The 60,948-nt window shown below is 49.2% G+C and overlaps 3 protein-coding genes across 3 annotated transcripts; all 3 read left to right on the forward strand.

Annotated features, from left to right (window-relative positions):
- The first annotated feature begins 30,613 nt into the window (after positions 1-30,613).
- LOC149351274 (MIF4G domain-containing protein-like) lies at positions 30,614-31,897 on the forward strand. Its single transcript, XM_089577006.1, has one exon. The coding sequence runs from the start codon at positions 30,796-30,798 to the stop codon at positions 31,735-31,737; it is 942 nt and encodes a 313-aa protein (XP_089433132.1). The 5' UTR covers positions 30,614-30,795; the 3' UTR covers positions 31,738-31,897.
- A 10,087-nt stretch (positions 31,898-41,984) lies between these two features.
- LOC149351275 (MIF4G domain-containing protein-like) lies at positions 41,985-45,422 on the forward strand. Its single transcript, XM_089575603.1, has 2 exons — positions 41,985-42,467; positions 44,239-45,422. Exon 2 carries the CDS (start codon positions 44,481-44,483, stop codon positions 45,420-45,422), a length of 942 nt encoding a protein of 313 aa, XP_089431729.1. The 5' UTR covers positions 41,985-42,467; positions 44,239-44,480.
- A 1,113-nt stretch (positions 45,423-46,535) lies between these two features.
- On the forward strand, positions 46,536-60,495 carry LOC149351276 (uncharacterized). The gene is made up of 4 exons (XM_089580560.1): positions 46,536-47,046; positions 49,819-50,019; positions 52,811-52,942; positions 56,207-60,495. The coding sequence occupies exons 1-4, from the start codon at positions 46,921-46,923 to the stop codon at positions 56,285-56,287; spliced, it is 540 nt and encodes a 179-aa protein (XP_089436686.1). The 5' UTR covers positions 46,536-46,920; the 3' UTR covers positions 56,288-60,495.
- The last annotated feature ends 453 nt before the right edge of the window (positions 60,496-60,948 follow it).

Raw genomic sequence — 60,948 nt, forward strand, 5'->3', positions numbered from 1 at the left:
TTGTTACTCAGCGGATGGACGCATGGGAGGCCCGTCTGACTGCCCAGGCTGGGGAGATGGAGGCGATCCGGCGCGACTTCCGTCGCCTTCTGCCAGTCGAGCCGAACACGGGTCCGGTGCCTCTGGACGTCCCCGCCACCGCTGTACCCGGCTCTGCCGTCGCTGTACCTGCGGTCGTAGCCGCCAACAGCGTGCTCGGCGCGGGCGCATCATTGGACGTCGTGGAGTTGCCCACGTTCGACGGCACCATTTCGTGGGATGCTTACCGCATCCAGATGGACAGTACTGCGGCGGCGAGAGGCTGGGACGAGCAGATGAAGTCACGGATGCTCGTCGCCAAACTGAGAGGCCGCGCGACTGAGCTGCTGCAGAACGTGCCGCCCGACCAGCTGGGCTCTTATACTATCCTGGCGGGCCTCCTCGCCGACCACTACAGTGCCTCAGGTCACCCCCGTGTGCAGTACCGTCGCCTGCGAACCCGCCGTCAAGAGCTCGGGGAGATATACCAGGACCTCGCCGCCGCCATTGAGCGCCTGGCTCTGCAGTCGTTGCCGGGGGCGCCTCAGAACGCCGTGGCCCTGGTCGGCACCGAGGCATTCGTCGACGCCATCCGGCTCCTGAGGTGCAGCGCTTGGTCCGCTCTGGGCGTCCTGAGTCCGTCCGCGCCGCCATGGCGCTCGCCGTCGAGGCGGAATTGACTTTGCTGGCCACGCGGGGGTCGCCACCGTCTTCCGAGCACAGCGTTCCGGTGCAGGCTCCTCGGTTCTCAGTCCCCACAGCGGCCTCTACTCGACGCAGGCGTAATGACACCCGCACGACCTGCTTCCGCTGCGGCCTGAGGTGACACTACGCGAGGGACTGTGCTGGCCCTCCGACGTCGGAAAACGATTCGGTGGAACGTTGCCCCCGGATAAAGTCCGTCCCCGCACTCCTTAGTTCGCCGCGTCCCCTTCTTTCGTCGGCTTCGATGACAACTGAAGCTCCCTACGTGCTCGTTGACGTCGCCCTGCTTGATCGGCACGTAGCGGCCTTGGTCGACACCGGAGCGGCTGTCAATGTGCTCGACAAATCGCTTATTGTCAACGCGCCCCACCTGCTTCTTCCAGCCGCCAAAACCCGGCTCGTAGGTTTTAACGGCGCCCCGGTGGAGCAAGTCGGACGTGTTACCGTCAACCTGACAACACTCGGAAAGACCATCTCCACCGAGTTTGTTGTCGCGGACAGCCCTATTTGGCCGGTGGTCCTCGGGTGCGGGTGGTGCCAGCAAGCCGGAGTCGTTCTCAATTTTACCACCACAGAACCACGTGCGAGCCAAACTCTGTATGGGCCGGGTTGGCTTAGCTGGATTTCCAGCCTCGGTGTCACCCTGTCGCAGTCCCTGGTGTCGGCGACCAAGCGTGCTTCAGGATCTGTGCGTTACCTCGGAACGAAGTGGCCACGTCGAGTCAAGCCAGTCGACGTCACTACCGTGACTGTGGCGACCGCCATGACTCTGTCACCGGGTGCGGCAACTTGGGTGCATGCCAAGTCTGACAATCCGATCACAGCGGATGTGCTTTTCGAACCTACCCGGTGTTCGGCTCCAGCCCGAGAGATGACCTCCCCTCGAAGCCTGCTGTCTGTGCTCAATGGAGAGGCCCACGTATTAATGCTTAATATCAGCAGCGCACCGCTCGTGCTGACTCCCGGCACGCGATTGGGTGCAGCGTCAGTCTTGGACTCAGAATCACCGGTCGCGTCTTTGCAGCCTGAAAAACCATCTCACCACACTCCAGCGCCGGCGGTCCTATCATGGGACGCATTTAACTTTGGGCCCACCCTGACCTGCGCGGAGCTCGCCTCTCTGAAGACCTTGCTGCTCGAGCATCGCAGTTGCCTTGCTCTAAGCGCCGGTGAACTCGGGTGCACTTCCTGGGCCCAACACCGGATCAACACCGAAAACCGTGGGCCTATTCATCACCAACCTCGCCGTGTCGCGCCAGCTGAACGGAGAGTCATCCAGCAGCACGTTTGCGATATGCTTGACCAGGGAATCATCGCCCCTTCTTGTAGCCCTTGGTCCTCCCCTGTCGTCCTTGTGCGCAAGAAGGATGGAACACTCCGCTTCTGCGTTGATTACCGCAAGTTGAACGCTATCACTCGTATCGACGTGTACCCGCTGCCCCGCCTCGACGATGCACTTGACCGCCTGAAGGGGGCTCGTTATTTTTCCACCCTAGATCTGCTCTCGGGCTACTGGCAGGTGCCTGTTCACCCCGATGATGTGGAAAAGACGGCATTCGTGACTCCCGACGGCCTCTGCCAATTCAACCGTATGCCCTTCGGTCTCTCAAATGCTCAAGCCACCTTTCAGCGCCTCATGGACCGCGTCTTAGGCCATATGAAGTGAACTATGGCGCTGGTCTACCTGGACGACGTCATTGTCTATGCGGCCACGTTTGATGAACACCAAAGGCGACTCAAACTCGTCCTCGAAGCCCTTGCCTCTGCTGGGCTTCGCTTAAAACCAAAGAAATGTTTCTTCGGTTTCGCAGAGGTCACGTACTTGGGTCACGTTGTGAGCCGGCATGGCATCCGTCCCGACCCGGAGAAGCTAAAAGCGCTTACGGCTTACGAAGCTCCCACCACTGCCAAGGAGCTCAAAAGTTTCCTCGGATTTGCTTCATACTTCCGTCGTTTTATACCCAACTTTGCCAAGCGAAGCGCTCCGTTGACCGCCCTACCGAAGAAGAATCCAGCGTGGAGTTGGACACCGGCCCAACAGCTCTCGTTCCTTGACGTCAAGCACGCCCTCCTCGAGCCTCCTACGTTGGCCCATTACAACGAATCGACCCCATCGTCCTCCACACGGATGCCAGCCAAGATGGGCTCGGCGCTGTCCTTCTGCAGGAAGACGAGTCTGGTGACCATAAAGTCCTAGCTTATGCCAGCCGCCAGCTTTCCGACGTTGAGCGCCGCCGCCGCTCTTCAGAACTCGAGTGCCTCGCCGTTGTCTGGGCCGTCGAGAAGTTCCGTCCCTACTTGTACGGCCGTCACTTTACCATCGTCACGGACAATAGCGCTCTGACTTGGCTGCAGGCTGCCAAACACTTAAATGTCAAGATTGCACGCTGGTCCCTGCAACTTCAAGAGTATGATTTCACCATAGTGCATCGGCGCGGCTCTGCACATCAGGATGCCGATTTCCTTTCTCGCCACCCTTGTTCCGTGACGGCTTTGACGGACCTCAGGACTGCGCAAGCGCAAGATCCCGACGTTGCTGCCATAATCCACTCCCTTGGCACCGCCGTCGGCGCAGGTCTCCGCAAACTGCGCCGGGTCTATCATATGAAGGATAACCTCTTGTGTCATGTGAAATGGTTCCGTGGTCGACAACCCGTGTGGTTGCCAGTGGTGCCGGCATCACTGCGGTCGCAAATCTTGCGCGGCCTACACGACGCTCCCGCAGCTGGTCACCTTGGTCGCAGCAAAACCTACGCACGAGTGTCGGAGCGCTTTTGGTGGCCTAATACGTCCAGAGACGTCAAGGAACACGTGGCGTCCTGCCAGACGTGCCAGTTCAGGAAGCCATCCACACGAGTAACCAAGCCACCCCCGCAGGCGTTTTCGCCGCCGAGTTCACCTTTCGAACTGGTTGGACTGAATCATTTGGGCCCGTTCCCGAAGACACGCGCCGGCAACCGGTGGTTGCGGTCGACTACTTCTCCAAGTTTCTTCTGCCTGTTCCCGACACGTCGTCCGCTCATGCCGTCTTGTTTGTGGAACAACATCTTGTTCTTCGGCATGGTGTGCCACAACGCCTCATCACGGACCGCGGGAGCTGCTTTATGTCCCAAGAATTTGAGCGTGCCCTCCGCTCCTTCGGCATTGCGCATTCCACTACATCCGTCAATCATCTCCAGTGCAATGGCCTCGTGGAGCGTGTCAACCGCACCCTTACGGATATACTCGCCTCCTACGTCGCTCCGTCCCACACAAACTGGGATCGTTTGGTTTCTACTGCAGCTTTTGCGCTCAACACTGCGGCTCAAGAAACAACGCATGTCACGCCGTTCTCAGTCGTCTATGGCAGAACGCCCTCCATCCCTCTCGACGCGCAGTTGGGCCTTCGCCATCCTACTGCGTCACCGACTGACTGCGCCCAACGACTTCGTTCCGCCCGCCTCGACGCTCAGCGCAACCTTCTCACGGCCCATGCGCGTGCGCAAGTGGCCAATGCTGCAGCACCACCACTTCCCTCCTTCCGGTCCGGTGACTTGGTCCTCGTTCGCCGCACCATCCGCGCGACTGGCCGTGCCGCGAAGCTCTTGCCCCGATACCGCGGCCCTTACCGTGTCGTTGCACGGCTCGGCCCCGTTACGTACCGCCTAGAAGACCTCCCCGAGCTTCGACCACGCGGTGTGCACCACCTATTTCCCGAACATGTCTCCGGCTATGTCTCCTATGTCTCCGGCACCCACCGTGATCCCGACTTGGCTTGCACGTCCTCCCTAGTGCCGCCCTCCCGTACCAGCACCAGGCCTCCCTATCGGAATGCCGCCCCATAAGTGGAGCGCTGTGCCGTGAACGCAATCCCAAGTTCTGCGGTGTGCCCGTCCCGACTGGGCACATCGAAGCCACCCCATCGCCTACAGGACGACTAAACGAGGGCAAGCGCGGCGCTGCGCTTCCACGGGCTGACACGAAGCCGCAAACGCGAATACAAATGCCGTCGCCCGACTGTGCCGTAGGAACTGAACGTCGTACTAAGCTTGAGTTTAACGGCTTACTGGAATCACTTTCCGAAGGCGGGCAGAAGCCCTCGCAGTTTTCGTACGGCGAGGAGTCGCCTACAAGCCGCCCCGGGATCTACCGGGACCGTTTGGTGTCAGACGACACTATGTCATCACAACGTGACGATGCCTCCTGCACATCAAGCTGCGCCGGTGCGAAGAACCTCAGCCCGGGCTCGTCGGGACGAGTTCGATGCCGCCAGCAAACCGAAGCACGCGCTAGGGGACACCAGCGGTGTTCCAACTGCGTTCTATCTTCCCCCTCTCCCCCCCCCCCCCCTTCGGTGGAAAGATGTAACGGCATACGACCTACGCTAACCAAGAGCGCGCTGCGCTATACAAATAAAGAAGAGGCGCGGGGCGAGCGCGAGGGGAGAGCGCGCGGCGCTAGCGCGAGAGGTAGAGAACGAAAGAGAACCGCCGCGGCCGGTTGTGTCTGGGTCTCCTGCGTCTCTCTCTGCCTTTCTCTGCGCGGGCCCGCCGTCCGGTAACAATATATATATATATATATATATATATATATATATATATATATATATATATATATATATATATATATATATATATATATATATATATATATATATATATATATATATATATATATATATATATATATTGTGACAGGTTCTATTTACAAATACTATTTACAAGGCAGGTCGAGAAGAGCCTGGTGCGCCGGCGGCAGGATACTGGACTTTCTCTTCTTCTTCCAGCCGCCGCACGTCTTCTTTGTTCCTCAGAGCCCATGCGCAGCACTTGACATTTCCCCGTTCGCAGACGAAGCCCTCTGGGCCAGTGAATCAATCGGGATCCCGAGAGTGGAATGGCTTCAGCCGTGCGACATGCACGACCTGGGTTGTCCTTGAGCGGCGTCCTTGCGTTGATTGGGGAGAGATGACATAGTTGAGGTCATTGAGGCGAGCAACAACGATGAACGGGCCTGTGTAGTGGGATAGCAGCTTTTCTGATAAACCACGCTTGCGTAGGGGCGTCCACAACCATACAACGTCACCGGGCAGGTAGGAGACATCCTTGCGCCGGCGGTCATAACGCTGCTTAGAGCGATGCTGTGATGCCAAGGTGCGTATCCGGGCAATCCGACGGGCTTCTTCAGCGCGACATAGAGTGTTGGCAATAGAAGGCTCGGTGTCGAGAGAGAAAGGTAAGATGCTGTCGAGGGAGCTTCGAGGCGGACGGGCATAAAGGAGGAAGAATGGGCTGTAACCAGTTATTTCATGCCTCGACGTGTTATAGGCGTATGTAATGAAGGGAAGCACGTCGTCCCAGTTTTTATGGCGGGAATCGACATACATGGCCAGCATGGTCGTGAGTGTTCGATTGGTACGTTCAACCAGTCCATTCGTCTGGGGGTGGTACGGCGTCGAGTGGCGAAAATGGCATGAACTAAGACGCAGAAGCTCTTCCACAATGTCTGCCGTAAACTGGCGACCGCGGTCACTGATAACAACTCGAGGAGGTCCATGCCGGAGGATGACAGCACGAAGAAGGAAGAGCGAGACCTCAGCAGCGGTGGCGCAAGGTAGGGCGGCGGTCTCACAGTAACGGGTGAGGTGATCAACGCACACTATAATCCAGCGGTTACCGTTGGACGAGCGGGGAAACGGGCCGAGCAGATCGAGTCCAACTTGTTCATATGGCGTGCTTGGAGGTGGCACAGGATGCAGGCGTCCAGGCGAAGAAGTCGTGGGAAGCTTGAACCGCTGATACTGCACGCAGGTGGCCACGTAGCGCTGAACCATATGACGCATTTTTGGCCAGTAAAAACGTTCTTTGATGCGGTTAAGGGTCCTGGCAAACCCCAAGTGCCCAGCCGTGACGTCATCGTGCATTGCCTGCAGAACAGAGGAGTACAGAGTAGCCGGAACGACGAGGAGAAAGCGCGCACCTCCAGGCGAGTAATTCGTTCTATAGAGTAAACCGTCGCGAATGCAGAAAGGGCTTGCGGATGTCGGGTCACGGGCTTCGGCAAAAAGCGGCGCCAAGTGCTGATCCTTCCGTTGTTCCGTCTGGAAAGTGCCAAGATCTGGAAACTCTTGGGAAACGGCAGCGAGATAGTCGTCGAAGTTTTCATCATCGGAAGTAGTAACCATGAGCGGCAGCCGCGAGAGGCAATCTGCGTCGGCGTGTTGGCGGCCACTTTTGTAAGACACTTTGAAGTTAAACTCTTGGAGGCTTAACGCCCAGCGGGCCAACCGACCGCAGGGGTCGCGTAGATTGACCAGCCAGCACAGAGAATGGTGGTCTGTGACGACTGTAAAAGCACGTCCATAAAGGTACGAACGAAACCGTTGTACGCCGAAAACAACGGCGAGACACTCTTGCTCTGTTACAGTGTAATTGCGTTCCGACTTGCTGAGGGTGCGACTTGCATAAGCGACAACGTGTTGATTGCCCTCATGGCGTTGGATAAGCACAGCACCCACGCCGATGCCGCTGGCGTCAGTGTGGAGTTCAGTCGGTGCTGTCGGGCAGAAATGACGTAATATTGGCCGCGAGGTGAGGAGAAACTTGAGCTGCCGAAACGCGGAGTCGCATTCGGGAGTCCAGTGGAAAGGGGTGTCTTTCTGCAGGAGACTTGTAAGCGGGTAGGCTAAATCAGAAAACTTGGGAACGAAACGCCGAAAATATGAGCAAAGTCCTAGGAAACTCCTGAGCTCTTTCACTGATTTGGGTTCTTTGACACTGCTTACAGCTTCAACCTTCTGCGGGTCGGGTCTGACGCCATCCTTGTCAACGAGATGACCAAGCACAGTAATTTGGCGTTCACCGAAGCGACACTTCTTCGAGTTCAGCACGAGGCCCGCTCTCTCTATGCAGTCTAGGACAATGGCTAAGCGGCTGTTATGTTCGGCGAAGGTCCTACCAAAAATAACATCGTCCAGATAACACATGCAAACTTGCCACTTCAGGCCACGTAAAAGCGTATCCATAAATCGTTCAAAAGTGGCAGGAGCGTTGCAAAGGCCGAAAGGCATAACATTAAATTCATACAACCCGTCAGGTGTCACGAATGCTGTCTTCTCTTTGTCTTGCGGGTGCATCGGGATCTGCCAGTACCCGGACCGTAGATCCACCGAGGAAAAGTAGGAGGCTGAGTGGAGGCAGTCAATGGCATCATCAACGCGCGGGAGCGGGTAAACATCCTTCTTTGTGACAGTGTTAAGCCGGCGGTAGTCGACACAAAATCGCCAAGTGCCATCTTTCTTTTTGACAAGGATCACTGGAGCAGCCCACGGGCTTGAGGATTCCTGAATGATGCCGCGGTGCAACATGTCACGGACTTGTTCATCGATTATCTGACGTTCGGAAGGCGAGACGCGGTATGGCTTCTGTCGAATCGGCTGTGCAGATCCAGTATTGATCATGTGATGGGTACGGGAAGCTGGAATCGGCGGTGGTTGGTCGCGACCAAAGTCAAACACGTCAGCATGCTTCATAAGAACGGCCACTAGTACCTGGCGGTCGCTAGTGGGTAGGGATTTGTTGACCATGGCTAGGAATTGAGAGTCGATCAGATCGCGGCGTCTAGTTGGACGAGACACGTTGTCAGTGATCGCGGCAACTGGTACAGAAAAACGTTCTTCAAAGCCAGCAAGTTTTAAACCACATGGCAATACTGCAAGTTCGTTGGAGTGATTGACAGTCCAAAGAGTGGCATGGCCCTTGGTCACATGGACGACGCTGCGGGGTACTAGCACACTTTTCTTTGCACAGTTAAGGGAACAAGGTTCCACCACAGCATCGAAGGCATCAGAAATCGTGCTCGAGGACACAACGGGAACGAATATGGCAGACATTGCTGGAACGACGGTATCTTCAGAGACAGAAAACACTTGGGCAACCACTGGCGAGGCTTCTATGAGAGCTGACCGAAGGCCAGGACTTAACGATATGCCACCACTGCGGAAGTCGAGAGTAGCGCCGCACTGGTGCAAAAAGTCAATACAGAGGATGATGTCATGCGTAGAACGAGGGAGCACCGTGAATTCAGTTCGGAACATGTGGCCAGCGATCACTACATTCACAAAACAAATACCAATCGGAACCAATGATTCTCCCCCTACACCCCGGAATATAACAGCACGATCCCAAGCGAACATTATTTTACGACCCAGGCGGTTCTTGAAAGTTGAACTCATCACTGACACCGTGGCACCAGTGTCCACTAAGGCCATGACGCAAATACCGTCCACTAAAACTTCAAGGCGGTTCCTTAACATAACAATGGGCAGAGGAATTGGCACTATCGATGATCCGGCGACCGCACCTCCATCGGCCGCACACGCTAGTTTCCCGGGGACGGTGGGGAACGACGTTGGGGAGAAGGCGAGCGGCGAGAGCGGTGCGGAGGTGGAGTCAGACTTCGGTCAGAGGCAGGGGAGTCGTTCCGTGGTGGCGCGTAACTGGATGGGCGCTGAGACGATGTGAAGACACGGTCATGAACAGGCGCATTGAAACTGGGGCGAGGGTATGACCATTGGCGCTGGGAGCGGGAATACTGGCCCCGGCGACGGCAGAATCTAGAGATGTGACCGACCATACCACAGCGGTAACAAAGTGGTGGGTCGGGGGGGCACTCGGGATAACACTCCTCGTAGCCAGTGTCGAAACGACCATCGTACTCCGGCTGCCGCAGGTGGCGTTGCGGACGAGCTGGCGCCCTGGGGCCGGGGCGGGTGATCCGGGGAGCGTCGCTGTAATCAATGCGAGGAGCACTGGTAGGGGCCTGGCCAGACGAACTCCAAGGGGAGGAGCGGTAGGCGGGAGCCGCCTGCAGAGAACAGCTCTCATACGGGACCTCACTGCGGCGCGCAACATCGTGATGCCGGGAGAGTTCGTCACGCACGATTTGACGAATGACGTCAGGGAGAGTCGCCGCATTCACAGGCTCGTGGAAATCCACGCTGGCGACGGTGGTGACGTTAGGCAGGCGACCGAACTTGGGAGTAATTCGACGCAGGTTTAGAGCTTCAAAGGTGCGGCAGTGCTTGATGATATCCGTGGGCGAGTCTAAATTTTCTTTACTAATAAGAAAGCTGTAGACGTCCTCTGCGATGCCCTTGAGGAGATGACCGACGCGATCTTCGTCGGACATACTGGCATTAACGACTTTGCACAGTCTATGTAAGTCGTGCAGGTCTCTCCAGGCACTTGCGCTCTCTGAAGCAAAGACTGCTCAGCGCATTTTCGTTTGGCAACGGTATCCCCGAAGCAGCTGCGGAGCTCTTCCATGAAGCGGTCCCAACTCGTTATTGATGCCTCATGGTTTTCGAACCAAGTTAGCGCGGTGCCATCGAGAAAGAAGACGACATTGGCCAGCTGAAGAGTGGCATCCCAGCCGTTGTATTTGCTCACCCGCTTGTAATTGGTGAGCCAATCATCCACGTCTTCGCCAGCCTTCCCGGAAAACGTCCGCGGCTCACGGTAGTGCTGCCAAGCGGGCGTTGCTGCGCCGGTCGGACGTGCGTCGGCTTCCTTGGGCATTTGCACGGGCAACGGTGGCAATCCGGCGATTCTTCGGCTGCAGCGGTTGCGAGAGGGGTCCGTGGTGATCGACCCAGCACCTGCACCACGCTGTTACAGGTTCTATTTACAAATACTATTTACAAGGCAGGTCGAGAAGAGCCTGGTGCGCCGGCGGCAGGATACTGGACTTTCTCTTCTTCTTCCAGCCGCCGCACGTCTTCTTTGTTCCTCAGAGCCCATGCGCAGCACGTGACAATATATATATATAGCGAAGTATACGCTTCGTTAAAGGAAACATTTATTCAACTCGACGTTTCGATCGGAAGACCGATCTTCTTCAGGAGTGATTTTACATTGTGAATGAATCCCCTTTTATAGGGGCGGGCAAGTTGTTGCACGGCCACGCACCTGTCGAGCACCTCCCAGCTGGACACGACGGTCAATAAGCAAGCCTGTGGTGCTTAACAAGGCAGAGGCCGCATCTGGACGTTGTATTTTCTGACTGAGTACCTGTTCCTCGCACTCTTCTTTTTTTTTTTTTATGTGTGTGTGGGTCGCACTGCCTCTAATAATTTTTTATGCGTATTTTTCTGCTATGTGCTTTGTGTTTCCCACTTTCCTGTTCTGTGCCCGCCCCTATAAAAGGGGATTCATTCACAATGTAAAATCACTCCTGAAGAAGATCGGTCTTCCGATCGAAACGTCGAGTTGAATAAATGTTTCCTTTAACGAAGCGTATACTTCGCTATATATTCTTATAAGCAGTCTAGTACTTCACGCTTTCGCAACCTATATATATATATATATATATATATATATATATATATATATATATATATATATATATATATATATACCGGGTGTTTTTTTTTTAGAAGGTCCAATATTTTAAAAAAAAGGTAAATTGCTTTAGATTTATTTTAGCACTGGGGCTATACTGGAGGCTACGGCGGGCGCCAGGCAAGAGGAAAACTGCTTTAATTAGTTTGCTGATTAACTAAATATGTTAATTAACTTTTCTAATTTTAGTTTTAGGGGATATGTTGTATTCGCAGAATTGGAGATCGTCCTCTAAGCAGTCCAACCGAGAAAAAACAATTTGCATTAAAAATGTTTCACGCACGTTACGAGGCGCGAAAAAGTCACCCTGGTAGGCATCTTCACACCGTAACGCAGCGGCGGGAGCGCCTCTGACGTATTCACTCCGCCCTGCGCTTTGCGTCACGCGTCCCGGACTGGCGGCCTGCGCCATCACTGCTTATCTCGCTTCACTCCGCGGCCTCACGGAATGCCGCTCTGGAACAAAAACGCATTGACACAAAGTGCAGGGCGGAGCGAGCTACGTCACAGGCGCTCACAGACGCTGTGTTACAGTGTGAAGCTGCCTACCAGGGTGATTTTTTCTCGCTTCGTTAAGCGCGCAAAAAATTTTTTCATGACAATCTTTTTTCTTGGCTGGACTGTTTGGAAGACGATCTCCAATTCTGCTAATACATCATATCCCCTAAAATAAAAATTATAAAAGTTAATTAACGTATTCAGTTAATCAGCGAACTAATTAAAGTAGTTTGCCTCTTACCTAGTGTCCGCCGTAGCCCTCAATATAGCCCCAGGGTTAAAATAAATCTAAAGGAATTTACCTTTCTTTAAAAATTTTGGACCTTCTAAAAAAAAACACCCGGTATATATATATATATATATATATTCGACGTTTATTCGCCACTGGGAGGCAAAAGAAGATAGGCAAATATTTACTTATCTTCTTTTGCCTCTCAGTGGCGAATAAAACTCGTCGAATTTGTGTTTGTCACCTTTGGCCATGTCATAGCTCACAATGCCCGGCGCGTTCGCTGCAACTTGCACCGTCACGCTTGCAGACTGGCTCACGCGGGCGCCGCACTGTTGACATATCGGCCTGCCGGCGCACTGAGATCGTCGCGCCTTGCCAGCAGCTGATTTCGTCCACTCAAGCCACGGTTGAGAGCAGCACAATCGCGGCGCGCGAATGCGCTAGTCACGTGATTTTTTTTTGTATTTCGCGGGCTTTCTTTGGAGCTCGGAAAAAAAGATACACGTGAGGTTTTCTTTACCGCAAATAAATGGAATGGGGGTTTCTGAAGGTGCTCTCCAACTTTGCTGTTAACACTTTCTGTTTAAAGTCAATATTTACGCATTTAGAAAAATTATCTTAATTGCTAATTAATTAATTGCAAGACAAAATTTCTATGAAGCGCAAGCCGGTTGGTAGATGTATGTAAGGGGTTTCCCTGGCCTACCTCAAATATTTTATTTTTTAACCCTTGGCTAAAGTTAGCGTGGACACACTGTATATTGCCCCGCCGCGGTGGCTGAGTGGTTACGGCGCTCGGCTGCTGACTCGAAAGACGCGGTTTCGATCCCGGCCGCGGCGGGCGAATTTCGATGAAGGCGAAATTCTAGAGGCCCGTGTACTGTGCGATGTCAGTGCACGTGAAAGAACCCCAAGTGGTCGAAATTTCCGGAGCCCTTCACTACGGCGTCCCTCATAGCTTGAGTTGCTTCGGGACGTTAAACCCCAATAAACCAAACCTATATACGAGGTCTGTTAGAAAAGTATCCGACCTTTTTCCGTTAAAAAAAAACTTGCATAACTGGAGCGTTGCAAACCTAGTCATCTTTAAAGTAGTCTACTTGGGACTCCACACACTTCTCCCAGCGGTGCTGCCATTGTGGGAAGTATTCCGAAAAGGCCATTTTCGGAATGGAGTTTAGCTCAGCTGTCGTTGCAGCCATAATGTTCTTCCTTGTCTGAAATCGCGCTCCTTTCAATGGCCTTTTGATTTTGGGAACCAGCCAGAAATCGCAAGGGCCATATCAGGACAGTAAGGAGTCTGTTGAACTACAGGAGTCTGGTTTTTCACCAAAAAATCTGATTCGAGTGCGAGGAATGTGCAGGAGCATTGGCGCGATGGGTGCGCCAATTTTCTGTTGACCTCAGCTCCGGGTTCTTGCGCCGCACAGCATCACGTAGGCAACGGAGGACATCCCTGTAGTACTCTTTGGTCATTGTTTGACCCTGTAGAGTGCGTACTCGTGGTCTGCCACACAGTGGGTGTCAAAGAAAGCAGTCAGCATCACTTTGACATTGCTGCGCAATTGGCGGGCCTTCTTAAGTCTTGGTGACGTGGAATGCTTCCAGTCTGACGACTGGGATCTGGTTTCCGGGTTGTACCTGTACACCCAAGAGCCGTCAGTAGTGATTATGATGTTGATGAAGTCGGGGTCACTGTTTGCGGAATCCAGCATGTCCTGTGAGACTCCAACACGAAGCTGCTTTTGCTCCACCGTGAGCAGCTTCGGCACGAATTTCGCCGCAACTCTCTCCATGGCCAAATCTTCGGTGATAATGGAATGTGCGGAGAAATTGCTCATGTCCACCTCTTCCTCAATTTCTCGGATAGTCACGCGACAGTCCCGCATCACCATGGCGTTCAGTTCGGCAATGACCTGGTCATTTTGGCATGTTGATGGCCGATTGGAGCGTGGCTCGTTCTCCACCGATGTGCGGCCATCTTTAAAACAATTCTAACACTGCTTAAACTGTGTGCTGCTCATAGCATCTTCACCGAAAGCCGTCTCAATATTTCGAATGGTTTCCACTCGGCTGTCGCCAAGTTTATGGCAAAATTTGTTGCAGTAGCGCTGCTCCTTTCACTCCGCCATTTTCCTTTGCAATAAAAAACCGACGAGAGCACTGTACACTGCCTCACTCAAACGCTGCTTCCCAGCGACTGACGCTATCGGCAGGCGGGAAAAAATTCATGCATGCGCATGAAGGTTCCAGGTCGCCTGATGCAAGCGCGCTTGTCTCATATCCATCAGGTGTTCGCAAAAAAAATAAAGTCGGATACTTTTCTAACAGACCTCGTATATATATATATATATATATATATATATATATATATATATATATATATATATATATATATATATATATATATAAACGAGGGGGTACCCGAAAGAAACCGGACTTATTTTTGTTTGAACTTATTTGTTCACATTTTAAGCACAGACCTTCAATCTCCTTCAAAGTATTCCCCACTTGCAATGATAGGCTTGTTGAATCTTTCATTCCATTTTTCAAAACATTGTTTAAATTCATCTTTTGTGATGCTTGACAGTGCCTCCGTCGTTTTTTTCTTCACCTCAGCAACATCAGCGAAGCGCTTTTCATTCACCCATTTTTTCATTCTAGGAAACAAAGAAAGTAGCACGGGGCAAGGTCGGGAGAGTATGAGGGTTGAGGAATAGGGGTCATGCCATATTTGGTCCAAAATTTTCGTAGAGACAGGGCTGTGTGAGCAGGGGCATTGTCATGATGGACAAACCAGTCACCCGACCGCCACAAATCTGGCCGCTTCCACCGCACACTGTTGCTCAATCTTTTCAAAATATCCAAGTAGAAAGCCTGGCTAACTATCTGACGCTGCGGAACAAATTCTCAATGGACGACTCCTCTCACGTCGAAAAAAAAAACAAATCAGCATTGTTTTGAGGGTTGGTTTCCCCTGACGAGCTTTCTTGAGGCGAGGTGAATTTGAAGTTTTCCATTGACATGATTGTTGCTTTGATTCAGGATTCGATTCGGGAACACTTGAGTTGTCCCCATAGCATCGTCCTTGTACGTCTTTCTTAATAGGTCAAGAGTTTCCATTCAACTTTTTCCGAGCAAAAATCAGAATTTCACCGACGCACGCTGTTCACGAAAATCAGCCATTGCAAAAACGACATTCACACAAAACAGTCGTCACTCTAAAACTCTGCCTAAACTAGTCAGACCTCCTTCAACGACGGCACTCGGCTTACTGACTCTGGAATGCTCGTTCTATGCGCTCTTAGTGGCAAAACGCGGTACCACAGAAGCTTTGCCGACCAAAAAATTTAGTCCGGTTTCTTTTGGGTACCCCCTCGTATATATATATATAAGGAAGGTTCTAAGGAATCTCCTCAAAATTCGTTATTCGTTTCCCCAGATTCCTCAATATTGATTTATTAACCGCTTCAGATAAGTTTGGATGAATTTTTCTCCTGTTTGGATACGTTAACATGGAGCAGTCGACAAACGTTGAGCCCAACAGCGATCTCCCCGGCCCGTTCCTCCTCCTTAGCGGCCGGGAGGTCATCCGGCCTCCTCACTCGCCGTCCGCAACCTCCCTCCCGTTCGAGAACGGTGTCAACGCCTCGCCGGCGAATTCGGCGCAGGCCCTCCTTCCCGTAGCCTTGTCTACCCTGTATCTTCAGCTCCGGGATCTGTCTTCCTCTTTCGCCACCGCGATCGATGGCATTACTCCGGTTGTCCGGTGCCGCTTCCGGAATGTCATGCCTTTTGGCACGACTCAGCGGCGTGGGTCCAGGCCGTCGACACTGCTGCGACACCACGCTCGCCTTCGTGGAAGACAATCTTCCTGAAGTAAGGCATGTTGCCGTGCTAGTTGGTTTAGCATCTTGAAATTTGGGGAAGTGCTAATCTCTTGTGCTAATCTCTATTGCTAATCTCTGTGCTAATCTCTTTTGCTCGCCACTGTACGTCACTACAACGAGTCAATGAATTGTCTACAGTCTGATGCATAAGAAGTTTAACAGGCGGCAAAAAGCCTACTCGCATTCACAGTAGACAGCAGTATACACAAACAACAGCAGCAAGCGACACATCAGCATTGCTTGGATAACTTTCCAGTCCAAATCCTGTTGAGTCGGCTGCTCTCAAATGTATCGGCTGTTAAATGCGGTACATGGCCGTAACTGTATAGACAATTCTAATGGAGGGAATGTGTGACAGGGTATTCGCAGCACACGCACGTACCACACGCGATAGAGCACGGAAAGGACGGAAATGAAAAACACACCTACACAAGCATGCGATCCACCCGACCATCCCTCAGCCGTTCTCGCCATCTGTGCTGAGAGATGCTGCATGGCGCCGAGGGTAGAGAAACGCGTCCGCAGTCTGGAAAAGAGGATTAAAAAAAATCTGGCCTGTAGATGCAGTGGTACCAGGGATATGATTTGAAAGCAATAGAAATCGAGGGAGTTGGGATCTAGCGTGGTTATGTAGACATTTTAGACATCCTTAAAGGAGCACTGAATGGCAAGGATAATATAAAGTTGAAGTGCACAACCAGACGAGGACAGTGAAAGAGACGAGAGACGGACGAGCGCTCGTCTGTCTCTTGTCTCTTTCACCGTTCTCGTCTGGTTGTGCGCTTCAACTTTATATGATGTCTCACGAACACGCCCAAACAACCACTTGGTAAGGATAAAGGCCTATTGTCACTGGCCTGCAGCCTTTTTCTGAAATGCGCGGCCCGCCGAGTTTGCTTGTGGGCTATGCAGTGTGGCTTGGTTTGCGCCGCCGCTTCTCCTCTTTCTCTCCTCCTGGTATGCGCGGGCGGCGAGGTACGCGTTGAGTGACGTTCGTGTCCTGCTGTCTTTTGCACGAGAAAACAGCTCTTACGTGTTTTGACGCTGACTGTGAACATGAATCGTGAGCCGAGGTCATCAGGATACCACTGCGCTGTTGTTGGCTGCACCAACAACTATCACAAGCGGAAAAAACTAGCCGCAGAGCCATGTGCAAAGCATCAACAGCCGCGGCGTCAGTGCGGCTGCGACCTGTTCCATCTGCATCGCTTTCCGTCAGATGAAGACGAGCGATGTCTTTGGCTGGCTAGCGTTAACAGAGGATTTTGTGTCTCCTTGATGTCACATGCTTTCTTCACCAGCAAATAAAAAATTATGTGTGGCATCCGGACGTGTGGCCACTTCAGTCAGTGACAACACTTGGATGCCTGTACAGCTTGTGACCTGCAGGCAAGTATGAAGATCACAAAGCCTGAGCAATGGAAGTAGATAGCTCAGATAAGCAGAAAAAATACCTCTCCAAAGTTTTTGTTGCATGCTAAATATGACAGCAAATGAAATGCGATATTACAGCACTGCCGAGTAAGCAATGTTGTTGCAGCAGTGTTGTTAGCGCGAACAACCGGGCCTTGGCAGAAGCAAAAGAGTGTGCTCACTACACCAGTCGTCAAGATACCAAAGTCTGCAAAACTTGTTTGAATACGCGTAGCGTGCTTAACGACGACCGCAAACGCGCTTGCTTACCAAAGCACAATCGAGCTGCGGGTGGCGTGGCGAATTTCTACTGCCGCGTGGCAAATACCCATGCAACCTCTCATCCAACTTTCTCTGCTTAGTGCGGACATTATTTAGGGCCGCAACACTTAACTTTCGACGAGTGAAGAGTGGACACTTACGCGAAAAAGAGTGGCGAGGTAGCGAGAACGACCACTGCTCGCGCTCGCTCGGTGGCCAAGCCCCCAAGCAAGCAACGGTGACATACGCGATGTCAGCTAGCGTAGACAATGCTTTCGTTCGGTGCCTGCACGCTCTGGCTTGGTAAACATTCTCGCACCTACCAACTAGACCTGCTCGTAGGAGAGATACCGGTGCGACTGTTGCTGTGCACTAGAGCAAACAAACAACTCGTAAACAAATTTCGTTTGCCTAGGTCAATCATCGGAACGACGGTGGAAGTGCCTCCGGGCCCATAATCCGATGAAGTTCCGGCCATCACTAAACCAAACGGCGGCAGTCTTGTTCGAAAAGCTTTTCCCGTCACCCAGGCGCTTTTCTAGCATACACACACACACACACACAAAAAAATCAGAAGCTCCGAAATGCCAATTTGCGGCGCCGCCGTACTACAGCCACTGTAGCCGTACTGCACCGCGGCTGCAGCAGCAGCACAAATGTGCGCGCGCATACCAGCATGGCGCTAGGGACAAGAACAGAACATACACGGCGCCACCTCCCCAAAATGGCGGCGCCCTAGAAGAAATGGTCTTGGGCTGTATCTTACTGACAAAGTCTGTACCTATGCTGCAAGCAGAAAAAGGAAACAGAGCAGCGATAGTGGAAAGGCAAGAGAGAGTTCTACTTTTTTTTTTTGAGATTGAGGTACCTTGGATTTGAAGCCCGTAGGCAATGAAAATAAACCAGCTCTGATTTATAATAAATCAAGTTTTATTTTTTGGATGTTCTGATAAGGCAATAAAAAAGCATGTTCCAAATGGGCATTTACAAGTAGATTACGTAATCCAATTTGCGGAATAAGAAGGCGATCAGTATAAATCGCAGCGCTCAGATGATGTGATGCAAATGGACGTAATATGCGACGAACAGGAAAGGTTAGATGTTACGGGAACACCTAAATACGTGTAGAACGCGACCTCAGTCACAGATTCATATTTTGGAAAATAAGAGCAGTCAGAATTGGTACTTTTGCAGCTGAAAGTATCACCGTATTTTCCGCAATAAGTGTACGGGCTGCGCATATTTAAATGTGACTGCACGGTTTCGACCCCATTTTATCGTCTTTATTTCTTACACATTCACTGTCATTGGTGCAGGCATTCACTGCCTGCAGCTCTGTTTCTTCAGACGAAGGCCGGTCCCCGACAGGGCTCATGGCGTTGCCGTGTGCTTCGTCGTAGCTCTGCTGTTCGACGTCTGGGACGCCGGAGGACTGTCTGGCTGTGAGGTTACATCGCGTTGATTCTCCCGAGTCCGCCTGATCTCTTGGTAGTGTTCAGTCTTCGGGATCGCGGTGCCTCCGTTGGCCTCAGGTAGGCAACAGGTGCCCAGGTCCTCTTCTCCAAACGTCTCTTCTAGTTGCTACGGCATGAACTATCGCGTCATGGGCGGTTCCCGCTGCTTCGCTTACCTCCCGAAACTGTTCTTTCCCTTGTTCTTGGGCGCGGCAGATTTCGACCGTTTTCTGGTACGACGGGTTCTTCTCAGCGACAAATTTTTGCCGCAAATTTTTGTCTCGAATGCCCAAAATAATGCGGCTGCGCAGCATGCGACCTTCTAGCGCTCTGAATTCGCAGTTTTTTGCTAGGATACGTAGTTCAGTCAGCCAGTCACCGAAGCTTTCGCCTTCCGTTTGGTTTCTGGATCCGAAGAGAAATTCCTGTAAGGGTAAATTAGTCACAGGTTTTAAAAAAAATTGCGCCTCTCCCGTAACCGAGAGTAGAGTAAGCATGAAATGTTTACGGGCCTGATACAGGCTCCATTGCTCGGCTTAAGCAGCTGTGACGGTGGCGGCATTGAAATCCAGGACGATGCAGAACCGTACGCGGACACGACGAGACGCAGGCCTGACAAGAATGTATACGCAGCGCGTTCGAATACTCCGGGAGCGTGTATAGATCTGCCTGCCAGAGGGGGAAAGGGCATGAAGGCCCTGCGGCCGGTCTTTTACATGCGTGAGTGTAGGACCGCAGCCCCATCCTTGGGGAGCGCGCGAAAGCACGCCCTGGAGCTCCCTTCTTTCTCTAAGCGGCCTTCTCTCAAAGCCCCTAACAGATCACGTATGACAACGAAGTGTATTGTGGGATGTATGTGCTTTTTGCACGCGTTATTAGAAATCGGAAATTATAATTCCGTGCATTATCATATGCACAGCTTGACTGATATCTTGATAAACATTGAGAAGACACTGGCAGCAGTTATTTTTTGTGACTCGTTTGGAGAACAACCGGCGCTTGTATGCCGGTCCCGTAGAAGGGCTTAGAGAGTCTCGTTGAATCTCGATAAGTCTCGTACGGTGCCCGGATGCCGTTACGCTGCCCGTCGAGCCAGCGGATCATCGAGCTTTTCCTGTCCAGGCGGGCCCCCGGATCCAGCGTCCCGGAGGTCCTGCCTGCCGTCCTGCTGCCCGGCGCCGCGCTCCTGCCGTGGTGACCCGGGCCCCGTCGCGATGGAGAGACCCTGCCCTGCAGTGCGCCCCACAAAGGCGCAATGCTTTTTGTTTACTGTGCCGGAACCTGTTCCGGCCGATCGCCTCATCGACCTGCTCGAGGAGGTGCTCGGAGTCGGGGGGCTGACATATTTGCAGCACCTTGGTGGTTTACGTTTCCTGGCGGCCGTGGCTTCCATGGCGCAGGCAGCGAAAATGGTGGCGTTGGGCTCGCTGCTCATCGCCGGAAAGGAGGTGCCACTGGAGCAGATGGGGGTTCCAGTGGTGCACGTGACGGTTTTCCGTCTCCCCCCGTGCGTCAGCGACGAGGACCTCGCCGCGGCGTTCCAACCGTACGGGAAGGTGCGCGCCATCACCGAGGTCGCCTTCCAGTCCAGGAACCGCATCGGGAACGGGACGCGCCTGGTGAAGCTCGAGATGACCCGGGCTCCGCCGAACTTCCTGACGGTGGCCGGTGTTCGAGCCATGATTGAATACCGAGGCATGAAACGCGTCTGTTCCCGGTGCGGCGCCGAGGGCCACTTCGGCGCTACGTGTGGCGGTGCGCTGCGGCCGGTGCGGCGCGTACGGACACATCGGCGCCAACTGCAAGCCGGTATGCAAGAGGTGCGGAGGCGACCAGACCTTCCCAGGAGCCTGGTGTGCAACCCGGGCCGAAGGCGACACCTGAGGGGGCTGGCGCCGGTTCGAGCGGCGCGGCACAGGAGGCGGCGGCCAGCCCTCTCGAGGGAACTGACGTGCGGGACGACGCCGCGACCAAGCCCGATGACGACCAGGCGGGCACGGAGACGGCGGGCACCTCGTCCGGCCAATCCGCGACAGAGCTGTCCACGGGCAACTCCGACGTCGCGGAATCGACCTCGTCCGGGTCTGACGACTCGCAGAGCGAGTCCTCTTTTGTGGAACCTCCGAGTTTGGAGGTTTCGCTGCTTGACGCGCCCACGGCGGCGCAGCACGAGGGCACGGGCACGGACACCACGTCGCCTGGCTCGCCCTCCCCCAGTGACGCCCTACACACACCCGTGAAGGACGCCCCGAGCAGCGACGGCTCAAGCGAGTCGCGAGCGAAGCCGCCGCACATCCCGGTCGCCCTGCCGCCGCAGGGCCCGTGCGCAGCTAAGTTGGTGCGGGGGGCGCGCAAGGCTCTCGAGCTCGACGACCCCAAGCGCCAGCTCTCCTCATCGTCGGACGGCGGCGCGACCTGCTCTTCGGCCACCCAGGCGCCGAAGAAGAAACCGAGGACGGCAGACGACGACGGCGACGGCGTCCACATGGACGTCGAGGGAAACGAATAGTTTCCGCCATGGCGCCTCCTCGCCGGACTTCAGGCCCTGCTGGGCCTTTTCCTCCTCCCCTCCCTGCTCGGCGGCCGCCCGAGCGCCGTTCTTTCGACGCTCTACGGCGCCGTTATCTTTTCGGCGCGCTGGCTCCGTCGGCGCGTTTGGCGAACGATGGACGGTGTTTGCGCGGTGGAGTGTGTTGGTGCGTGTGTGACTGTGTGTTGCTGCCGCAGCCGCGCGCATCGGCCGGACCTTTCCACCGCGCAACCATTAGCACCGCTTGGCATCGTCGTCCCGCCGCCGCGGGGCCGCCAGCCAGGACGCCAGCAGGGACCCGGGACGCCTCCCAAGCGCCTCGACGCCCCCCCAGCGCCGGTGTATCAACGCACTCGCAGACTCTATCCGCAGAACTGTACTGTGAGTCCGTCAGCGTTTTGTTTTGTTTACTTGCTTCGTTGTTTATTTTTGTTACATTGCTTCCTTTATTTTCATGATGGCTGTTTTTCGTTTCGCCTCCTTTAACGCGCAGGGTTTTCGCTCTCCCGATAAGCAACGGGAGGTGCTTCACCTTGCGCGTTCGTACCAAATTGATGTTTTGTTTTTGCAGGAGTGTAATTTTCGCACCCCTGCAGACGTTATTTCTTTCCGTTCACGCTTTCATGTCGATGCTTTCTTTTCCTTGACGGACTCACGGTCTTGCGGTGTGGGCGTTGTTTTCCTCACGCCGGCTTTCCGCGCAGGTGCGCATTGTACCTTTGGTTACGATGGTCGAGTACTGGTGGTGGACATTTTCCTCGACGGGCGGAGGACTCGCTTTGTAAACCTGTACGCGCCCGTCACGCGATCTCTGACAGGCGAGTTTTTCCGCTCTCTTACATCCCACCTGCTTGAATCCGTGTCATATGTCCTGCTGGGGGATTTTAATTGCGTCCTAGACTCGTGGCGTGACATTCAGGGCCCCGGTCAAGGTGCGTCCAATTATTACGCCAAGGAGCTAGGCAAACTGGTTCGCCAGCTGCACCTTACGGACGCGTGGGTCGAACTGCACGGGAACCTTTTCGTGGCCACACGTGCTAGGGGCCGTAGCGCCAGTCGAATCGACCGGGTGTACCTACCTCCAGCCCTCGTGCCGCAACTAGTATCCTGCGAGGTAGTGCCATTTCCACCAGGCGCCCGAGCACTCAGCGACCACTTACCTGTCGCGGTATCCTTGAGGTGCGCTTCGGGCCGAATTGCGACGTTCTCTACTTGGAGAATGGACATCTCACTCTTGGTGGACGACCAGAGCATTCGCGACATCCGTGCAGATTTGGTGGACTCTCTTGCCCTCTTTGAGTTCAGTCCCTTGATTTGGGACGCCCTGAAAACACGATGGCGAGAAGTTCTCATTCGGGCTGGCAGAGCAAAGCACGCGCGGAAGACTGCGGCGCTCAACGACGTGCTACGCCGCATGCGTATCGTGAAGCAAGGGGGTGAGCTCACCTTTGCGATGCGAGAGTACCTAGACACTCTTCGCGTCCGGTACCACCGCATCCTGGAAGAGGGGTCCCAGGCCTCCTGTACCGCAGCGAATCTCCGCATGCCGTCGCAGGAACGCGCTGACCTCTTTCACGCGAACAGCTGCCGCCACAAGAGCGACCGACCGGCCCGTATTGGAAGCGTAACTATGCCAGATGGCACGATTTCCGAGCAGGTCCAAGACATCGAGCACGTCTTCCGTGATCACTTTGCCCATCTCTTTGCGTCGCAAGGCCTGTGCGAGTGGGATGGGTTTGACGCTGCTGTAGACGCCTTTTGCGCCGCCCTTCCCCACGCGCCCGACGACGCGAAATCGGCTCTTTGCGCTCGCGCCACGCGGGAGGAGGCCTACGCAGTCTTAAGCGACATGAACCGCGCCTCCGTACCCGGACCAGATGGTCTAGTCTCCGGGTTTTACTACACCTTCTTTGATGTGCTCGGGGACTTCCTCACGCATTTGGTGAACGCCTTCCTCGAGGAAGGAGCTAAGCCACCGTCTTTCGGTGCGGGCCGAATCGTGTTGATACCAAAGCAGGAAACAACGTCGTCATGCCCGGCGGCGTGGCGGCCGATAACCCTGCTCAATACTGACTACAAACTGGTCGCCTCGATTCTCGTCGCTCGCTTGCGTCTTCTTTTGCCAAACCTCGTTAGCCCCTTCCAGGCTTGCGCTGTTCCTGGCCGTTCGGTCTTTGCGTCGCTCACGCTCACGCGCGATGTATTCGCATACGCACACGCGAAAGGGACTAGCGGGGTTTTTGTTTCCTTAGACCAAGCTAAGGCCTTTGATAGAGTAGAGCATCGCTACTTATACTCCGTTTTGCGGTGCTTTGGGCTGCCTGCCAGCTTCATTGAGCGCATCAAATCGTTGTACTCGGGCCTCACGGCCGAACTCTTGGTGAACGGGTCAGTCACCGCTCCTTTCCCCGTAACACGTGGCGTGCGCCAGGGATGCCCTCTTTCTCCAGCTCTGTTCGTCGTGTCTTTGGACCCCCTGCTGCGCAGCGTCGCCTCCAATGAACGCATCCGCGGCTTTCCATTGACAGGACAGGAAACAATCGTCGTCTCGGCCTATGCCGACGATATTTCAATCTTCGTCCGAGACACCCGGAGTTTTGAGGCCTTCCTGGCCGTATTTACTACTTACTCGGCGCTGTCTGGTGCCGAGCTCAACGCCAGCAAGAGCAGGGCGCTTCGTTTTGGGACCTTCAGCGATCCCCTCCCGGTGCCCATTCCTTTCGTGGACGGGGTCCGAGTGCTAGGAATCCTTTTTGAGCAGAGCGGTGTGTCGTCCCGGACATGGGATGAAGTTGTTGCGCGCACGACGAGCGCGCTAAGGATGGCAGCGCAGTTCGGCCTCTCCATGGAGGCCAGGGTGAGCGTCATCAAGGGCCGCGCGTGCGCCTTTGCCCACTATGTGGCCCGCGTAGCAGTGATGCCGCGTCGTACGGCGGGTCGGCTCGCGTCCCTTGTGGGCGCCTTTGTCTGGGACGGTGGCACGGCGCAGGTCGCTAGACGCCTTTGCCAGCTGCCGCCTTCTAGAGGAGGACTCGGGCTGCCCTGTGAAGCCACCATGGCGCGTGCGCTCAGCGCCAAGCTCGTAACCACGCTGGTGGAGAGCGACGCATACCTTGGGCGTTCGCTCCTGTTTTATTGGATGAGCACAGTGCGGCGCTTCTTCACCACTGAGCGCCATATAGGTCCACAGGCCGAGAGGCCTCTGCGCTTCTATAGAGCGGCTGCTGGTTTTAAGCAGTCTGTTTGTTCTGACTTGCCAGGAGTCGACCTGACTGAGACGCCCGCGTCTCGGCTGAGCGAGATGATCGCGTGCGTGCGCCTTGGCGCCGACGACCAGCGGCGCACCGCGGTACGCAAGTGGCGCACGTGGTGCACAAGTCGTCTCCCTCCGCAGGTCCGCGACTTTGAGTGGAGGAGGCGATGGAGAGTCCTCCCCACGCGCGAACGCCTCTTATCATGGGGCCTTGTGCCCAACGCCCAGTGCGCGCAATGCGGAGCGCGAGAGACAGCGCGACACACTTTCTTTGAGTGCCGTGTTGCCCGGATAATGTGGTGGCAGGTGTATCGGATGTTTCCAGTTCGTGCCGGGCCAGGCATCCGGGAACCACGGGATTATTTTGGCAAACTAGTGTTTATGTCCGCTATGTTTGTTTTGTGGCGTCGCCGCTGTCTGGCCGAAGCCCGGCGTCAACCGGCGACGGCTATGTACCCCGCGTTACAGAGCCTGCGTCTCCTCATCTGGCAATACCTGTCTGAAAGGCTTGCAGCGGATGGGGAGGCGCGGTTTCTGCGACGGTGGCACACACGCTTCTTTGTCGTGCACGAAGGTCGGCTGGTTATGCCGGCGCTGCGGTATTAGCCGGGCCAACCCCCCCCCCCCCCCCCCCCTCTCTTTACCGACTATGCTGGTTTGTTCGAGGATGGTGGTGTATAATTTTGAAAGGGCCAATCACCCTGAGAAAGATCCTTGCCACCCCCCCCCCCCCCCCCGTGCGTCGTTGCTACGGGAGGCTGATTCTTTGTCCAGTGTTCGTTCTATGCACTATAGGCTGTAATTTGTGATATGTACGGTGTGTTAAAATAAGGTCATGGTGTTTCTGGGTGGCCACCCACTTTGTATACATTTGTTTTGCCCTCAGTCATGAGTGTGTTTCCAATGTTTTGTTTGTTTGCATTGTTGAATAAACTTCCCTTTTATTCAGAGCCCGGATGAGTGGATTTCGGTGCCCGGATGATGGCTCTCGGTCTCGGCGTGACGGCACCACATTGCCGACAACGGGAGCTAAAAGCATTTCATGCTTAAAAACCCTCGTATTTCTGCAAGAAAACATTGACGTCGTTTTTGTCTTATCCTGCTTCAAACTTGAACGTGCTGTGCGCCTTTCTAGCCTCTTCTCCAATCGTCACTAACAATGCGGCCGCCTGCACTTCTTTACTCTGCCTGCTCAGCTGGGTTGCAGTTGAAAACAACGTGAACTCACTCTTCCAAGTTTGCCATCCAAGCCAAGTGTTGCTTGATATCTCCAAGGGCTTCAGCGACGGAAGAAGAGACGCTGGCGTCGGCATGCCGGCTAGAGACCGCTGCCACCATGTATACCAACGTTTTTTGAAGAACAACGTTTATTGCCGATAGCAAGCTGGTATATAAAGAAACAGAAGGGTGACGTAACAGGTCACGATGCTGCGTTGCTGGCAGCGTGACGTCATTGTGACTCAGCACTGCTACAGTGTGTGCGAAACTTTTCGAAAATTTATTGGTTAAATATGCTGGTAACACAAAAAATCCAAGTAAAACAAAAATAAGCCGCCGAACTAAGCCCGAAATAGATTACAACAAAAATTTAATATAGAAAACGCTGCACATGTTCTTAGCTACCATTCTTTCCATTTTCAGCTGCGTACATAATAGACTGCACTTTCCGTGGCCTTTCAAGAAAGCAGTTGCGTAAGGACATGAAGTTCATGCTTTGACATGTTCATGAAGGACATGCTTTGAGTTCTGTTCGTCTTTTATATTGCAGAGCTTGCAGTTCTTACTTTTTGCTTTTTTTTTGGCTAGTTGTAAATGGGTTCTGTGGGTGAAAAATGGGGCGTGACCTTCCCTGACGCAATCATAATCAAAAATCTGCTGGTGCATTTGATAAAACATTTTAGCAGTGCGTTCCAAAGACCCTAAAGCACCAAATAAAACCATTAACATCATTTACAAATCAAGCGTACAATATGCAATACAACGTGAACGATAAAACGAAACATGTGCGAGCACGCGCTAATGTCCCGGGCCTCTGAGATGAAGTCTCGCAATCGAAACTGAAATCTGACGATTCCACGTTATTGTCTAACCCACCACTACTGCTATAAAAAAAAAGTTAGGCGTGGTTTAACCACGGTTATATCCTGAGGCCGAGTGATAACTCTGTCATGGCTAGATAGACGGTCCCGACTCTTCTGTGGTTAATGAGGCATGCTCAGCTACGCGGCGTTTATATACGCGACATAAGTTGACATAATTTGAAGGAAGGAAAAATGAGCCACCATAAAGGGACCCTGAAATGATTTCGATGGGCATATTCTAGTGCAACAGATCTGCAGAGGTGGTCTTCGTGGGTACTGGAGTCAAGTTTGAAAGCTCTACGTGGATTGTTTTGATTGTAAAACATTGTATTCGCCGGAAAGAGCTTGGTAAGAGGTCGCGTAAAGTGGAGCCTATAATTTATAAATATTTTTTTTTAAATCGTGGCTCACAGCACCTCGCAACATGGCGCCTCCCCGCCGTGCGTCCCCTACCCCGATGACGTCAGTGGGCAGAAGAGCCAACCTTCAAGCTCGCCTGATGATGATGATGATGATACCAACTTTATTTTCCACCAGATAAGGAGGCCCCCCACTCCCCGTCCCCGGCACGCAGGCCTAGGTGACAGGGGCCGGGACCTCCGCGATTAGAAGCAGGCAAAGAGGTCTTGACTCCTCGCGGCTTCTTCTGCCAGGCGGATGGCTTGTTGCTGTGGAGCAGGGGCCTCGCTCTGCAGCAGGGCTTCCCAGGTTTCTCTGCAATTTATATTTGCTTTTTAGCCCCTGGGGAGCTAGCGCATTCCCAGATTATGTGGTCGAGGGTCCCTCTCGCCCCACAGTGCTTGCACTTATTGTTTTGTTTCTCATCTCTCTGAACATGATGTGCCCAGACCGGGTTTACGAAGTTCCCAGCTTGGAGGCGCCGTCCATGCGATTGCCTCCCTATTGTTTAGACTTTTATCCGGTGGTGGCACCAGTCTCCTCTGTAACCTATAATTTTCGACAATCTCCGTATAATTTTGCAGACGCTTGTTTATGTTCCGGCAGTCGGGCGGCTCCACAGCTACCCGGAAGTAGAGAGCTCGGGTAACTCGTGAGCCGCGTCGTTGCCAGGAATGTGCGCCTGTGCGGGAGTCCAAATTAGGCTATTTTTTCTGTTTAGCCGTCTACTGGCCAGAATCCTTGCCGCTTCCGGCGAGATCCTACCCTTTCCAAAATTATAGAGAGTCCCTTTGTCCTACTCGGACGAAGATATTTTGAAACGGCTGCAAATCTACGGGAATCCTTCGGTCCTGGGAGTGCGAAGACTCGGAAGGGAATGTAGGACCGTTTTAATACTGTTCGAAAACAAAGAGGTGCCGCAGTGGGTGAGACTCACGCCCGTGGCGCAACGCTGCGTCCTCTAGCTACCGCAAAAAGTGCGAAGTTTGTACCGCCTGCGGCCGGCTCGGACACCGCGAAGACGTCTGTCCGGACCCCAAGAATGTGAAATGCCGTGGCTGTGGCATGGAGCAACCTCCACAAGATCATTTATGTGAATCGAAGCGCCAGCTACGCGGGAAAGGACACCCGCTCGGTGATAGAAAATGTAGAGAACTCTACCGCGTTCCTTACGAGGTGAAGAAGAAGCAATGGGAACGCAAGATCAACAGGCAACAGCAGCAGCAACTTCTGACGCAGCAAGACGGAGCGAACGCCAAGGGGAATCACCGGGGTCGTTCCAAGGAAAGGCGCGGAAACAAGGACTTTCATGCCAGAAACGACTCCTTCCCGAGGCTGGAGGAGGAGACCACCGGAAGCAAGCAGCAGCAGCGCGTCCGCTCGAGCTCCTGCACCAGGGGCCGCTCCAGATCCAGACCCAGGGGGAGATCGTGTTCCAAGGACCCGGCGAACCCATGGATTAAGAAGCAGAGCCCGAGCGGGGACCGTAAAAGGGTAAGCTTTGGCAGGGGGGCTTCCCAGGCAAAAGGCAAGGACGAGGAGATCGATAAATTAAGGAAAGAGGTTGGTGAGCTTAAAGAGATCATTAATACGCTCACTCAGGAATTGCGTAAACCAAAATTGCAGGCGCGTACGGAGTCCCCCTCCCCCCACAGTGCGCCACCAAAATTGGTATTGAGACCACCGCCCCCCCCCCCCCCCCCCCCGCCTAAGGCTGCGACTCCCACACAGCCTGCGACGCTGCAGGAGGAGAAGATGTTTGTAGAATCGGCCAGGCCGCTCCCTAATAAACGCGGGGGGGGGGGGGGGGGGGGGCGCTGATCCGTTGATGGCACTAGAGGAAAGGTTAGAAACCATAATCGAAGCTAAATTTGATTCGTTCATGGCCCAAATTATGGGAGCAATGAATCAGACTCAAAGCCAGATACAAGCCCTTACGGTTGAAGTACAAGGGCAAAGGGCAGAATTAGTTGCCATTGGAGAATGGCAACAAAAAGCCGAGGAAAAATTTGAGCAGTTCCAAAATAGTCAGAGTCGCACCATTAACTGAGTCTTTACTCTGGCAATGGAACTTTCGCGGCTTCCAACGCAAGCGGGCGTTAGTGCAACAATATCTGACGCTATTAGATGAGACCGCTAAGCCTTGCAGGAGACGGGCAAAACAGCAAAACTCTCGGGATACCAAGCTTTTTCAAGTGACAGAGGTGAGAAAATCTCGCGTCACAACTTTGATTAAGAGAAACCTTGCGGCAATCGAGCACGAAGTGAGTTCGAGAGAAATTGAAGCAGTGCTATTGGAAGTTCTTATGGGACGAAAAGAGGAGCCTAGCGTGTTCTTCTTAAATTTGTACTGTACCCCAGAGCAGAGAAAGGTGAGATTCAGGGCCCTCTTTCGCAAAGCGATTAAGGCAGCCTGGACTAACCCTTTGCTAATAGTCGGTGACTTCAATGCCGCGCACTCGGAATGGGGTTACGCTAAACATGACCCCAAAGGCAGGCAGCTATGGGAGGATGCTCACGAGCTGGGACTCACCCTACACACGAACCCTAGTAGTATATCCAGGGTGGGTAACAGCGTGTGCGCAGACACCTCCCCTGACCTGACCTTCTCCAAATGTGACAGATCTGATTTTGCAAAATTCAGAGAAAAATTTCGGCAGCGATGTTGTTCCTCATACTTTGGAGGTTGTCCTAAGTAGGCGTCCAACATATATTTTAATAAACACTATCTGCGAGCTTCTATTACCTGTTACTCAGCGCATCTGATCTGCTCTTACCGAAAATGTAAAATGGGATAAATCACGGCTTTAACGCACTTTTGCACAAATTATGCGGCCTTCGTCGACGTTCTCGCCGAGACATGTACAGCCTTTGCCAGAAGTAACCAGGCTGCATGGTTCGCTTCTTAGTTGTATATTAAGGCTATTATGCCAGCCCTCAAGCCCTAAGTCTCTGCACGGTAAGGAGAACCCCTGTCCTCACTTTCAAATAACTTTTTGATCTTTGAGGAAGCCGTAAGGGCCCTACTATACGAGTGAGAAGCAAACCATGCAGCCTGGCTACTTTTGGCAAAGACTGTACGTTATAGGATGGATCGTTACTATTACGAAGGGCACTGAGCTTCCGTACGAACCGCCTACTGGCGGAGCCATAAAGTGGCGCGCAAAGGAACAGCAGCCTTGATCCCAGGTGGAAAACCTGCCCTTCCTTCCTTCCTTCTTTCCTTCCTTCCTTCCTTCCTTCCTTCCTTCCTTCCTTCCTTCCTTCCTTCATTCCTTCCTTCCTTCCTTCCTCCCTTCCTTCCTTCCTTCCTTCCTTCTGCTTCTGCCCGCCATTGACGGCTTAGGCATCACCCATGAGGAGGGTTGACATATAACACTTACACGCCACAGAGACAACCACGAGACGGCACAGTAACATACATCAAACCACCTTTTCAGGCGGCTGTTCGAAACAGGGTACGTCCCCGAAGGGCATGGCGGGGTTTACGGAGGCTCTCCCAGGACTGCACCCCCTGGAAAAACCGGTCGCCAGGTCGGGGGGAGCCTGTACCCATATACGGTGAGCGCTCCCCATTCGAAGGACAGGCACGCAGAGGTAGCGCTAACAAAGAAGAAGAGTGCCACGTCACCAGACCGATCATCCACCTGGCGAAGAAGAAGCAGCTCAGTAATCGGGTTCCATGGAGCACAGAGGCGGCGGTGACGGGCCCTCCTTGACGGACGAGCCCAGGGCTGAAGGCGGCAAGCGGACAAACGTGAAGCCAATCCAGCCTGCAGCCGTGGCAGAGGGGTCGTCCCTGAAAGGAGAAAAACGGTCGTCACCTGGCAAAAAGTGTACAGCGCCTGTTGCCGCACGTGATCCAACGACCCGACCAGAAGAGAACGGTAGGATCGACACCCAAAGCCCCGATCACTGCACCAAGGAGCAACGGGACATCATTGCAAAAGCATTTCAAGACCCTGACACCCTTGAGCCAGAGCAGTTGGAGCTGCTGATGCAGGGCATCCTCCATGTTGCTACTCAGGACACCAGCAGCGCGGAAAGAGGAGCCAAAATTTGTGCTTCCATTATAGGGAAGGAGACGAGTGGCGCGTTCGAGGAATGCCTGCTCTCAACATGCCGCGAATGGTTCGACCGGAGGGAGCTCCTTATGCCACGGCGCCCAGCTGCAGAGGAGGCACATGGTCGGCAGGTCGGGCAGCCGAGCTGCCAGTGGACGTCGTATGTCCACTTCATGACCGACATCGTGGTGGCGACATCCGGACGGAGGGGCCGACAGTTCCAGATCAAACATCCGGGACGAGCATTCTGCCTGGCGGCGCTCCTGTGCAATAGTTGTCAGCTTATGCTGCGCTCTCCTGTCCCGGACGAACGCAGCGAGATGCAGTGCCTTGTACGTGCGCTGAAAACGGCGGGCCTAATCGTTGACCGTATCGCCCCACGCCGTATGGGGGCACTGACGGAATGCATGCGGGAGGCCTTCGTCAACCCGGAGTTCACTGCGGAATCCCAGCTGATGCTCCTGGAGCTGATCGAGCTGCGGGCTTCTGACTGGAAGTTCAACCCCTCACAGAGGCATTACTATTCAGAACAGCGCCCTGGGTTGCCCAAGAAGCAGTGACTTATGTGATTTTTTTTTTCTATTGATTTTTAAGTTTTGTTCTTTCGTTCTTCATTACCTCCGTTTCCTAAACCTTTGTGTCGGTGCATGTGCTCTCGCTAAAAACTGCGGAACGTCTTGCCTGTGTTTTTGTTGAATATTCCAAAGATTTGGTGTCATCTTCCTTGTTTTTTGCGTCATTAAATGACCAAAATGTTAACCGAAGCGTGGCCTTGTGGTAGAGCATCCGCCTCGCATTCGGGAGGTGCTGGGTTCGATCCCCAGTGCCGCCGGGTACCCACTGGTTTCTTTAATGGGTACAAGATTTCACCTGGCCTGGTGCTCGGCTCTTCTAGGGTGAGATGCTTGGGAAAAGGGTCTTAGACCAAACAGTTGCCTTGACGGATGAGTGGTAAGTTCCCCCGCCAAGTGGTCCCCGCCATCAGTGGTCGAGGCCCGCGGAGCCCCCGTATCGGCAGCCACCATTGGAAGCCGCAACACGGAAACGGCTGAAGAAGTTGCGCTGAGTTGGTACGGAAGCCAGTTTTATAATTAGCGATAGCAAAACGGCCGTCAAGCTCGCCTCATCTGCCTACTGACGTCATCAGAGTAGGGGGCGCGCGGCGGTGAGGCGCTCTTGAGGTATACTTAAGGTTCGCTAGAGTACCACATCTACAGATCTGTTTCACTGGAATATGCCAGTCGAAATCATTTTAGGGTCCTACGATATGGTCGACAACAGTGAACAAAATAAGCTCTTTAAAGTTTGACAGTTTCAAACAAGCCAGAGATATCAAAAACCTAGAGCTTATGATTTCGTCTCGTGATTAGCTTTTTGTTGAGGTAACAAGAAAATGTTTTACAGCGGTCTACTTTTTGCATGACTTTTTGTCACGGAATCCTGTTCGGCCGTCCTGACCGCCGCACGGATGGACCATCGTTTATAGATGGATGGGACGCATCGCGACTAGCCTCCCTATCGCGGCGCTGAAATAAAAAGAAATTCGATCTGCTATTTGAAAATTTCGAATATTAGAACTTCCTTATATTCGCATAAGCCCTTAGACTTCGCGCCTCCACGGCGCCACCATTCAGGGGTACGTCGCTATAGAAGCAATTGGTATTGGCACGTAATACGTGAAAATAGAGCTCTGCGCATTTGGACTTGGACGCTGCTTTGTCGTCTTCGAGGAGAAAAAAAAAAACGAAATTGGGATCGCCGCCGTTGGACATCGTCTGTTGTGCTGCGCGTTGCGGTGCTGACTAGACTATCGGTTGCCGTTTTACGTGGAAAGCTGCAAGGAATGTGTCGCGACGTCACCACTCCCAACGGAGATACGGCGCCTTTTCTGATCAAGCGCAAATCAGACTGGATATATTGCACTCCTACTTTCGAAATGTGCTGGCGGCAGAACTCTCAGTGCTTCCTGTGTATATTTGGCGTGGGATGTTGCGAGGCTGAAGCTTAAATCATGTTTACATTGAGATTTGCGAAAGTGTAAGCAACGGCGATCACTATGGAAAGCAGCAGCAAGCCACTTCTTCCCGGCACATCGAATGGGAACGCAGCGTTGCAGTCCGTATTTGGTCTGAACTACCGCTACTGCTTCAGCCTCATTGGAGTGCTTAAACTTGTAGAAATGGTAATCGCTTTTCATTTGACTGTATGGCAGGTTGCCACCTAGAAATACGGAGTATGTACTTCAATAACATATCTCCCCTAAACTTGTTTCCGCCGAAACCGATATTGTAGTGAGCTATATTAGGTGGCATAAGGTTTTTTGGACTTCCCTCACCGAAACCGAAAATTAGAGTATGCGCATACAATGTCTTCGGGTTTAATTTACGCAACCTCCAGTGTTAAAAGTTTGGTTGTAACCTGAGAGAAAGGCCCAATATAGTCTGACATGGTCAGTCGAGAGATCATATTCACCTGAGATTTTCTGGCTAGCACAAATCAAGCTGAGTACTGTACATCTAGTTCAAGAAATCTGCGATACAAACACCAAAACAATGTCACTACATTTTTTAATCGACGTTTGCGAACTCTTAACGAGGGGGCGGCTACCGGCTTAAAGCACTCCCGCTTGCCGCTCCTGCCTGAGTATGTCGTCGACCTCGTATAAACGAAAAAAATTTCTTTTCATCCTGCTGTTTATTTTCGTCCTTGAAAAAGGAATAAAAAAATGGTTTACTTTGCACCCCTGCAAGTAACCTACACGAGTTAGAGGTTTTACTTGTACGCTTAACTATGGTACGTGTAAGCAGTGCATGACTCATTATCAATCTCTTGTGAGGCCACTTGAGAGTTGACAAGCATGCCTTGTACAATTTTAAAAAGTGGCTGTGTCATTTGGAATTTTACTGTCCAATAATTCTTTCTTGCACAAAAGTTTTTATGGCACCATTTTCATAGGCCATGTGTGGGCATAAAATCATTTAATGAATTTTCATTTTAAATCACTTGCCATTAATAGTCTGCTTGTTGATGAAGAAATTTTGGTTGTTGCCTAGCAGCACTGCCTGGATTTTGTTTGTAAACAATGTGCTGGACTGGTTGTTACGTCCAGATTTTTTCATCTTCAGTGTTCTTAGTTTTCCTTTTGTGGTAGTCGGTTGGGAGTCTAAAACATGAAATTGTTAAACAGGTGCATGAAGCCTGAATTTTCAGTCACCTCTACAAATGCATATCAAGCATAAGTGTTGTGGCCGTTAAAGCCAAATACTGCAATGCCCTGAAGGAAACTTTTTGTTTTTTTAATGAAAGCACATGTGGTTGTTGCAGAAAATTTTTACTACATTGTTTCTTGATCTACATTTTATATTTGAGACAATAATGCGAATTTAACGGCTTTAACGGACTTTTGCACAAATTATGCGGCCTTCGTCGACGTTCTCGCCGAGACATGTACAGCCTTTGCCAGAAGTAACCAGGCTGCATGGTTCGCTTCTTAGTTGTATATTAAGGCTATTATGCCAGCCCTCAAGCCCTAAGTCTCTGCACGGTAAGGAGAACCCCTGTCCTCACTTTCAAATAACTTTTTGATCTTTGAGGAAGCCGTAAGGGCCCTACTATACGAGTGAGAAGCAAACCATGCAGCCTGGCTACTTTTGGCAAAGACTGTACGTTATAGGATGGATCGTTACTATTACGAAGGGCACTGAGCTTCCGTACGAACCGCCTACTGGCGGAGCCATAAAGTGGCGCGCAAAGGAACAGCAGCCTTGATCCCAGGTGGAAAACCTGCCCTTCCTTCCTTCCTTCCTTCCTTCCTTCCTTCCTTCCTTCCTTCCTTCCTTCCTTCCTTCCTTCTGCTTCTGCCCGCCATTGACGGCTTAGGCATCACCCATGAGGAGGGTTGACATATAACACTTACACGCCACAGAGACAACCACGAGACGGCACAGTAACATACATCGAACCACCTTTTCAGGCGGCTGTTCGAAACAGGGTACGTCCCCGAAGGGCATGGCGGGGTTTACGGAGCCTCTCCCAGGACTGCACCCCCTGGAAAAACCGGTCGCCAGGTCGGGGGGAGCCTGTACCCACCCAAATGAAATTGGCCGACGGCCGACCATCGGTAAGCAATTGGACAGTGCTCGGCAGCCGGTATCCTCGGCCAACCAATGACGGCCCCTAGTCGGGCCGTAGTTGGCTGCCAATTGGGCTGGTTAATAGTTGGCCAAAAACGTTCAGCCAACTACCGGCAAATGATAGGGAATTAGCCGGCACCCAACGCTCGGGCAACCGCACGGGGACCATCGTAGGGCCATGGTTGGCTACCCACTGGCTTGGCCGGTGACGTATATGCCACACGCACGCGCAGTAGGCGCGTGGAAATTGCGGACGAAACGCTCGATCGACGTACGTTTCATATTATCCCAATATTTTTTTTTTTTTTACGAATACACTGCGCGCATGACTTCATGCATGTTGAGCCTAATTTATCAATCGGTGAAATGCAATGTGCAAGCAATATACAGGTGCAATGCTGCGGCATCAATTTCGTTTGAATGCTGAGCATTTAAATAATTGTCGGACGAGTGCAGTTTCATCGAGAGATAAAAGGAAAGTCCCGTAATTCTGACACCAAACGAAACCGAAACTCAAAAGTTTCGGTTTCGATGCTTTATTGAAATTGTCAAGCAATTGTTTTTTTTATCTAGACGTATGAAGCAATGTAAATTTTAACTTGCATAATTTGAAAAAAAAATGAATAAAACAACACATTTATTTTATTTTTTGTTCCTTGCGACATATTTTTGACAGCACATCTACGAAAGCGCGGTGTCAGTCACAACGACTGAATCTGCGACGCGATGCTTTTCCCGCGCTTTTCACTCATGCTCTCGTAGCGGCGTAGCTGGCAAAGTGCTTCGTTTGGATTTGAAGCATTGGTTGTTCCTGCAGTGCCGTGTCTTGGCCTCTCACCATGAAAACACCACCTGGTCTAAACGTTGGAAGGTAAGACCTCATCATGGAGCGGTTCTTGAGGGCGAAACGTCGCCGAGAGCTTTATCTGGCGGAGGCGGGCAGCGTACGGTGTTTGCAGCAAGTCTCAGAAGACGCAGAGGCGGCAGCATGCTCTGAGACATTCTTCCATTTCCAATCTGACAATCCATCACGTTTAGCAATTGTTGGAAACGATAGATTTGCGCCGTTCGGGGACAGCTTAGGACAAGCATATGCAGCAGTGAATACTTTTGAATCCTCTGTCGTGGCAGCTGAGGCACAGTGTTCAAGTGCAGATCAAGCTGAGTCAGTTGGAAGTGACTTGCACGGTCAAAACGCTGGTCCCGTGGAGCCTTATGAACATGACTTGGTTGATGTTGCCGACAATGCCGAGTGTCCAGAGGGTATAAGGAGCCAGTTGAGGGCTTGGGCTGTGAAGTATCATATCAGGAGAGTGGCAGTTAATTCACTGCTTGACATTCTTAGGCCGCACTTCACTGACCTTCCTAAGACACAGTATGCTCTAGTGTCCACTCGACAAAGCGTGCCGTTTGAACAACTCGGCAGTGGTGAGTACGTTCATTTTGGCCTTCAGAGAGGCTTATTGCGTGCATTGGACATGTGGCATTCGGCTCCAAGTAATGGAGCCGGAAATTCTTCAGCACACTGGTGAAGAATTGTCATGCTGTGCTAAACATGCTGGTCATTTTATCAGCCATATATTCTTCAGTGCAATACATTTGTCCCAGGTGGTGGAAATTCCTGGAGCCCTCCACTCAGGTGTCCCTCATTGTCCATCTGTTGCTTCTGGGACATTAAACCCCGCAATGTTTTCCCAGGAAAAAAAATTTTGAGTGCTTCGAGATTCTATTCTATTTAGTCTACTTTATCATGAAAAAATTTCGTATTCATTCTTAATTTTCGCACTGCTGTGACGTGGACGTAATGAAATGCAGGTTTTAAATGATTCGTCTGTATTTAAGGGTAAATATGCATGTTGGCGGTAGTGTAGCTATTTTATTGTTGGCTTAAATTGCCTCATTAAAGCAACTTGTTAAAACAATTGCTACTGTATACTACTTCAAGTTTCATGCAATTGTAAAAATATTGAATTTCTAGTACTGCTTGCAGTTGTTTAGTGCTATTTATAATGGTACACATAAGGCCAAATTTTTCAGTATATAAGGCCCTGATTTTAGCTAAAACATTTATAATACTGTTGGGAAGACATTGAATACTCCCCGCAAATATATCATATAGGATGCTATGTACAAAGGACAGATATTCTAGTTTATTGCATTTTGCCCTCATTGCCGCATGTTATTTTGGGTTCAAAGTGAATATTGCTATTGTTATAGAATATAGTGCTGACTACTTTTATATCCGAGTCTGGACTACAAAGCACTGGATTATTTGGTTGGAATATCACTGCTGAGCTGGTTTCAGCCTTTTTGAAGTGGTGGCATTTGTTTTTGCTCTCTTCTTTTATTGTAGCCTGCCTGAGAGCACACTACCCTGAACAAGCAACCCTGAAGAATAGCAGCGCTGTTTAAAGCGCTGGCTGATTGGCGCGCAGGATCGGGAGGGTGGCCGCAGCCAGAGGCGCCAGCCGACTCGAGCAAGGGAGGCAATGGGCACAGAAGAATAAGACTTCACTTGACTTTCTTCACTTTAAAGACCCCCTTCAGGGAGTATTACATAAGGGGTGGCTTAATGTATTCAACAACCATAAATATGCGGCAATCATAAACAATCATATTCAGCAATCTTTGAAGTATGATACAAATGGTTACAGCGGATAAGAATGAAGGTGGGCACGTGATGGCGGCAACATCAGCGGGGAGGGCATTCTAGTCAACAATGGTGCGGGGAAAAAGAACTGAAAAAGTAGCAGTACGCGATGGAGGCCGGGCGATCTGAAATGGGTGGACGGTGCGGTGAGATATGCTGGTCGGATGAGAAATGTAAGGTGTTTGATTCTGAGTGCTATGGAAAAACTTGTGGAGCAAAACACATGCAGGCGACGCGACGGCGAGCTTCAAGGCTTTCGAGACCGGAAGTATTCTTTAGAGATGAAACGCTGATTGTATATGAATAAGCAGAATGAACGAAGCGAATGGCGCGGTTTTGAACTGATTCGAGTGCATTTGTTAGGTATATTCGGTGTGGATTCCAGATGGGACTGGCGTACACGAGTTTAGGTCTAATAAGGGTTTTGTAAGCTAGAAGTTTCTCTTGCTGCGGTGCATGACGAAGATAATGGTTTAGGAATCCTAGAGATCTATTGGCAGATGATATGATTGTGGTAATGTGTATTCGCCAAGAAAGATCGGTACAGAGTGTTACACCGAGGTACTTGAATGATTGGATGCTTTCTATAGATGAGTTGGTAACTGTATAGGAAAAAACAAGGGGGTTGCGTTGACGCTGAAATGAGACGAGTTTGCATTTTTTAGCGTTTAGTGTCATTATCCAGAGGTCACACCATTCATGGATGCGGTTGAGCTCATTTTGAAGAGCCACTTGTTCAGAAATGTTAGTAACAGTACAATAAATTACACAGTCATCGGCGAATATGCAAATTTTACACGATACTTGTGGCGCCAGATTGTTAATATATATTGGGAATAAAAGCGGGCCGAGCACAGATCCCTGCGGAACACCGGATGTTATGACGAGTGCCTGAGTTGTGATTGTTAATAGAAACAAACAGAACGGTTAGCTAGGAATTATTTAATTCAGTCTAGAATATTAGGGTGCAAATTTAAAAAAGGCTAGTTTCAGTGATAGGCATTGGTGTGGTACCTTGTCAAAAGCCTTCGCGAAATCTAAAAATAATTAATGCTTCGGTCTGTATGTTACTGTCGAGGCTAGCAAGCAGGTCGAAAGTGAAGATTGTCAATTGGGTATCGCAGGAAAGTCGCCTACGAAACCCGTGCTGAGCCGGATGAAGAAAGTTGTTAGAATCTAGGAGGTTTACGACATGGGAATAGATATATGACATGTTCCATGATTTTCCAAGGCACACTGGTTAAGAAGATGGGGCGATAATTCAATGGAGTGTCCTTTACACCTGATTTGTTGACCGGAATGACCCTCCCCACCTTCCAGTCATCCGGTAGCATTCCTGTTGAAAGTGATTGTGAATAGAATATTAATAAAAGATATGTGGCTGAAATGTGTTTGGTGTTTTTCAGTATTTTGTAAGATTGCACAGTACGCGTGCGTTTACAGCAAGTGGAACTGCTTGTATACTGATGTCTGCATAAAGGAACCATTAATAATTGCTGCAAGTTCGTCTTCATTGTTTGTGTCTCCTCAAGATGCCTGTGCATACAGGTCGGATTCCTCATGGCCAAAATTTAGTTTTCAAACGTCATATATAGATAAGGTAACCACGATTTGTCATTGATTCACAATCTAGCAGGGCGCTGGTTGGCGACGGCAACGTCGGCATACAGCCTCGGCCCTATGTTGGCAGCCAAAGGTCGGCCGGTGTGAGGCCAATCACCAATCCCGACCTCGGCCCCACCTAGTTTGCCAAGGTCGGCCAGGCCGGCTACCGACTTTGGCCCAACAAAGGGCCGAGGTCGTTTTTTCAGTTGGGATACGGTGAGCGCTCCCCATTCGAAGGACAGGCACGCAGAGGTAGCGCTAACAAAGAAGAAGAGTGCCACGTCACCAGACCGATCATCCACCTGGCGAAGAAGAAGCAGCTCAGTAATCGGGTTCCATGGAGCACAGAGGCGGCGGTGACGGGCCCTCCTTGACGGACGAGCCCAGGGCTGAAGGCGGCAAGCAGACAAACGTGAAGCCAATCCAGCCTGCAGCCGTGGCAGAGGGGTCGTCCCTGAAAGGAGAAAAACGGTCGTCACCTGGCAAAAAGTGTACAGCGCCTGTTGCCGCACGTGATCCAACGACCCGACCAGAAGAGAACGGTAGGATCGACACCCAAAGCCCCGATCACTGCACCAAGGAGCAACGGGACATCATTGCAAAAGCATTTCAAGACCCTGACACCCTTGAGCCAGAGCAGTTGGAGCTGCTGATGCAGGGCATCCTCCATGTTGCTACTCAGGACACCAGCAGCGCGGAAAGAGGAGCCAAAATTTGTGCTTCCATTATAGGGAAGGAGACGAGTGGCGCGTTCGAGGAATGCCTGCTCTCAACATGCCGCGAATGGTTCGACCGGAGGGAGCTCCTTATGCCACGGCGCCCAGCTGCAGAGGAGGCACATGGTCGGCAGGTCGGGCAGCCGAGCTGCCAGTGGACGTCGTATGTCCACTTCATGACCGACATCGTGGTGGCGACATCCGGACGGAGGGGCCGACAGTTCCAGATCAAACATCCGGGACGAGCATTCTGCCTGGCGGCGCTCCTGTGCAATAGTTGTCAGCTTATGCTGCGCTCTCCTGTCCCGGACGAACGCAGCGAGATGCAGTGCCTTGTACGTGCGCTGAAAACGGCGGGCCGAATCGTTGACCGTATCGCCCCACGCCGTATGGGGGCACTGACGGAATGCATGCGGGAGGCCTTCGTCAACCCGGAGTTCACTGCGGAATCCCAGCTGATGCTCCTGGAGCTGATCGAGCTGCGGGCTTCTGACTGGAAGTTCAACCCCTCACAGAGGCATTACTATTCAGAACAGCGCCCTGGGTTGCCCAAGAAGCAGTGACTTATGTGATTTTTTTTTTCTATTGATTTTTAAGTTTTGTTCTTTCGTTCTTCATTACCTCCGTTTCCTACACCTTTGTGTCGGTGCATGTGCTCTCGCTAAAAACTGCGGAACGTCTTGCCTGTGTTTTCGTTGAATATTCCAAAGATTTGGTGTCATCTTCCTTGTTTTTTGCGTCATTAAATGACCAAAATGTTAACCGAAGCGTGGCCTTGTGGTAGAGCATCCGCCTCGCATTCGGGAGGTGCTGGGTTCGATCCCCAGTGCCGCCGGGTACCCACTGGTTTCTTTAATGGGTACAAGATTTCACCTGGCCTGGTGCTCGGCTCTTCTAGGGTGAGATGCTTGGGAAAAGGGTCTTAGACCAAACAGTTGCCTTGACGGATGAGTGGTAAGTTCCCCCGCCAAGTGGTCCCCGCCATCAGTGGTCGAGGCCCGCGGAGCCCCCGTATCGGCAGCCACCATTGGAAGCCGCAACACGGAAACGGCTGAAGAAGTTGCGCTGAGTTGGTACGGAAGCCAGTTTTATAATTAGCGATAGCAAAACGGCCGTCAAGCTCGCCTCATCTGCCTATACTGACGTCATCAGAGTAGGGGGCGCGCGGCGGTGAGGCGCTCTTGAGGTATACTTAAGGTTCGCTAGAGTACCACATCTACAGATCTGTTTCACTGGAATATGCCAATCGAAATCATTTTAGGGTCCTACGATATGGCCGACAACAGTGAACAAAATAAGCTCTTTAAAGTTTGACAGTTTCAAACAAGCCAGAGATATCAAAAACCTAGAGCTTATGATTTCGTCTCGTGATTAGCTTTTTGTTGAGGTAACAAGAAAATGTTTTACAGCGGTCTACTTTTTGCATGACTTTTTGTCACGGAATCCTGTTCGGCCGTCCTGACCGCCGCACGGATGGACCATCGTTTATAGATGGATGGGCCGCATCGCGACTAGCCTCCCTATCGCGGCGCTGAAATAAAAAGAAATTCGATCTGCTATTTGAAAATTTCGAATATTAGAACTTCCTTATATTCGCATAAGCCCTTAGACTTCGCGCCTCCACGGCGCCACCATTCAGGGGTACGTCGCTATAGAAGCAATTGGTATTGGCACGTAATACGTGAAAATAGAGCTCTGCGCATTTGGACTTGGACGCTGCTTTGTCGTCTTCGAGGAGAAAAAAAAAACGAAATTGGGATCGCCGCCGTTGGACATCGTCTGTTGTGCTGCGCGTTGCGGTGCTGACTAGACTATCGGTTGCCGTTTTGCGTGGAAAGCTGCAAGGAATGTGTCGCGACGTCACCACTCCCAACGGAGATACGGCGCCTTTTCTGATCAAGCGCAAATCAGACTGGATATATTGCACTCCTACTTTCGAAATGTGCTGGCGGCAGAACTCTCAGTGCTTCCTGTGTATATTTGGCGTGGGATGTTGCGAGGCTGAAGCTTAAATCATGTTTACATTGAGATTTGCGAAAGTGTAAGCAACGGCGATCACTATGGAAAGCAGCAGCAAGCCACTTCTTCCCGGCACATCGAATGGGAACGCAGCGTTGCAGTCCGTATTGGGTCTGAACTACCGCTACTGCTTCAGCCTCATTGGAGTGCTTAAACTTGTAGAAATGGTAATCGCTTTTCATTTGACTGTATGGCAGGTTGCCACCTAGAAATACGGAGTATGTACTTCAATAACATATCTCCGCGAAACTTGTTTCCGCCGAAACCGATATTGTAGTGAGCTATATTAGGTGGCATAAGGTTTTTTGGACTTCCCTCACCGAAACCGAAAATTAGAGTATGCGCATACAATGTCTTCGGGTTTAATTTACGCAACCTCCAGTGTTAAAAGTTTGGTTGTAACCTGAGAGAAAGGCCCAATATAGTCTGACATGGTCAGTCGAGAGATCATATTCACCTGAGATTTTCTGGCTAGCACAAATCAAGCTGAGTACTGTACATCTAGTTCAAGAAATCTGCGATACAAACACCAAAACAACGTCACTACATTTTTTAATCGACGTTTGCGAACTCTTAACGAGGGGGCGGCTACCGGCTTAAAGCACTCCCGCTTGCCGCTCCTGCCTAAGTATGTCGTCGACCTCGTATAAACGAAAAAAATTTCTTTTCATCCTGCTGTTTATTTTCGTCCTTGAAAAAGGAATAAAAAAATGGTTTACTTTGCACCACTGCAAGTAACCTACACGAGTTAGAGGTTTTACTTGTACGCTTAACTATGGTACGTGTAAGCAGTGCATGACTCATTATCAATCTCTTGTGAGGCCACTTGAGAGTTGACAAGCATGCCTTGTACAATTTTAAAAAGTGGCTGTGTCATTTGGAATTTTACTGTCCAATAATTCTTTCTTGCACAAAAGTTTTTATGGCACCATTTTCATAGGCCATGTGTGGGCATAAAATCATTTAATGAATTTTCATTTTAAATCACTTGCCATTAATAGTCTGCTTGTTGATGAAGAAATTTTGGTTGTTGCCTAGCAGCACTGCCTGGATTTTGTTTGTAAACAATGTGCTGGACTGGTTGTTACGTCCAGATTTTTTCATCTTCAGTGTTCTTAGTTTTCCTTTTGTGGTAGTCGGTTGGGAGTCTAAAGCATGAAATTGTTAAACAGGTGCATGAAGCCTGAATTTTCAGTCACCTCTACAAATGCATATCAAGCATAAGTGTTGTGGCCGTTAAAGCCAAATACTGCAATGCCCTGAAGGAAACTTTTTGTTTTTTTAATGAAAGCACATGTGGTTGTTGCAGAAAATTTTTACTACATTGTTTCTTGATCTACATTTTATATTTGAGACAATAATGCGAATTTAACGGCTTTAACGGACTTTTGCACAAATTATGCGGCCTTCGTCGACGTTCTCGCCGAGACATGTACAGCCTTTGCCAGAAGTAACCAGGCTGCATGGTTCGCTTCTTAGTTGTATATTAAGGCTATTATGCCAGCCCTCAAGCCCTAAGTCTCTGCACGGTAAGGAGAACCCCTGTCCTCACTTTCAAATAACTTTTTGATCTTTGAGGAAGCCGTAAGGGCCCTACTATACGAGTGAGAAGCAAACCATGCAGCCTGGCTACTTTTGGCAAAGACTGTACGTTATAGGATGGATCGTTACTATTACGAAGGGCACTGAGCTTCCGTACGAACCGCCTACTGGCGGAGCCATAAAGTGGCGCGCAAAGGAACAGCAGCCTTGATCCCAGGTGGAAAACCTGCCCTTCCTTCCTTCCTTCCTTCCTTCCTTCCTTCCTTCCTTCCTTCTGCTTCTGCTCGCCATTGACGGCTTAGGCATCACCCATGAGGAGGGTTGACATATAACACTTACACGCCACAGAGACAACCACGAGACGGCACAGTAACATACATCGAACCACCTTTTCAGGCGGCTGTTCGAAACAGGGTACGTCCCCGAAGGGCATTGCGGGGTTTACGGAGCCTCTCCCAGGACTGCACCCCCTGGAAAAACCGGTCGCCAGGTCGGGGGGAGCCTGTACCCATATACGGTGAGCGCTCCCCATTCGAAGGACAGGCACGCAGAGGTAGCGCTAACAAAGAAGAAGAGTGCCACGTCACCAGACCGATCATCCACCTGGCGAAGAAGAAGCAGCTCAGTAATCGGGTTCCATGGAGCACAGAGGCGGCGGTGACGGGCCCTCCTTGACGGACGAGCCCAGGGCTGAAGGCGGCAAGCGGACAAACGTGAAGCCAATCCAGCCTGCAGCCGTGGCAGAGGGGTCGTCCCTGAAAGGAGAAAAACGGTCGTCACCTGGCAAAAAGTGTACAGCGCCTGTTGCCGCACGTGATCCAACGACCCGACCAGAAGAGAACGGTAGGATCGACACCCAAAGCCCCGATCACTGCACCAAGGAGCAACGGGACATCATTGCAAAAGCATTTCAAGACCCTGACACCCTTGAGCCAGAGCAGTTGGAGCTGCTGATGCAGGGCATCCTCCATGTTGCTACTCAGGACACCAGCAGCGCGGAAAGAGGAGCCAAAATTTGTGCTTCCATTATAGGGAAGGAGACGAGTGGCGCGTTCGAGGAATGCCTGCTCTCAACATGCCGCGAATGGTTCGACCGGAGGGAGCTCCTTATGCCACGGCGCCCAGCTGCAGAGGAGGCACATGGTCGGCAGGTCGGGCAGCCGAGCTGCCAGTGGACGTCGTATGTCCACTTCATGACCGACATCGTGGTGGCGACATCCGGACGGAGGGGCCGACAGTTCCAGATCAAACATCCGGGACGAGCATTCTGCCTGGCGGCGCTCCTGTGCAATAGTTGTCAGCTTATGCTGCGCTCTCCTGTCCCGGACGAGCGCAGCGAGATGCAGTGCCTTGTACGTGCGCTGAAAACGGCGGGCCTAATCGTTGACCGTATCGCCCCACGCCGTATGGGGGCACTGACGGAATGCATGCGGGAGGCCTTCGTCAACCCGGAGTTCACTGCGGAATCCCAGCTGATGCTCCTGGAGCTGATCGAGCTGCGGGCTTCTGACTGGAAGTTCAACCCCTCACAGAGGCATTACTATTCAGAACAGCGCCCTGGGTTGCCCAAGAAGCAGTGACTTATGTGATTTTTTTTTTCTATTGATTTTTAAGTTTTGTTCTTTCGTTCTTCATTACCTCCGTTTCCTAAACCTTTGTGCCGGTGCATGTGCTCTCGCTAAAAACTGCGGAACGTCTTGCCTGTGTTTTCGTTGAATATTCCAAAGATTTGGTGTCATCTTCCTTGTTTTTTGCGTCATTAAATGACCAAAATGTTAACCGAAGCGTGGCCTTGTGGTAGAGCATCCGCCTCGCATTCGGAAGGTGCTGGGTTCGATCCCCAGTGCCGCCGGGTACCCACTGGTTTCTTTAATGGGTACAAGATTTCACCTGGCCTGGTGCTCGGCTCTTCTAGGGTGAGATGCTTGGGAAAAGGGTCTTAGACCAAACAGTTGCCTTGACGGATGAGTGGTAAGTTCCCCCGCCAAGTGGTCCCCGCCATCAGTGGTCGAGGCCCGCGGAGCCCCCGTATCGGCAGCCACCATTGGAAGCCGCAACACGGAAACGGCTGAAGAAGTTGCGCTGAGTTGGTACGGAAGCCAGTTTTATAATTAGCGATAGCAAAACGGCCGTCAAGCTCGCCTCATCTGCCTATACTGACGTCATCAGAGTAGGGGGCGCGCGGCGGTGAGGCGCTCTTGAGGTATACTTAAGGTTCGCTAGAGTACCACATCTACAGATCTGTTTCACTGGAATATGCCAATCGAAATCATTTTAGGGTCCTACGATATGGCCGACAACAGTGAACAAAATAAGCTCTTTAAAGTTTGACAGTTTCAAACAAGCCAGAGATATCAAAAACCTAGAGCTTATGATTTCGTCTCGTGATTAGCTTTTTGTTGAGGTAACAAGAAAATGTTTTACAGCGGTCTACTTTTTGCATGACTTTTTGTCACGGAATCCTGTTCGGCCGTCCTGACCGCCGCACGGATGGACCATCGTTTATAGATGGATGGGCCGCATCGCGACTAGCCTCCCTATCGCGGCGCTGAAATAAAAAGAAATTCGATCTGCTATTTGAAAATTTCGAATATTAGAACTTCCTTATATTCGCATAAGCCCTTAGACTTCGCGCCTCCACGGCGCCACCATTCAGGGGTACGTCGCTATAGAAGCAATTGGTATTGGCACGTAATACGTGAAAATAGAGCTCTGCGCATTTGGACTTGGACGCTGCTTTGTCGTCTTCGAGGAGAAAAAAAAAAACGAAATTGGGATCGCCGCCGTTGGACATCGTCTGTTGTGCTGCGCGTTGCGGTGCTGACTAGACTATCGGTTGCCGTTTTGCGTGGAAAGCTGCAAGGAATGTGTCGCGACGTCACCACTCCCAACGGAGATACGGCGCCTTTTCTGATCAAGCGCAAATCAGACTGGATATATTGCACTCCTACTTTCGAAATGTGCTGGCGGCAGAACTCTCAGTGCTTCCTGTGTATATTTGGCGTGGGATGTTGCGAGGCTGAAGCTTAAATCATGTTTACATTGAGATTTGCGAAAGTGTAAGCAACGGCGATCACTATGGAAAGCAGCAGCAAGCCACTTCTTCCCGGCACATCGAATGGGAACGCAGCGTTGCAGTCCGTATTGGGTCTGAACTACCGCTACTGCTTCAGCCTCATTGGAGTGCTTAAACTTGTAGAAATGGTAATCGCTTTTCATTTGACTGTATGGCAGGTTGCCACCTAGAAATACGGAGTATGTACTTCAATAACATATCTCCGCGAAACTTGTTTCCGCCGAAACCGATATTGTAGTGAGCTATATTAGGTGGCATAAGGTTTTTTGGACTTCCCTCACCGAAACCGAAAATTAGAGTATGCGCATACAATGTCTTCGGGTTTAATTTACGCAAGCTCCAGTGTTAAAAGTTTGGTTGTAACCTGAGAGAAAGGCCCAATATAGTCTGACATGGTCAGTCGAGAGATCATATTCACCTGAGATTTTCTGGCTAGCACAAATCAAGCTGAGTACTGTACATCTAGTTCAAGAAATCTGCGATACAAACACCAAAACAACGTCACTACATTTTTTAATCGACGTTTGCGAACTCTTAACGAGGGGGCGGCTACCGGCTTAAAGCACTCCCGCTTGCCGCTCCTGCCTAAGTATGTCGTCGACCTCATATAAACGAAAAAAATTTCTTTTCATCCTGCTGTTTATTTTCGTCCTTGAAAAAGGAATAAAAAAATGGTTTACTTTGCACCACTGCAAGTAACCTACACGAGTTAGAGGTTTTACTTGTACGCTTAACTATGGTACGTGTAAGCAGTGCATGACTCATTATCAATCTCTTGTGAGGCCACTTGAGAGTTGACAAGCATGCCTTGTACAATTTTAAAAAGTGGCTGTGTCATTTGGAATTTTACTGTCCAATAATTCTTTCTTGCACAAAAGTTTTTATGGCACCATTTTCATAGGCCATGTGTGGGCATAAAATCATTTAATGAATTTTCATTTTAAATCACTTGCCATTAATAGTCTGCTTGTTGATGAAGAAATTTTGGTTGTTGCCTAGCAGCACTGCCTGGATTTTGTTTGTAAACAATGTGCTGGACTGGTTGTTACGTCCAGATTTTTTCATCTTCAGTGTTCTTAGTTTTCCTTTTGTGGTAGTCGGTTGGGAGTCTAAAACATGAAATTGTTAAACAGGTGCATGAAGCCTGAATTTTCAGTCACCTCTACAAATGCATATCAAGCATAAGTGTTGTGGCCGTTAAAGCCAAATACTGCAATGCCCTGAAGGAAACTTTTTGTTTTTTTAATGAAAGCACATGTGGTTGTTGCAGAAAATTTTTTACTACATTGTTTCTTGATCTACATTTTATATTTGAGACAATAATGCGAATCACTTGATACCTCTTTATTGTTTTGGCATATTGTGGAAAATGCAGGTTTGATTGCAGCATAAATTAATGTGATGACAGCCTCACGGACCTTTTTAGCTGGAATGCCTAGTACCTCCTAGAAGAGTGCGGTGAGGGGCTAGTTGGTACGACATTATGAGAACAAAAGTAACTGCGCAAAAGGACGGGACAAGAGAAAGAGAACCACACGGGAGTTGTCAGTCTGCGTTTGTCCCGTGTGGTTCTCTTTCTCTTGTCCCGTCCTTTTGCGCAGTTACTTTTGTTCTCATAGTACCTCCTCTTCACTAGTAAGTGCAGATGATCGAAATTTCCGGAGCCCGTCACTACGGCGTCCCTTATAACCTAAGTCGCTTTGGGACGTTAAACCCCAATAAACCAAACCAACAAAGTGTAAGCCCTCGAGATATAAACTGTGAGACTGCAAAAAAAGCTATCTCTTGGATGTATGGTTACACTCGTATGGCATAAGTGAATAAGCTGCTGATGTAGGGCCAGTAGCGTGCTGGATGGTCGAAGAATGCGCTCTTTTTATTGTGCCATGCCCATGAAGCATCAATAGATTGCAAGAGTGACTAAAAATGTAGGTGCAGCACTTATTTGCTTACTCTTTGAAAGGAAGGCTCAGTGTACTAGTAACATTTTTTCTTGCACAATGTCGTGCTATGCATTAAAGGTGGGTGTTTTAGGCTGTGATAAACCATGCTTAAATGTGGTTCTCATGGCTTGTGAGCAGTGTGGATGCTTTCTTTTTCTTATATTTTGCTGGGCGTTTTAAGGGGTGACAATATCTCACAGGCTGTATGGAGAATTTCTAAAGAATTTTTTTCTCTTCTGAGGCTGCAGTATTCTAAAATGCATATGCCTGAAGAGTGCTTGTACTTATAGTTGCTTTATACCTGTGCAGTCTGCTCACTGCATCACTTATGTGGCGATATTTTGAAGGGTCGTTGTGCTACATGGTTGAAAGTTTTGTGTTTCATTTGTAAATAAGTTTAGAGGACTGCATTGACTATCAAGTTTGGTGGAGAGCAGTGAACTAATTTTTTGTGAACTATATATGTCTGTATGAAGTGTCATCAAACAAAGAATTTCGGAGTGTCACTATGAGTGGGAGTTGTTAGCCTTCATACCCTCGCAGTGTCCCCAAGCAGAACCTTTTTAAATGATACCACTCATTGGCCGTCTCGACTACAAAAATCAGGTCACATAAGTGGCTCTAGAAAGCACCATCTGTGTGTGCCCACAAAAGTTTTCGGAACATGAAAGTTCCAACAAAGCCTAATTTCTGGGCACCCTAAGCATGCAGCCATGAAGTGAAGTGTGTGCTTTGTAGTTCCCAGCGTGACCTGCACAATGCAACCCTGAGTGCCTGGCTGCGCTTCTAGTCAGCGAGGAAATTAATGTTTCCTGATTTCGGCATTCCGAAAACTTTTCTCGGCACCTGTACGTGGGTTCTCTTGGCTGAAATATCTAGAGGCGGCATATTTTTGGCTAAATGGAGATGTAGATGAATAAACTATCGACAGCTCAGTGTTCTCTTTTTTCTTTGCAGGCTCTGAATGTGTTGTGCATACAGTTGATGCTGGAGTACTGCAAACCCTCATACAATGGATCTACATGGGGCTTCCTGGGCACAACAGACGAAACGCTCTTCTTCCTAGGTAACTTCAGCGCCCTCATGATGAATGGCCTCCTGTTCCTCTGCTGCGTGCTGTCAGGTGCCACAGCACTGGCCCTTTCAAAATCCCTCTTAGTAAGTGCTCCTTTTTTCAGTTTATGTAACTGCATTTTCCAGCAGTCATTTATTTACTTAACCGGTAGTTTTGTCCTGATTGATGCACCTTCGTGGGTTTTTTTTATCTTGTGCATCGAATGCTCCTTTTACCTGAAACAAATGGGCATATCTGAGTTGAGTGAGAGTGAAATGTGAACAGAGGAATCTTGGTGGTGGTGTTGTATTGAAATGCAGGCCAAGACTAGGCTGCATTTTAACCCTTTCACAGCCAGGTTTTTTTACTCACATCTGCACACACCCTGCCGGGTTTTTTTGCATGTTAGTTTCCTGGAATTTTTTGCTAGTAACGCACTAAAATGCTCTGCAGGGCATGTAGACATGTTTATTGAGGGTAATCTTATAGATATTAGTTGTAATGAAACAAATCTTCCAGCACCAATCTGGCCTGTCGGATTTCCTCTTACGCGGATTTTTCGGTGGCAGGGGGACTTCATCGCTGTCATCACTCGATAAGGCACTTAGGTGGGCTCCTTCCTCATTCTCAATATCATTGGACTCCGAATTCACAAGCAATTTTGAATTTCTTCTTCCGTCAAAGCGTGGACGAGTGTGGCACATAGCCTCATGGCTGCTGTGCACAGACCAAAACGAAGTGACTCGGATGTGGAAGCATGCGCGCCATCTGTTGTTTAAAATTTACCCTACAAGATCTATGAATTTACGGAGTCTCTCCATAGATTGCGCTACATGGTTGCATAGTTTTTTTTTTACACGAGTATTATCGGGAGCGGCAGGGGGTGACTAAAAAAGCCAAAACGAGTTAACTCGGGAGAGGCAGGGCGTGTGCATGTGTGGTAGCCCGAGTTATCTCGGGAGTGGCAGATTAAGGGTTAAGGAACACGAGGGAATTTTCAGGTGTGCACTGCAGAACAAGATATATAAGGCAGTGTTAGATCATTTGGCCATTCCCCTGAGTGATTATTTGTTTATAAATTGCAGAAATTGAAGAAACCTCTGATGACGCTATTGGCACTTATATGATGCAGTAGATTGCAAACTGTTTTTGCTGTCATAGAAAATGGCTGCGCAAAAGAAATGGGATGTCATCGAAGAAATGTAGGCTACAGGACAGGTGCTGAACTACCAACACAATTTTTATTGTTAACCAGGCCACCTTTTATACATGCTAAAGCATCACATGGCCATTTATCAGGAACAAACCTGATTGAACATCTGGCAATATCACAACACTCATTCTTTTATCACGGTACTTACGTGAACTGGTGAACAGAAACTTAAGAGCAGTGTTTATTTTTTGCTGCATTGGCTTGAGTCCACTGGGATATCCAGCAGCCTGCTGCTGTTAGCGAAGGTGACATGATCAGGTCAAAGAAAGCATACAACTTTTTGTCATAGTTAGACACCAGATGAACTCACCTATCAAGGTTTCTAAAATAATTTTTTGAAGTAAAAAAATGCCTTTGTTGAAGGGAAGTTTCCGGTGAAAAGAATTGGGTGTTAAATCCGCATTATTGTAACGAGTGTGGTTTACACTCTCTAAACTTTCCGGAAGAAAATTGATGAAGTATGAAATAGTTATGTTTATTTTAAAGAGCAAATCACACTTTCAACATAATGTTGTGTGTGTTGAATTGTGCTAGATAAGGTTCATTACAGGCATCCATCATTCGGTGAATCGGGTTGGGCCCTTTGTTGTCTGCTAAAACGTGGTTTCACTTGATTCTTGCACCCCAAAGCGATTTCCTAATAATCAATGAAACTCGATTTCCACCAGACAAGGCGTTTCAAGGAAATGTAGTTTGCTAGTGCAGAAAGCTCAGGGCATTATGCAGAAACTGGTTAATGTCTGCTAGTGTGCATGTGATGCCTGTGCGACGTGCTTTCAGAATGGTGATTGCAACTAACTCTGGATGAATTTAAACATCGTTTAATGCTTGTTGTCTATGGCATGACCCATTATAAGGCTGAATTCGAAAAGTAAATTTTAGAAGCAAGAGGCCAGAGCTAAGTAATTGACCAGACATCTTATTGTCATAATGCTGTTAAGCGCTACCAATGCTGACGACATTCTGCTCGAAGACTGTTTTGTGTTTAAAATAGCAGCTGTGACGTTCGGTGAGTGTTCTTGCAGAGTAGAAAAGTAGGCAAGTTTAGAACAAATGTGGAAGTGGTGCATGTGGGGATGGTCATGAGCCTGTAGAATATTTAACCAGTGAAAATAGAACGAATTGTCTGATTTGGTAACTATTGCTTGGTGCAAGCTGCTATTCTTACGACTGTTTACGAAAATGATGAGCAACAAGTACTGCATTTAACGTCCCATACAAAAAAAAAAGAGCACTAACAGTATACAGTTTTTACTAGAGAAAGTAAGCCAAAAAAAACTTTTTTGTGATTGGCCTGATTTGTGCATGAATGGAAACTAAAGAAAGTTGTGCCCAATATTTCCCCCCACCACAAAAAAAAAATTTTGAAAACTGTAAAATTCAGAAGCATCCTAATCATGTGTTCTTAAGTAAATAAGGTGCTAAAAAAAATGCACGCTAGCAATTTCCTCTTTTCCACATATGATACCTAAAGCAGATATCATCAACACTCTCATTAAGAATTCCCTGAAACCTTTTTAGCATTCTTTCCTTTGCAAAGTGGCAAGTGCATGTGAAAGTGAGAAAATAGGGTGTTGAAAGTGGGTGACACTGGTGATACTGAAATATACCTCAAGTGACAGAAGTGCTGTGTTCAGAAAGCTCACTGTTTTCATTCATAATAACAACAGACACTTTTGTAGGATGTGATGGGAAACCTGGCACACTTCCTTATCTGCATTGGGAGCAGCCTGGTTTTACTGTCATCGGGTGTGAATCACCAGCCAAGCTCAAGGTACAAGGAGTACATTTTTCAAGGGAAAGTGACTGTTTCGGTAGGTAAAGCTATTTTGTGGCGCTGAGTTTGTCAAGAAGTTAGTATTATTAATTTGACATGAACAGAACAAACAGGAGCACAGAGAAAATGATGCATTATTTTGAAAGAAATATGTCATCATTTTTAGCTTCCAAGGAAGCCTGCAACAACATGTATTGTATGCCTTGTGGGATACAGCTGGTTACAACTAAACCACCCCAGTTTATCTGCTGCCACGAGGTCAGGGTGCTCCACTTGGCAGTAACAAGCCTAAGGCACTAGCCACTTGCCTTTACATGCATGGGAGTACCAGAATCATGTTACTAGGGGTTTGACTATTTGGTTTAAACTGAAAAAGACCAATAAAAGTACACCAAATTCAGTTTTTGAAATTCGATTTTAACTGAAAAAGGTCAGTGTTCATAGCTAGCTGGCATAGATAACTGGCTGTTGAGTACGAGTTACACCCAGTCGAAGTTGAAATTATTGAAGTATCCTTGTGGATATGATGCAACGGTGGTATTGCTGTATAAGCAGCGCAGTTGTGCGATTTTAGGTAATTCTCTGTTAGCTTACATGCCTCTATAGACCGGGAAGTTGCACTATCATCATCCACATAGAGAAGAAGAAGTTGTTTAAGTTGGTTTAACTGTATGTAAGGACACTTAGATGAAACCGTCTAAGTGCCTGAACTCGCTACGACAGCACAGTGATAACATGTCAGCCTAGTTAAAATAAGCTGCCACTTGCGTTTTGGTCTGCTGCTGTCTCATTTAACTTGCATTACTTTTTTAATGATGATAGTAATTCCTTCTATGTACAAGCATAGCTACAAGTAGTATATACTATTTGCACGTTAATTACTAGTAAATAAACTATTCATGTTTACAAAAACTCAGATAGACTGCAATGGCTTTTGACTGCACACTAGTGTCGCATCAAATCGCTGAAAAAAGTCGGTAATTCTTTCTTCGAAAATATTATTCGCTGAAAAAAATTTAAACTTGTGTTCTGAAATAAACACTGAAAAAAGCCTGCCGAGTTCTCAAAAAATAAAAACTGAAAAGTGCAACCCCTACATATAACTGATTCTGTGGTGTAACTAATGGTATCCTTATTTATTAGATGATTTTAATGGTGCATATGATGATGGGGATCAATTACAAAACAATACTTAACACTAATGATTTGAGATGATCTACCTATTGTGTTGTTTTTCTTCTTTTTCGTACTCCGCAATGAGGCATGCACAATTTCATATTAGCCTGAAACTACTAGGCTGAAACTACCAACAATCGAAGCAAGTTGTCGAAGCTGTAGTTCTGGCAGCTCTGATGAGTAATAAGCAAGAAGTGATAAGCAAGGAGTGATAAACAAGACATGTCCAAATAAGATGCCTGAAGTTTGTATCGTACTAAACATAATGCAGTGAGCCTTTCCTGCAGCCCAGGAAATGGCCTCTGTAATATAATCTTGTATGTGCAAGTGGAACTCCTTGTTCATTGTTGTGCTCTTTAATATTGTATTAAAAACTTCTTATTGCATCTGTTTTCCTGAAAAAGTGAGTTGAACTTAACCAATTAGCCAAGCAATGAGAATAATACTAGGGATGCCAAAGCAGCACTTAATGATTTGCAAACTTAGTTTAATTAAACATTATTTATTACAGCTTGACTGTTGCTAGTTTTGACTTGCTACATGAAGCTCTTGCAAGCCAGATTTTTTTATTAGAGTGGGATTTACTGATTTGTGTTTGCAGTGAGTGTTTGGCAGATTGAGGCTGCTATGGTTGGTGATGCTGGGATATATTTTGATGGAAAGGTGCAGTTTTGTTAAAAACCGGTGCTGGAAGACTTTGACAGATAGGACGAGACACACACATGCACTGTATAAATAACGCACACAGGTGTTGTAATTTGCAAACCAAGTTGTTTGAAATCATGGTGAATACATTCTGTATTTAGGCTTGAAGGTAAACAAATGAAAACAATATAGATCGCATAACTTCCTTCCTTGAGCCATTTGCTGCACCTTTTTAGACAGTTTCAGGGTATCTATAATGGCGTGATCCTTTTGGCAGCGATGCAATTGATGATGACAGAGAAACATTGGCAGCGTTTCCAAACACATATGAAAACTGTGTGTATGGGGACATTGCATCTATCAACACTCACAAGATAGGTGACATTGTTCTAGTGTGTCTGGAGGTTTTCCATGATGACGTGCAACCATACCGGATGTCCAGTTGAACCTGGTGCAGAAGAAATCCGTTTTAAAGTAGACTGTTTAGTTATGAACAGCATACTTTTATTGGTCCTTTAGGTTTCTGCATGACTGAGTATTTGCACTCTATCTGTGGAAATCATCTCGCCCAGTCACTGGTATTTTCCGTGTGCACTGGATGTCTAGTATGCTGACTCTTGAAATGGTACAACAATGGGGCTGGGTGCTGCCCTAAAATATTAAGCAAAATGAATGCTGATAAGTGCTCATTTTGTGGCATTGAATAACTTGGAACTAAATCTTGTTTTATCATCGGGACCCTTAGAGCAAAAAAGAGATCACAGGGGCAAGCATTGAGGTTCCCACCTACCTGAAAATTCAAGCTTAGATCTGCATGAAATCTCATGGGACAATTCTTTGATATGAGGATGGTGTAATGTGGTTGCTGGTTTTGTTGTGGTGGGCTGTCAACGGAAGGTATGAGGGCATATGAATGGAAAAATTATGTTGACTAATAAAATGCCTCCTGCCCATGCTCCGTGCATGGCTAAACACACTGTTCCCCTGTGGATGTGTCTTTGAAATCACCACCTGACAGGCTTGCTTTGCAGACACTTATTTGAGGGGCTTTTTCCTGTTCCCTCATCTGAAGCACCACCTGCGATGAACAACAGTATGTGAGAATAGACTATTTTACAGTATATTCAAAAGTGCTAGAAAACTTATTTCTCTTCAGTGATTAGAAAAGTTAGAAAGCAGTTCCAGATGTGTATTAATGCTTTCAGGTGAAGGGATATGCTTGTTTTGTTTCAGGGACTTCTTACTTTTCTCAAAGCTGTTTGAGTGGCTAGCATACATAATACTCTAACATCATGCATATGTGTCCATGCCAGCTCTAGAATTTATCCTTGCTTGAGTCAGTACAGGTTACTCAGGTTTCCCATGTGAAGGCAGAGTGGAAGAGCCATAATTAGCATTCTTGTTAGATGTGCATTGAGACTCAGTGAAGCACGAGTCAAAAATGAACATAAAGATGATGTTTCATGGTGCTCTCTTCCAGGTTCTGGGCATAGTGAACTCTCTGCTCTACTTATGCAGTGTGTTAGCTGCCTACTGGACTTGCAAGGCCAGCAGATACTAACTACTGACTTCCACATTAACCACTCGTATTTGGAGATGGCACACCTTGGCCTGGCCATGTGAAAGAGAACAGGGTGGGAGTTTGTTCACCTCATCTGTTTGGCCTCAGCAGAAAAGGACTGTACAAATTAGATGACTGTCCTTAATAACTTTGCGGTCCTTGAGATGTTGACCAGTAGGACACCTGTAGTGTCATGTGCTGCATCATTTTTTGTGATGTTAGGCTGACTTGGCGTGTGTTTTGCGCCAGTTTTCACGTGCAAATGACCTCAATACCAAGTATGAAAGCAGTGTCTCAGGTGTAATCAGAAATGACTACTTATCTTTGATATGTGAGATGGCAGTCTACTGAAAATGCATGCAACTAGTCCTAATTTTTGCTGTTTCATTATGCCTGCATTACCACTGCATTCAGGGACACATTTATGTGCAATCCAGCCAGAATAATGTCAGCCAGTTAATAAGGAATGACAGAAAATGCACTGGGCTTAAACCTTTTTGTCATTAGAATGGAAACCTGATGGGAACTGCTCTGTCATCATATTATATGCCCAATTTGTGCACATTCCTTAGTGTTGATTTTCTACTTAACATTTTTACTTTTCCTTTCTGCGTTTTTTTTTTTGTTTCTGTGCCCTCATTTTGGAATAAGTTATTTTGTTATCTTTCTGGAGGGTCTTGTGACCAACTGTTTTCATTTTGCTGTTTTTTTGTATACTGTAGGGCACTCCTCAGAAATCATTCACCATAAAGCATTATACTTAGTTGCTTATGATTTTTATTGTTATTATTATTATAATTATGATTGTTGAAGAATTTACTCTAAATCTGTATCTGCCACTTTGTCTGGTCCCTCTCACAAGGAACGAATTTTGAGTTATGTTGACATCTGTACAGGTGTATTCATCTAAGGGCAGTTGTCCTTAGAAAACATGTTGTAATGTTTCCTTCCTGCGGTTCTTTCATGCTCACTGGGGTTCATTCCTCTGCCCTGATTTCAGTACCTCATTGACTTTGAGCATCATTACTTTTCAGGCCAGCTGTTCATTAAGATTTAATCAAAAGTTATGTTTTCATGAGTATGGCAGAAGCACACCACATTTGCAAGGAGCATCATATTAAGATAATGTGTCACTCTTAACATTTCTTGATGCACCAAAAAGGATATGGCATAGTGTAATGATAAGAACAACACAGGCAGGCAGACACACAGATCCTCTGTCTGTCTTTTCTTTCCACTGTGCCTTGCCTGATTTGGAGTGTTTATGTAAAAAAAATTACAGTTAATTTAGCTTACTTGAGCAAATGTGAGTATGTACGCTAGCACATCACGTTTCATTTCGCTTTCGGTTTGAGGCTGAGGCTTCAAGGTCAGGCTTCAGACAAATACCGGCGAAATCGGTGATTGGGAACCATAGTGATAGAGCGCTATAAAATTTTGGTACTGCCTAATGCACCTTAAGAAGGAACTGTGTTAGCAGTCTGTACTGGATCCATTGTGCATGGATTGAAGTTGATGAAAATGATGACGTGCAATGCACAGAGTGAGAGAGCGGCAGTTAAACATAAGAGGTGATCAGTTGCAGTGATAGCATAGTGCTCTCGGGCAGTGGCTAACAAAACAGGTCTGTTCACATCACCGCGGGTTCAAAACCAAGTCGCAGCCATATTTATTTTATTTCTGTAGGTATCACTGGCTTCAGACAATTAGACAACGGGTTTTATTGAGATTAGAAGCCTCAGTGCTAGTGCACTATAAAAATACAGGACTAGCTAGTGTAACGTTATGCTTCGCTTGTATCGCATTATGTCTGATGCAAAGCCGCTGCAGTTAGTTAGTGGCTCTGGCATTCTAATGTTCAGCACAAGGTTATGGATTCCATATCCAGCCGTGGCAGTTGTATGTCAGTGAAGGAGAAATATAAAAGTGTATGGCTGCAGAGATTCTGGCGTACATAAAGAATCCTCGCAGATTATGCTTTTTCAAGTCCTCCACTACTGCATGTCCCATAGCTTAAGTGTAAATTCAGATGATGAAAATTTATTAATCTTTAATGCTCTGTACAAGGGTTGTCACATGGTGTGTTTTTGACAATGACGCACTCGGAACATCTACGTCCCATTTGTGTGGTGTGTCAGCTGTTGAGGTGCGCCTTCTGTAGGAAAATTCTCTGTCTATATATTTCTTTCTAACATATTAAGATGCTGCACTATCTGAACAGCTTGGGTCCTTTTGCATGATAAGCAGTGTGCTGGAATGGTTTTTTGCGATGTGCTACTGTTGCATTCTTGTAAATGTGGCTAGTAAAATTAGAATGTACTAGATTTACACTGCTTCAGTTCTCATTGAGAGGAATTGGAAAGTGTGCTGTGAATTGTATGAATCTGTCTACTATAGTCGGACACAACTTAAGTCTGCAGCGAAACTCTGCCCACATTCAGCTTCCGTGCACAGAATTCCGCCACGACGAAAAAGTAGTCCGCTTCTCAAAGGTTTCTTGTTACCTAAACAAGAAGCTTAAGTCACAAGAAAAAATGTTGAGCTCTTGAATTTTGATACGTGGATTGTTTGATATAGTCAGACATTAAAAAGCGGATTTCGGTTACTGTTGCGATTGGCCAGCGGAGTAATACAGGACGCTGCGGGTTGCAGCCCACTGTGTTAGCAACTGCTGTTTTTTTAAGTTGTATCCTACTATAGTTCACATTCTCAGTCTGCATTTTAGTACGCACTATTCGATGGTTGAAGTTTATGACCCAAGTAATACAAAACGTTGTTGGACCATTGCCTGCATGTTGAAAAATATTTGCTAGTAACGTTATCTGCATGCTGCTGATATGTTTCTTTTTTTTTTTGCCTCGCAGCAGTACTGAGCAAAGTAGTGGTTACATGGCGCAAACTACCGTATATTTCCACGCATAAGTCGACGTTTTTTTTTTTTTTTAATGTCCTTCCAAAGTTGGGGGGTCGACTTATAATCAGAGTCGACATATATGTGGAGTCTTAAAGTCGGCCTATATGCAGAAAAACGGAGCGCCTTTCTACGCTACGTGAATGGCCTGAGGGCAACGCATTCATTCCTGCTTGGTCAAATAGGCAATGCTGACCAGACTCCAGTCTGGTTTGATATGCCTAGCAATAGGACCGTGTCCGCAAAAGGGGAGCGCCAGGTCGCCAATCGCCAAGGGGACCGCTTTCGACGACCAGCGGCAGCAGTGGCTCATAAGATGATGATCGCGACTGTGCCCTCATAAGTGACGATGAGTCAGAGATGTCTCGGGAACGAATAAATGTTTCTTTATGACTCGGCCTTCTGAAATACCTTTTGGGCGAGCTAGGACCGCAGTGTATGGCAGCGTCGACCTAAATTCAGAGTCTAACTTTTTCCTTAAGGGGGCCGCAAGTTGGGGGGTCGACTTATAATCAGAGTCGACTTATAATGGGCAATATACGGTATTTGCGACTGAATTATAATGTTCAGATGACTTCTCAAAGTGTCACAAAAATGGGCTCGTGCTACCCTAAGATGTCCAAAGGTAACTGTTTTGAACTTTTACAGGGTACTGGAAATAAAATATGAGATTTTTATAGGAAAAAAACGAGTTCCCTGAAAAACAAAAGTGTCCTAAAGCTGCCTTACTAATGCTTTTAGCTTATATGTGTCATTGTGGACTTAACTTGGCTTATAATTGTGCGCAGTGTTGGGAGTATGTTTTAGCCATTTATTCATCATCTCAAATGAATATAAACACTTCGAGCAGATCTCACAGTCTTGAGTGGTATATTCATAATATTTCTAGTTTTGCTCATACTTTCATACCTCACTCATTTTTATTGCAAGTTTTAGACAAATTCACCCTCATAGCACATCTTAAAGATCTGCATGGACCAGTGACTTTGTTCTCGGGGCTCTTTGGCCATCGCTGTCCTTGCAGCATAAAAATCCATCATCATCGTCATCCCCATAACACTTTTATAATTGCAAACCACAACTGCACGTTTGCATTGGTGCTTCAAAGGAAATGAGCAGTGTTTTGTTAGGCAGTCTTGTCAGTTCTGAACAGCAAGCGATACCTGAAATTTGACATGTTTTGTCATAGTAATGTGTCATTCAGTGATGTATATATTACTTATGCTGGTTTTTTTCAACTGTTTGTTAACTGTTCTTTTCCTTCCGTGCACTGGATTAAATGTGTGCCTACACCATGTCCTCATGATCGAAGGTTCTTGAGCATGGCTTAAAGTCACTATTCATGCTATCCATTGTGGGGATCCTTCGAACCCTGTTTCCCTGTTCGCACGTGACTAGGCTTAGCTTCCTAACAGAGGCTACTATCTTTCATGGATGACATCGTGCACCAGCTTCCATTGCCCATGTGCCCTTGCTCTTCAGCAGCTTCTGTCTAGGCCATAGCTAGCGCTGGGTGTGGGCACCACGAAGCCCAAACCCTCACCAATTATGGTGGCACTGCCGTCGGTCTCTTACTGAAACAGTGCAATGGTGATGAGTCTGCATGGCACAGGTGACCTCAGCACTCTGACACATAGAAGTGTATGTCAGAAAGTTGAGTAGTTCTGCTGTTCTGTCATGTGCAGTTCAAAGAACAACCAGACAATCAACTATTCAAGGAGAAAGTTGAAAAAGTGCCAATTATCAAGTG

The sequence above is a fragment of the Amblyomma mixtum genome, chromosome 3, assembly GCF_055824585.1.
Source record: "Amblyomma mixtum isolate Tamu chromosome 3, ASM5582458v1, whole genome shotgun sequence".
In the NCBI taxonomy this organism is placed as follows: Eukaryota; Metazoa; Arthropoda; class Arachnida; order Ixodida; family Ixodidae; genus Amblyomma; species Amblyomma mixtum.

Excerpts from the sequence above, each read along its gene's own strand:
- LOC149351276 (XM_089580560.1), top strand. The coding sequence starts at position 46,921 with ATGGAAAGCAGCAGCAAGCCACTTCTTCCCGGCACATCGAATGGGAAC. Across the intron at positions 50,020-52,810 it reads CCCTTTCAAAATCCCTCTTA|GATGTGATGGGAAACCTGGC; the intron begins GTAAGTGCTCCT and ends ACACTTTTGTAG. Across the intron at positions 52,943-56,206 it reads AAGGGAAAGTGACTGTTTCG|GTTCTGGGCATAGTGAACTC; the intron begins GTAGGTAAAGCT and ends GCTCTCTTCCAG.
- LOC149351274 (XM_089577006.1), top strand. The coding sequence starts at position 30,796 with ATGGAGCACAGAGGCGGCGGTGACGGGCCCTCCTTGACGGACGAGCCC.
- LOC149351275 (XM_089575603.1), top strand. The coding sequence starts at position 44,481 with ATGGAGCACAGAGGCGGCGGTGACGGGCCCTCCTTGACGGACGAGCCC.